Raw genomic sequence first — 72089 nt, forward strand, 5'->3', positions numbered from 1 at the left:
CCAGAAGAACAGGGAATTGGTAAAGAATTAGTTAGATCGGAACCAGCAATATAAGCGAAGTAATAAAACATATAAACACCCCATATCACTGCAGAAATTACTGTTTGACGATTTACAATACTAAAAGAATTATGATGTTTAAGATAAGAATGTACAAAACCCTAACATCTTAAATGTGTCAATGACATTTATTAATTGAACTGGAAATACACAGTACACAATATTATGGAATATAATTAACTGTTTATTACTAATCGACATTTAGTTTCATTGCTTTCTTTTACTAATCGAATACATTAAAGAGACAGTGGCCCAGTATCCAAAACACATTAATACAGCTGCAAATCAAAATTGAATGCTACGCACTTACTACATGGTACTATACCCCCCCCCCCCTCCGAGCCCCCACCCCCACACCTCCCTTCCAGAAAATCAAAGGTAGCAAGTGGTGTCAGGTATTCCACGAAAAATGAAGAACGATGGAAACATACCACCCCTGTTATATTTTAGTGTCGCGAATTTGATTCTGCGATTGTAAGTGAGAAGGCGTGGATTTTCCCGGTTTAAATGAGGTCTACAAGAGGTGTGCATACATACGAATTATTAAAATAAGATAGACCATAATATGTTGGTCTCGAACTGATCTGGTTTGCGTTGATTCGTTGTAAACACCCTCCTCTCTCCTGATATGTTTGGCCTGTATCACTATAGACTGGCACCGAATTTATGGATTATACATTTTCTAGAAACGAAATTAAAACGAAAAGAGGATTATAAGAAGACGTTTATAAGGATTACAGACTGCCCGTTTACTTACATATTTAATAACCGATATAAACTAGACGATCCCTCTTTAAAACTCATGGCCATAAACCAGATAACGTGTACAAAGGGTTAATAAAGGGTTAACGCTATACTAGAAATTAGAGGGTAATAAACACACTTTCATCTTTTTACGTCTCATTAGATTTTATTATAACTTGTGGATTCAACGAATTCACTCCAGATAGCCTTCAATAACAACACCAGACATTCACTGTGGTTTATTGATACGGTCAAATTCTTTTAACACAATTCTTACTCTCTGGTGTATCAAGTTGCTAGGAGAAACTTTCAAGTACGTGTCTATTCAGAGACATTTTGCAATTAAAATGACAAAATATAAAAAAAAAGCTACCCCAGTTTTATGGAAATCAAATGAAACAGGGTTTTATGTCTGTTTTCTATGAACCAACTGGGCCAATGAAGATATGCCATGCAGTGTGCTGTATGAGAGAATGTTTGTTATTTCTATTTTCAGTTTCCATGGAGTATTTTAACGTGCTGTCTATAGTTACGTGGGAGCTGTTTTTCTCCGTCAGAACGACCGACGAATATCTAATAAAGGGTGAGGAATACATAACAGCAAAACAATATGATTATCTATCTGCTAAATCTGATTGCCGGCAAAGACATCTCTATACACTACCAAAAATACATAAAAATCCAGAAACAGAATGGTTTATACCTAATAAATTACCCAAGGGACGCCCAATAATATCAGACTGTGGCAGCGAATCATACAACGTATAGCATGCCAACGCCCATCCTACCTTGAAGACACTAACGATTTCATTCACAAAATCAAACAGTTAAGAGTCCCCGAACACACCATTTTAATATCCATCGACGTACAGAGCATGTACACGAACATTGATAATAACACAGGTATCGAAGCAGTTAGGAGAGCATTTCTTAGGAACCCGAAAGCATCAAGGCCGGACGAAGAAATCCTCAAACTACTCGACATTTGTCTGAGGAGGAATGACTTCGCTTTCAACGACCAAGTATACCTCCAGTCTTCCGGAACTGCGATTGGAAAACGATTTGCCCCAAGTTATGCAAACCTCTTCATGGCGGAGTGGGAAAGGGAAGTTCTGCCACTCTGTCCATTAAAACCAGATTTCTATGGACGCTTTCTAGATGACGTTTTCATAGTCTGGACGTCCACACTAGAGGAATTTTGGACGTTTTTCAACATTTTGAACAATCATCATTCATCTGTCAAATTAACCGCAAATGTAAGTCATAACAGCATAGATTTTCTTGACACCACCGTCTTTAAAAGTAGCAACACCAAAAACACTGGCCAACTAGAAACTAAAGTATTTTTCAATGAAACCGATACACATCAACTATTGTTCAAGAGCTCCTTTCACCCCAAACATACCTTCGCTGGCATCATAAAATCTCAGATTCTCCGTTTTCATAGGATATTTATCAGAAGACCGACTTTGAGTCAGCATGTACGCTGGTATTTAGCAAACTAAGAGAAAGGGGATACTCCAAACGATATCTACGACGTATAAAAAACAACACTCTAGCTGAGCTTGCCGCCAAAGAAACAAATAATATGCAATCAGCAGTTAAAACCAAAATTTGTGCGCATCCAAGATGTCAAACATGCAAAATCTTAAACATATCCGACCATTTCCATAACAAAACATCTGGCACACAATTCCCAATATTAGACCAACTTTCATGCAGTAGTTCAAACATAATTTATCTAATTTCATGCAGACAATGTGACAAGCAATACGTAGGGGAGACTCAAAATGCACTTAGGGAAAGAATTAACGGTCACCGATCAGACATAGTCACCAAAAAAGACAAACCGGTCTCAATTCATTTCAACCAACCAAATCATGACATTTCTGATCTCATTGTCACGCTAATAGAAAAGACCAAGAGCGACTTTAAAACTACAGAAGAAATTAAAACGTTTAGGCTAACAAGAGAAAAATTCTGGATTGACAAATTGAAAACAACAGCCCCCCTAGGTTTGAATATTCATACGGCTAGCGCAATAGCCCCTTTTGTAGTTCCATTTAGCGCAACAGCAGCAAGTGCATCCAAAATCATCAGAAAACACTATACTGATCTCCAAGAAAATCACCCGAAAATATTCACACAGAAACTTATAATTGCATATTCTAAAAATAAAAATCTGAACCAGTCTCCACCCTAACCCAAAACAAACCATATATCAAATCCTATCCCTAACCGTTAGTAAATAAAATCAACTAGATATAAGAATCCCTAGCCCTATCCCGGAGATGTGGAACAAACACGATTTTTTAGAAAATCCAATCCGTAGTAGGAAACACACTTATGTGGCTCTCTCCTGAGAGCCTCAAATTTATTTTATTTTTTCTTCAGAAACAATAATACCAGAATACCAGAAGCACCATCCAACACCAAAAAACAGTGAAATCGCCTTTGTATATAAATCTAATGTATTGTATGTATTTTTAATAAAACTAGGAAATAACACGAACTAATTTTTCATCATCCTAGGTCAGGGCTTATGTGGAGACTTAACCTCTCCCCCAAATTCTTAAACCTAACCCACAATCTCGTCAACAATCACGTGTCCTGACCCTATTTACATCTCCCGACCATGACGAATGGGCAGGTGGCCTTAATATTTAGACCTGACATTCCCATACTTGGCGAACCACCGTTGCTCCCTAGGTTTGTTGTGTAACCTGTAGTTTAGGCCGTTATTGATAAACTAGTATTTATAAACGCGGCTGTTCTGATATGTACGATATACATTTCTGCAATCCACGTTTAAACTATCGTTGATGATTGGTGTACACGGCGGGTATTATTATCGTGTTAACATTGATAACACTTTATCGCTACGGATAGCTTCAAATATATTTGATATTTGGGGAAAACTGGTGTTTCCTACTGTTGGAGTCCAGTTGAGTAGCTTTTTATATTGTTTTCAACACAAATGAAAATGTGCTTATCAATGCAAAATAATTTCCGAAATTTTCTTCGGAAAAATAAAATAACGATGAAAAGGAAGCATCAGATAGCCTCTGTGGTACTGAATATTCTGCATTCATTCCCGAAAATGCTGCATTCATTTTATAACGTTTTGGCATTCCGATTATGTTATCATAAATCGCATCATTTATTTTGAAATAAATCATATCTATTGCCTGCTTATTATCTTCTTCCTGTTCTCATTATTCTTGTTTGTAGAATCTGAGGGTACTAACTGGATATGTAAACAAACATTACCCAGTAGGGAGCTCTCGTGTTAATAACATGTCATTACCATTGAGATAGGACTGTGATAGGAATATTCTACCACTAATTTCATGCTTTATAGATTTTAATAAGCTAGATATGGTCAACATGATGGGTGTTTACTGAAATCGGATAAATATCAAAACACGTGGCCTTTGGTACGTTGTTGATTCCAATACTGAACGCACAACCAGAATGTCCTAATGCGAACCCTTACATAGCCCGAGAAAAATCATCCTGATTTTCCAGGCCGATTTGACTAGGTACCTTGGGTGACTTGGTTATAGGTCCATAGTACAGCACCAGTTAGGTTCCCTCTTTCTATATGAACCCCTTTTGCTGCCATGATGTTACCACTTCTTATTTATTATCTTTATGAAACACTCTGATAGAGACGTTTTCAACAACAAGCCTGTTCATTTTTGGTATACATTCTGAAATTGGCGTTTTATTTACTTATTAGTAATAGGCCATGGTACCGAATAGAGCCGCGCCTGGATATAGCGTAATTATATGAGACTGACGATGAAAGTATGTCTAAAACGATTGGTAGTACACTAAAACATTTATTTGCATTTGGATTTTGAATTAGTGGAAGAGAAACGGAACTCCGCTGTCCGAGAAAATTATCTTATTGTTTAGGCAATCATACACATAGAAATGAAAAATAGTTTGACGAGGATTATCCGTGTACAGCCAAACATGAATATGTTGTTGCCCTTGCAGCAAGGGAGTCTATTTGATGGATAATATCAATAATGTGCATGCAATTCTGTACTTATTTGATACTTATTGGATAAATGACCATAAAATATTAAAAGATACTTCCACATGTCATAACTGCAATCGAGAAATGGTTCAAATTATGGAACACGAATATTTATTTAAAAAACACGATTTAAAAAGTTTCAATTTGATATGAAATTTGACGTTTAAATGGTTCAAATTATGGAACACGAATATTTATCTTAAAAAAAAACATGATTTAAAAAGTTTCAATTTCATATGAAGTTTGACCTTCTTTGTTGACAAAACACCATGTACATATCTCGTTAAGGGTTTGCATAATCTCACAGAAGAAAAATCCCCGAAACGCATATAACCTGAACTAATATACCCACAGTCTCCCGTAGTTGTCGTCATATTCCGCACATATCCCGGTACTCTATAACCACCCACCCACCCTGACTCGCCTTCCAAGAAATATTGTCGACTGATACTTTTTGAAAAATAGATATTTATTTAACACCTGACACCACCCGGGTTGTTACTGACTTTTTAACCAAAGGTTCTCAGTCTCTCATTTTTTTTTATTAGCGTCTGATGCCAAACGTATGTTTTTATTCTTCATGAAAGAGATAAAATATCTTAAGATATTAATATAAAAATACCCATTCAATCAAATTATCCACATTGGATCTTTCTTGTGATAAAAAGACTTAAAGCATGTCGTTTTGATCGATATTCACCCCATCTATACTGACAAACTTTAGTGTTGACGGACTTATACTTCATTTGAATGAAAAATATCACTCTATCTTTTATCTAAAGTATTGCTAGAGACTGACTGACAGATAAACTAAATTGAAATCCGACTGATGTTAGAATTCCTTGATTGAATGACATGTACATAATAAGTGATGTCTTTAAGAAGCGTTCTAACATGCTTTCAGGATAAACTAACAATAATTGATGGGTTGGGAATGAAGGATATAAAGACACAATCAAAACGCTTGTATTGTTTGGGATGGAATGAGAGAGTATATCACACTTATATAAACATTTACAGGAAATGAAATAGGGTTTAACGTCCTACTGTTCTGCACCGGCTGGGCTAATGAACACTATACATACGCCATATACTGTGCTATGAGTATGGGGGAAATTTGCCTCGACAGCGGCAATACGGCCTACTCTTATTTTGGATTTTTTTCTGTCAATGGCTATTTTACTTGTACACTTATGTGTTAACGGGGTCGCGTTTTTTTCCTATCTATACGACTAGACACACTTCCTTGCCAGGCCCTCCGTCCTGCATCACTGACAAGGGGAAACCATGCCGGGAAAGGAACATTCTCGGTCAACACTGGGAACGAACCCTAGAGCTTCTGGTTAGCGAGCCAGCGTCTTACACCGGTAGTCACCGCGGCTCCGACTTTAGAAAAAAGCAAAAGGAACAATTGCGAAAGAAATAACTTACCTTGTCATAGCTTAAAGGGCGCCCTGGTATCCTTGCCGACTTGTAATAAAATATGATTATCGATTTGATGTGATTTGACTTGCGGAATGCTCAGATTTGGGGTTGTATTCAATGTTGGAGACAAAACTGTCAGGTCAATACCGAAAATACAGACGTTTTAATTTTCCAAGGATATAATATGATTTTTTAAAATTAATTAATGTTCTCGGTCAAAGTGATACCATTTCCTTACAAAATCGAAGTCATAACATAATTCATAACACAACACAAGGTATATATGGATATAACCACTTCTCTATTATTTAATAACGACGTTTCGTAACACAGGTCACGTTTTTAAATTAACTTTTCATTATTAAATAATCGAGAAGTAGTTATATATCCATATATACCTTGTGTTGTGTTTTGTTATGAATAGTTAACTGTGCTTCTTTAACTAATGTTCGATTATACCCATAAATTGTGATTATAAAAATAGAACATTAATTTTACCGTTAATAGAAAGTACGTCTTCCTTAATCAAGAAACCATATGTGTGAGCTACATTCTAAATATACTTGGCGTATTTTTCCGGTTGTGTTGACATTTTACAAACACGGATTTTGGATATAAATGAGAATCAAAATCCTGTACAATAACCATGGAAACAATTTGTTGGTGATCGCATAAATATTTCGTGTCAATAAAAAGCGCCAGTGGCTGGCATTTTCGTTTTATGACGTATATTACTTCGTGAAGGAGGCACTTCCGCCGACGTGTTTAAATTGTGATAGTGTAATGTCTGTCTGGGACACGGTAAATTGACTGTTATGATATTATTATACTTGTCTACATGGCTAAGTGAAATATAAAGTATAACCCCAGAAAAGGCAGTGGAGCAGGAAGAGGAAGTACGGAACTTTAGCTTACGGATTGACGCCATTGCAGTCCGGTGCATCAGAAAGCACTAGGAGATATCAATGTAATATCTTCTATACACCTTGCAAGACCATCCGTGTCACAGAGATAATGCGAAGGTCTTTTTCTAACTTTGTGTAAGATGACTGACCTTTATAAGTTCACGCGCATTCTGTGACGTTATATCAAGCGGCGTCGACCACTGGCGTCGATAGGCCGTGCATTATTTACCTAGGACGTAGTAAGTAAACTGGTCCGGACAGAATGATGCCTTTAACTCATTCTACGCCTTCGCGTACTATTTTATGTACAGATTTACAAATAGAAAATATTTTTTTTTATCTAGATATACTTCAAGCACCATTATGTGTTTTTTTTCTAATACTTCAAAAAATGTTTTAGAATTCAATTTGCAGATGAAAAAAAGGTAATATTGTAAACTAATTAACTCGCACCGATGGCATCCCTTACAGTGAAGTAGCGGCCTAACAAATGTTCACTGCTGGTCAGTTAGGCCGTATAATAGTCGGAACAGTCTGATCATTACCATAGACTTTCGGAACTATGAAGGTTCACGGTTTTTTTTAACTTTGACATTGGTTATGTCACTAACATCAAGATATTAATATAATACATTATACGACGAGTCAATCGTTTACCTATGACTTATTTATCCGAAACTGTGTACTAAATACTTACGAATCGATAGTACAAAAAGTTTCGCCGACTTTGTTATGGATAGAGCATCAATCATAGAAAGTTCAAAGATTTATCTTTTGATCAAAGTGTTTGAAAGGGGTAATCTGTGAGAAAAAATGTAAGAAAACCCCCTCGTAGAGTTGGAACCGTCATCCTCAAAATAGACATAGAACAGGGAACGTGTCGGGCTGGCCTTATAATAATCCATGATTTAGTTGAGGCATAGATCGGAACCACAATTAACACTATTCATTTGAATAGTGCGTAATATCTTTCTTGAAAATAGAAATAGAAATAAAATTGACAGTAATGTGTTGCAATATATGAGGAAAGGCTGTTTTCGAATCGATGATCGGTATCCTGGCGATGATTGGAGAGCCAAGTACACAATTCGCATACTATTCACGGATCGGTATCATTTATCATCTAAATCTATCGTGTATTTGCCTCTCGTATGTCATGACATTTAGCATTTCTCAAATTATATTAATGGTTTCATCGTTTGAAAAGATAGTGAATTGCGAAATGGTTATTACTTTTAGACAGCTACTCACATAAAATTGTGTCAAGATATAACGGGGGTTGGGGGGGGGGGGCTTTGCCGAATGGTTAGTGCGTGCGCGATGTACCATAAGGTCTGTCATTGAGTCAACTGGCGTGGTTGTGATTCCCCAGTTGTACGTGACAAGGAATAGGGTCGCCTGTCCAACCTCGTGGGTTTTCTCCGGGTCCTCCGGTTTCCTCCCACTGCTAAAGACGCCTAAGCGCAAGCGAATTATTGAAATAAAATTGAACCATATATTAGTCCAGATATAATCTAGTTTGTGTCGAGTGGACGTTAAACTCTCTCTCTCTCTCTCTCTCTCTCTCTCTCTCTCTCTCCCTCTCTTTCTCTCTCTCTCCCAAATATAACGATATTTGACACAATGTAACAACATGACAGAGACAGAACACTGAACAGATACTCGATTATTCATCATCACAGACAGTGTTGATATTTTGGGATGACATTTTCATTTAAACTTCTACACAGATATATGTTATTTGAGATTTAGTGAAAGCTAATTATGATCAATTTGTAACAGGCAAACTCCGAAAAACGGCGTCCGGGCAGAGGGGGCTTGTAGTCCTTCGGTTCCATCAATATAATAGTTTCCAATAAAACTGTTTGATTTTGCATTTAATACGTCCCAAACAACTTAAATATGTTTTCTTACATGCTACCGCACAACCATTTGTTGAAATGGTTAAATGACTATACACTCATTATTAGATCTTTTCAGTGATCCCGACCGCCTCTTTCGTCCAGAGCAACTGCAGTTGAATAACGCCACTCAAACAATTACCTACAAATTTTGGGTTGAATTGAAGCAATGAATGTACAGTTTGTCCCTACAAATAGTTCATACACTACTTTACAGTCACTCTTTGGAATAGACGTAAACGCTCAAAAAGCACATATATGAACGTATATCACCTGATTTACATTCAATTATTTTAATTGTAATTTATAATCATTTATGTTCCAGTGAATGACAGTCGTTAGTCCAGTCTCCATGTTTATCTATTTTATGTTTGTCGTCTGTGGATCAGACATTTTTAATTTGTTTCTTATTGACTTTTATGCTCTTCTTTATTCATTACAAATGGCGCACGAGACCATAGAGAACCCGACGTCTGGAACTGAATTCTAAACGTTCATTCTGTCGTAAATATGTTGGATATCGGGGCCCTATTTTCACGGTAAGATAACATCAATATTGATTTCAATGAATTCCAATTCGTGGTTTTATTTCGGATGTTATGGATAATAATGAGTTAGAGTTATGCATCCTTTAAACGTGACGAATCTTGACAATTCTGGAATAGTACAAAAGCGGATAACCGAAGAACCCGGGGAAAACCAGGGTGATTTTCTGGCAATCCGACTGGTAGACCGAACTGGCCGAATGACATTGCCGAGGCAATAATGGCCAGTCATACAAATAAATGTACATGTATGTTAAAATCGTTATCTTGACCCACCTTAAGTATACTATTACTAAACCAACAATGTGTGCAGATTGCGTGCCTTGAATAATGTAAAGCAGAGCGATTAAAAGGATTAGTTTCATTCGTGTAATATGGTATATACATATTTATAACCCGTTGTCCATAAATACGATCATGTAATATAATATTGTATTTAGCAATGCTTGATTCACCAAAATGTACTGGGGTGTACTAAAAAGACATCTACAAGAGTCAACCCCATTCTGACATATTGCTTGACATCATAACTCTCCAGTATTCTTCCAGATCGCTTTGCTCAGATCATATTGCTTGGTTAGTGATATATGGAGTCTTCAAACCATATATATAAAGCAATCTGATTAAAGATACTTTCCCACGAAAAAAAAAAAAAATGAAATGGAGTTTAACGTTCTACTGTTTCGCTCCTAACCTGGGCTAATGAAGACGGGCATACGCCATACAGTGTGCTATGAGGGAAATTTTGCCCGGACAGCGGCACTACGGCCTACTCTTATATCGAATTCCAACTGCCAAGGGATCTTTTACGTGCACGCCAATGTGTACACGGGACCTCGGTTTTTCGTCCCATCCGAACGACTAGACAGCTTTCCTTGTCAGCCCCTCCGTCCTGCATCACTGACAAGGGAGAACCACGCCGGAAAATCTGGATCGAACACCCGACCTCCAGGCTAGCGAGCTAGCGTCTTACCCACTTAGCCACGTGATCCCCTACTTTCCCACGTACCAACGGTGTGATTTGATGATATATTTGGACTAAAAACATATACGGGCTAATTAATTTATCAAAAATGTGCTTCAAACCAATCTAAAAACTTTGTATCCGCGGGGAGATACCCTAAGCGGTAAATAAACTGTTGTCAGAAGCAATGTTTGTCACCTAACTTCATCGAGGGAGGATCCTTTTTTTTTCAGAATGTATTTTTTATTACTTACTGTCCATTTACCATACATATTGAAACCTAACTAAATTCTTAAGTATTTCCTGTCAACTTCTTTTTCCGCCGTTTAATTGGGGAGCCTTTTTTGTACGTTGAGACTCATCAATGTTGCCCAAACCCACTAACGATTTGATCAAGAAAAAACAACCCCTCCTTCAGTCAAGCTCGTACACAATAAGCTGGCAGTCGAGTTACCAGTTAGTGATACCCTGACATTTTTGCCCAGTGCTTACCCCAGTGTTTTCTGGTAGTCCAGTATTTTTTCTAGTAAGATTGATCGTCTATACTTTCCATATATGCCAAACTTGCCACACTTTTATAGGAAATAACCATCCGATAAATACTTTCGGGACATTATATCTTTGTTTGTTTTTTTATCATTCAAATATTTGCTTTTCAGTTTTTTTTCTAATCTTCTTAAATTATATATTTTGACAGGAATGAGTTCTTATGTACTAAGTTGGAAAAAGGACGAGAAGACATACTATTCCTGATCATTTTGATTGATGCAAACGTATTATACAGCAATTTTAGAGCAATTTTGTTGCAAGGAAACTCGTAATTTGTATTGCAATAATTCGACATTTCATTGTAATTATTACAATTTGCAATTTATAAATGCACACATAATAACATGCCCAAACTACAGGCTACCCCGCATATTTGATTTTAATAACTACAATATCTAAACCCTACAATATTTTAACCCTAATATTTTTGCACTCTTATAGAAACGGTTAAAGCCACGGTGTGGCAGAAAACCGGCAAGCATCTTCCTTGTTTAAATTTAAAAACAATAAGGATCACATAGTGGTTTTAGACAGTACTTTTTACATTTAACGCAGAACGTATGCTAGGTTAGTTACCATCTTGATCTCGATGTTCATGGACAGAAACACATTATCATGCATACACCTATAGACTATAGAAGGCGACGTGAAATCAATAGACAGTAATAATTATTTGGACCTATATGCTTTTTTTAGGGATATGTTTTATTATGATGACCTATTTTATGTTGTAAATTAATAAATTTGTATTTCTCTTTCGAAAAAATGTCATTTAAATCAATTTACTTCACCGTAATTTGTTCTTTTCAGAGAATTCAATTCACGTTATCGATTAAGAGATTTCAACATACATTCATAAACTCAATTTAATTTGTTGGGGAACTTGACAGCAACTTAAAAAAGAAGTCTTGATTCTGAAGACAAGCATAGAGTTACGATCGATGATCTAACTTCATTAGATTTTCCTCAATGTGCGTCTATTTGTCAGAACCTTGGTGACAATATAAACAACATTAGAAAGTTGAAATCAATGAATAAAGAATATAGTGCGATTGTTTATTGGTTCAGATGAACGAATGAAATGGAGGTTAACGTCTTTCTTTTCTGCACCCACCAATGAAAACGGGGATTAAATGGAAATACACTATAGAATAAACGTGAATGGAAATTACAGAAACACCAGGAATCAATATTAGAACTGATGAAGATATTAACTTCTGAAATAACTAATATAAGATTATAAGTGCACTTATTTTCAGATAAACTTATCTACACTGCTGTATCAAGGCATAGTTCTTTACTAGTACGCATTCAACGTTAGCTAATAGCAATTTAACAAAATCCATGTCGTTCAATGGCATTGCATAGAAAAAGAAAGTCAAGGACAGCAATCATAATTAAATTAAGAAACGGTGTGCCCAAAGGACAATAATGATACCAGTCGCATTTTATATCTTGAACTTGTATCTTTAAACAATTGTAGTTATTCAAGTTTCTTATTAGAATATAATATATCTCATAGAGCAATAACCCACCAAGTAGGCTACTAATTCTCATTGCATAACAATCATAACCAAAGTTCTGATTATCATAATATGGCTTAATATTTCTATATAATAAACTTATTGTTATTAAGCAATTATCGCCTTGATGTTAGATTATTGCTGACTATCGAATACCTTTATTTAATAGAGGTAATAGGCAGATTGTAGAACAAAAATATCCCTAAGCAGATCAAAATGATATTCATGTCTAGATTAGGGTAAGACATTTCTCAATGTATTAAAATTTCTTAATAAAAACAATGAATTTATAGAAATCAGACCCAGGAATCCAGTGTGGGTTATATTACTCAAATGTCACCTCAACCAGTTTAAAGGAGCTAAATCGCTCATATTTGGGACCTAGAAATTAACACAAAACGGTCGCAACGCATATAATAATGTAACATGAATGTATATAACATTCAATCGTTTCTTTTTTTACTGTAATTTCTAATCAGTTATATTCGGCGAAATACGCCAGAAATCTCAATCGAATGGCAATCTCTAGCGTCTGGTTACTCCAGTCTACACTGATAGTATTTATTGCGCATGCTCTCCAGATAAGAACATGTGTCACCGTTTGCCATGACTTGCGGAATAATTATGTCTAGCCTCGTTCTTTGAGTCCCTTGTTACAAATATCGCTGAAACGCATTATGGTTCACAATTCCTGTACCAATGGTAAAATGTTTATTTTGTCTTAAATGTTGATTTAAATTGACAAATAATTCGTGTTTTCAATGTCGTAGACTTTTGATGATATTGAGTTAGAGACTTAGCTACTATATATACAGAATGGTTGTCCTTGGGCTGTCCGCAAAATACTGGACCCAACTCAGGTTACAGGAGTTAAGCCGGTATCACGTATTTAAAGATGCATTATGTGAGATTTAAATAAAGAGCTGACCGTTCTTGCTATAATAGGTTTAAAATAGGTAATATAAATGAATATATTGACAATTTCAGTCAAATTATTTTATTCTTGGCGATGTTAGAAATGTTTAAAGTTTGAAGCCAGAAAAAATACCTGCAATAGGCAGATTTAGCTCTTACATTATGCAAGAGCTAAATCTGTCTATTGCAGGTCTTTCTTTAGGCCTGAAATGTTATCTAAATTATCAATTAGACATTAATTAACTTATCCAGACCATAATCAACTCTAGATGGCATCGCTAGCCTGCGATCTTAAGTGGATTGTGAGCCGATTTACTGCATAACTTTCCTTCTCGATTAAACGATTAAATGGATAATCGAGACTATGCTGTTTATCGTACTAACTTTAGTAATGATGACCGAGGCTAAGCAGAAATTTCATTCGCTTAGTTTTCGGTTCATAGTGGATCAATTTGAATGAAGTTTTCAGCAAATTGCCTTTACGTTATCTAGTTTTTAACTATTATAGTGAGAACTGCCAACTCGTTATCGAATCTCCCATAATGTATCTTTAAACAAAAAATATAAATGAATATATTGACAATTTCAGTCAAAGTATTTTATTCTTAGCGAAGTTATGAATGTTTAAAGTTTAAAGCCAGAAAAAAATGCCCCTTAAACTACAATGAAAACTGAAGTGAATAATAATCATGGTAAAGTTAAAGTACATTTTATTTGAATTTTGATAATGATTATATAGCTTTCAGATGAATGAGTTTATAAAATCAATGAATTTTTGCCTTTCATTCCAGACGATTTTCATTTATTTCCACGCGTGTGAATAAGTTTAATATCAAATTTTCGTGCAAAGATCTCATTTGTTATAAGAAAGCCCCAAAAAGCGCGTAAAGATGAAAGGTGTGTGTCTCACTATTTTAACATACAATTGCTCTCTAGGGACATTATATTAGCTGGATTAGAATTAAATGTCAGTGAAACTTGCGCAATTTGTAATCGCGAGGACAAGTCATCGATCTTGCCAGGGCTCAAGGCCATGTTACAAACCTGTGGTTCTTTTTCGCCCACCACAGAAATTGAATAAATTTTTTGTGCAATTTATAATCGCTAAGACATTCTTGAGGACAGAAAGCGATTCTACAGCGCTACATTTATATTGTCAGTTTGTGAATGAAAGACATTTCTTACGATCAATACATCTACAAGAAATACATTTCCCGCAAATTCTGGAAAACGGTTTTGTTTTGGAAGTACTAGACTAGAGAACGTATTGAAACGAGAGAGAGAGAGAGAGAGAGAGAGAGAGAGAGAAGGAAGGCATTTTGGGACTAACATATGATACAATTTTATTTCAATGATTCGCTTAATAACATACGTTACAATACATAATAATGAAATATTGCGCAAAATCAGCATATCCAAAACACGTTTAATTCAGTTCAAGTGTTTGAGAAATTGCTTTGAGATTGCCATATAACGAACCACGGTTTTTCGAAACATTCCTTCGAATTCTTATAGACTTTATTTACATAATTAATTAGCGATGGACAACCCACAAGTGATATTATATAGCATTTTTATTTCTATAAAGCAAGGGAACAATAAGAGATATAGGTATTACACCCACCTGACTAGGTGTGTCTATATTATTCTGGTTTATATAAGTAAACGATCTGAGATATACACATTGTCTATATCTGTTCCTCATTATACACAGCTACATCTTATATCGTTATAGATACTTTCCACATTTGATTGACAAGTTTTCATTATGATGGCTATCAATTTTGACATTATTCTACACCAGAGATAAAAATCATAACCTATTGTTAATATCATACCGGAGTTAGACAATTAACCGTTATAACTATACATGGGGAAGTATACATATGCAATCAATATTCATAGCCCACGAAAAGGGGAGCATTCATAACACAAAATCCCGTTATAACTACTTTATTTGACAAGGTTAAAAAATTAGACCCAGAAGCATATCTGACATTTCGTTCTTGGGTAAATATATATAGAGGTAAATAAATAAATGGTAAAATATCAGCAAAATACTATAACTACACGTATGGATACGTCGTATATTATATATAAAGTAGAGTGAGTTATACAAAATGAAGCTAAATGGGGTTTAACGTCTTACTGTAATACATCCAACCGGGATGAGGAGGTATACACATTGACCATACCTACAATATACCGACAGGGCATTAATAATAACAAAACTATAATATAGAAACCTTGCTAATATAACCTATACAATAATTGATTATATACATTTTAAAATTAGTCTCAAAATATTGATCAGAAAATGCTATTTCTCATTCTAACCATTATTACAATATGGCAAACTTGGATGGAACTATTTTACGGCAATGTAACTATAAATATTAGGCGTTATACAGCAATCACGCTTTAGGCAGCGGTCGTCCACCTTGAAAGAGAAGGTTGCATCATAGATCATCCCTTGTTTTATGGTACCTCAAAGTCAGTGGTTATTTTTATCACGTCATATAATAACGTCAACATACGTCTGTCAGGCAAAGAGGCGGGGTTGACGTCTTATAAGTTTATATGAAAACGATCATATGGAATTATTTTATGGTAATGATGTGAAAAGCAATAAGCTATGTATTTTAGCCCACGTTTCTTTGTAAAGGTTAAAAAGATTTGTTGAAACAAGCCTGCCAAACATTGACTCGATCATCACATTGGAGGTGTATTTATTTAAAATAGACGATGACTTGATTACAGAGGCTATCTGGTTCTCTTACGTCCAGTGTTTTATAAACATATCTAATAATAAAATGTTGAATAATAAACGAGAAGGACAGACTAGGTATTAGATAGGTAGTGTTGATACCTACTTAACGAGTAACCAGAAGGGCAAATCATCCAACAATAATATTTTTCAAGTAGAAACGGCAATATACAGATAATCTCCAGCTATTTTATCTTGGGAAGTCATCAGGTTTAAGAAACGTATGTAACATCTTGTTCTATCACGATCTAAGAGCAGACAAATTGCGTGTGTACACTTCTGAAAGACAAAACTGCTAACCTGTATACATTCGGCTTATTGGTGTACCTAACTGATTAGGGAACTGAATCCCCCAGGGTATTTGATATAGCAAAAATCAACCAATTATATTGTCTAAAAGAAGGCAAACCTCTTTGAATTTGGTAATATATTAAATTAAGTGAATATAATGTGTTATTTCGATTATTGATGAAGTCAGTTCTATAATATTGCTTAAATTTTCAGTTTCAGTTTCAGCTTAATGTATCGAATTTGGAATGCAGCATTAGTTATCTTAACATTGAATTTAACTATAGACAGATTATCATCGCACAACTAAAATCAACATATAAAATCAAATGAAATTGACAAGTTTTGTTTTGCTCGAAATCAAAGAGATCTAGCCATTTTGAAATATATTGATCGTTGTATTTTGACTATTGAATTGGTTTGAGAACTATACAAATATTCAAATGTTTTTCCGAGACGAATATGAACACTACCAACGATAAATTCATTCGTTTACTATTTAAAGCCTTAATCTTTTCGAATTTCTCAGGTCTCGCTTATATATCATTTTAAACAGAAGCAAATCAAACATTGGGGTTGGTGAAGTTCAACTAGTATATTATTGTCGTGTCTAATAAACATGAAAGTACTACATAAAACCGCCAGACAATATCTGTAATGCCCTATAGAGACCTTATCGGCATACATAACACGACCATCATCTATCATTATGATCAGACATAACCATTTCCATATTGACCACGGCACTACTGGCTAGTTTTCTTAAATTACCTGCCCTTGATGTTACCCTAATCACAGCGAGGGTTTAACGTCCAATTCGGGACTAACATACCGTTAAATTTTATTTCAATAATTTATTTGCGAGTAGGGGGTATTGGATAGTTAGATAATTGTTTCGGGGAAACCACCAGTCATTGAGTGCAACTGTGGTTCTTTGTAATACGTTTTCGAGAATATAAGTAAAAACATATTATATTCTCATGTATACAATTTTATTACACCTCCACGCCATCACCATACATCAGGCATGGAACGTGCTAATCGGGACGCGCCGGCAATCTACACGTCAGACAAAGAAAAAAAATAAAGCATGTGCCTTTAAACTTTGTTAGTGATGCCAATCCAAACATCTTTCTGTCATAAGAATAGATCTGACATTTAACTGTTGTATTTTACCAGAAATCTCACAGTCCCTTAAAGCCGTAGCTCAACTAGAGGTCGCCACAGGATATGTGGGCAACTTTTTCTGCCAGTCTCTTGCGATTTGATTGCATTCTAACCACGTCTATGATCGGTTTTGATGTAATGGATATTGTTTATTAGATGCAAAAAGAAATTCGCAACAACTTGGAATTTTTCATATTTTCTTTCTTCATTAAAGGGAATAAAAAGTTTGAACTTATGACTTCTTCTTTACCCAAAATAACAGTAAAACGAGACAAGAAAGTGTCAGTTGTGATTAATTTAGAAGTTTTGGTCTGAAAGTGGAACAATGCGGTAGATTATATGACGTTCACTTTTCATGCTAACAAGAACGGCTTACATTCCAAGGTAAATAAGGCCACCTCTGAAGCGAATCAAAGGGGGAATACCGTAAGGAAAATGTGGATTTATGGCATCTTCCCTATTGAAACACACCTAAAAAAATAATTCACATTTTCCTATACAACACGCGTTCTATCTTGTTATTTATTTATTAAATTACATGATTCCTTAAGTGTCAGAGTTTTAGTAACAGAAGATGCAAATATCCAGAACTTTCCATCAAGTTTATCAAAAGGTTCGCCCCCCACCCCCTTTCAGTGGTGCACGGTAGGGGGCCCATGAAAAGGACAGTGTCTAGTCGTTCGGATAGACCGTAAAACCGACGTCTTATTAACCGTAAAAGAACCATTAAATCGTGTCAATGGCATGTTCAGTAGGACGTGATACCCAATTTTATTTCATTCCATTTGAAAAAAAAAGGTTATATCATTATACGTTAAAGATAAAATAGCAATATTTTACTCACGCCAGCAAAATAATTTTTATATAATTTGAATTGTATCATATTCAAAATAATGTAAAATAAAAGCACTGGCTACCTTAGACAATGTTCTTTTTCACTGGCGTTCTTTATAATCACTTTACAAACCACTAAAATATTCATACGACTCTAAAATTGAAGATAAAATATGTATACCACAATGATATCTGTCAGATTATTGTCGAATTTTGCATAATATCTCATTTGAACATTCCCGGTGTAATTGTTGAGATAAATTAACTTTCTTTTAGGGGAGATCAATTTCATGGCCATCAATTATGTGCTTTGCTTTGCTTAGATTTGAAGAATGTGGCTGGGTTTGAACACAATGGTATTTATAATACGTCATGATGAATACCAGATATTGGCTATCAAAACAGCAACCTATGGTTGTATCCAATATGGCGTGAGGCCCCGGTTCTGTTACCAACCAATTAGTTTAACTGATATAACGGTATAAGTTCGTCACTAAAAGGATATTTGGTTGAGAATCTACAGCCTGTATTAAGATACAATTGCATAAATCATCTCTTTACGTAGACCCTTTGAAGCAAAGGATACATGAAGGGGACCACAGAAGGTTCGATTCGCGCAGAGTCTACGATGGCATTAAATAAACTGGCTTAAAAAAACAGATATTTTAAGAATATTTATCCGCAACAATCTTTATATTTGATTCTTTAAACGGAATATCTCTTTAAAATACAACCATAAAGGAATGACAGAACGGGTAATGAGAAACTAGTAGAGCATCTGGCAGGGTCAGGTGTTTATCACCAATACCTTTCTTTAACGACCAGAACCTAACTCAAACAAACAAATAAACAAACACCACCAATTACTTGGAACAACTAAATCATACCTAATTGTATATTTCGTACGTCTTTAACGGTGAATGTAAAAATAAACTATTTTAATACAACATTAAGGTTACGAATTTAATTGTACAATACCATTTTACTTATATATCCAAACAAAGTGATTAATGTACATCTAGCAATGTAGTAGTAGTAGTAGTCAAAGGTATTAAAACTTTCTATGGGGAAAGCTCAAACAAATATAATCTCGAGCCATTCATTACCAATTTAAATTTACCCGTGTTTTGTAGTTTTGTATGTCCAATGATTACGCCATTCATTACCAATTTAAATTTATCCGTGTTTTGTAGTTTTGTATTTCCAATGATTACGCATGATTACAGTGTCAAGATAACCAGCTCAACTCATCCAAACCATTCAGACAAATTTTGGTATCAAATTCAATGAAGTTGCACTAAATGGAACCCAAACTTCCAAAATGGTCCCAGAAGAAAGCCCGGAAGCCTTTTCGGCCATTCAAATTCGTGCCCACACCTTTTCCAGGACTAGGCTATATCCACTGAACATTAGTGGTTAACAAAAAGCGTATTTACAGTTAGTAACTCTTCAGTGAATAACACGCGATCGTCGTCGTATTTGTTATTATTGGAAAAATGTCATCAGCACAAGTTCGATAACCAGCAATTGGTTGTAACACGATTGATAGACTAGTTGTGATAGCTAATCAGCGATTACGAAATAGCTAAGACTTGATTACGACATAGCTACGTTCTAATTACGAAATGGTGGCGTCGAGATAACGGTAAACACGATATTACTCAACATTAGGATAAGGCCCGCGGTATATAATAAAATCGAAATAAGCGTCCTAAAAATGCACAAGAGAGCGTACAAACAATGGGGTAAAACACGCAGATTTGATTAATACCAAAAACCAACACGAAGAATCAATTTTATCTCTATAGAACAGCTGACTCTAGTGTCTAGAGAAGAGGCATAGAAGCCCTTAGTCACCCTTAAGAAAACATTTAGAGAGAATAATTTGGAAATCTTGTACCATCGTTCCAATTTGCGAACAGATTGCCAGCTAATATCCACTGACCAGCTGTCAATAACGTCTGACGTTAGTAGATGAGAAAATCCAATATGGCGACCGGATATCGTTTGCTTGCATTGTCTTATCTTTCAAAATTGTTCGTGAACTTCAAGGCGCCGACAAATCACATCCCACTCCTTGGTATGTGTTATTTGTATTAACTGCAACTCTTTGAATACAATATGTGCAGTTTTTCTACTTGCATTCTATTGTTAAATAAATAAATAACAGCAAGTGGTTGGCATTTTAAAGATATTTATTGCACATGTGTTTAGCACAGACCGAACATTTCTACACAAATGATAACAATAATAGGCAAATAATAAGAGTAGAAGATCAATATGCAAGTTTATTTTTGTTTCTCTGCTGTATATTTTGGATAAAACAATGTTGATTGGCGTTTTCAGCCAAAAAGTAAAAATTCATTTGAATTCACACAGAAATGGCAAAGGTTTACCGCCATTAAGATGTAATAGATAAGATAAAACAAAAATATTTAATGTCATCCCTTCCATATTATAACATCCTATAACATCACTGCCTGAGCCTGAATGATTCCTGATATGTATTCAATTTGTTCATATTACACAATAACGTACAGCGATGATAAAATTTAAAGGCATATTCCGCGGAGGTGGAGGATCTAGATTGAGGTATACATGGCCCCCTCTCCGACTATTTTTAACAAAAACAAATTATATCCTTCAGCTGTCTAGGTTATTTAAGACATACAAAGTCATTATCAAGAAAGCCTTTGGTTAAATAGGAGATACACTGCAGTCCCCCCCCCCCCCCCAGCCAGGATGACAAAATGACACGGGGGGGGGGGGGAGCTGTCCCGTGCTTCAGGTGCCCTTGTTCATAACATAGATTTTGAACATGGGGCTTTAGAGTTTATTTTACCCAAAACTCGGTATACTAGCATGTATTCATAGCCGCCAATAATAGCTGAACAATTAAATTCTATTGCCTCCATTTATCTGAAATATATAGAGAATGGCGATGTACATACATGTCTAGGTGATGATAATTGGTTGCAGATAGCTGGTGTCAAAAATATCTGTTTGTTCGATAAGCACCTGTCGTAAACACCTGGTGTAATTAATTGATCATAATGTAGAATACATTAAATTCGTCAATCTAGACACAGTTGTTTAACATAAAAACATTCATAAACTTTCATCAAGTGCACGTTAATCATAAACTTTCAACAAACCATTTGACATCCTTCTGGAACTTCGCCATTTTAAAATATTATGCAAAACAAATGTCATTTAATACATATAGTAAATCGGTAACACAGTACAGGATATATTTTCTCAAAACAAAAATTTAAGTCCTATTGTATAACAATTTGCTTTCATCTGAGACTAATAAAATGTATAATAAACAAAAAGGGGAAGTAAGTGCGAGTTCATCTTTGAAAAGGAAGTCGTTAAGTGTATTTTGGATTTTTTTTTCATATTTTGGACATGTAAGCTTGCATGTTCCATAATATACTCACACAGGTTTCATTTAGTCACGCTAGACGAGCGGTAAGGCATTGACTTCATCGCTGTGGAACATCATAAATTTTAATGTTCAGTTGACCGTAAACCGTATTCCATTTCATTCAGAAGTTCCGTTGGATGACAATTTGCCAGAGCAGCGATTTAACCACCCACTATCCTCTAACTAAAGTAACACGAACAAAATCCTATCCAAACGTCAGCATGAACTAAAAAGGAGTGTGTATAAAATCAAGACCCGCATTCTTATTATTCAAGCGCTGATCCAGGATATTTTCTAGGGGCCGCGTTGAGGGGAACTTACACGGGCGACTAGGACCAAAAAGGAGCCATATGTCAGTGTTTCAACCGTTAAAGAATAAAATATGAAAAGTTCACATTCAGATATATAAGAACCCACGTTATCTAGTTCCTACATAGATAAAGATATAAGACGTTTCGCAAGTTTGCATGTTATTATTTTATAAATATGTTATGTATATATGTACACGTTATATTATCCTGCATGTAAACTGATAAATAAGCATTACAGCGTAGATCTTAAAAATATGGAGGTCTGGTATTTGTACACATAAGCAAGAAAAATGTGTCTCTCAAAACGTTTTCGCCTTGACTTTTGATGCTATACATCACTGTCAGTTCGGTCTATTGGAAAATATAGTAGGTCATTTGGAGTGGCAAATCTGAGGAAAGGTCCAGGGTTAAGAGGACAAAGGCTCGAGCTTCAACCAGTTTTGTTTTTTTTTAAAAAAAAAACAAAAAAAAACAGACTGCCGGAAATGCAGTCTGGGAATATTTCAGGTACCGATCATGGAGATAAATAGATCGGTCCAGATACCGCCTGTCGCCTGACCACTAATTGATCCGACCAGAGTGAAAAGTGTCAAACGAACAAGGGAATGAATATTTTCGCAACGATATTTTGAGCCTGGCTGTATTTCAGACACTGGTCGTTGAAATAAATAGATCTGACCAGATACTGTTGCCAAATCACTAGGGAGGTGCCAAACGTACGGAGTGAGTTCGGTAAGAAATCACTCGGACTCTACAACATGCAAGTCTATGACTGAGTAGGAATGTGGGATTTAATCACCGTGTAGAAGGTATTGATTACCAAAAGATATCACAAATGTCATTCCGAAGGGCACAAAGCTTAATTCAGAAAGACCCGGGAACTACATCCTTAAAAGAAAAGAAAACAATAGGCCCTACCAACGCAAAGTCATTTGGCTGGTTGGGGTACTTCAATCTAGACTGCATATTTAGTGTATAGAAACTACTGAAGATTTTCCAACAACTCTGACATGTTTTTGATAGAGATATAAATACGAAGTATCAACATGTTGATGTTATAATATAGTGTTTATCTAGTTTCTATTAAAAAACAAAACACATATGCCCATGTACTATATACACTACCAAGAACTAAGAATATCACAAAACTTACTTATCTTCTGATATATTGGGGGGTTTTTTCTTCGCGCAAAAAATAACTTTTAATATTTTAAAGAAAAAAATGTCAGTGTTCATGTTTCTATTGTTGGTGTATGATCAGTTTGAAATAAAAGTCAAAAGTTAAGTTTCTACAGATTAGTGGTGTGTCTGGTGTGTGCAATTCTTTATACACAAATTAAAAACGTAATGTTTTAAATTTGAACCATCAGAATGTTAATGGTCAATATTACAGACCAAATGAGCCAACATGTATACATTTGCTGGTAAAAGGTAAGGAACTGAACATTGATACCTTTGTTTATTTTTGTGTGATGTTTATAGTCAACGACGCAACTGTTTTTAACATGAAGTCATGTTAGAACATTATCCAATGATGGCATGGAAAATGACACTAAGTTTATTTTCTTTACAACGAAACAGGCGCCTTTATAGTTTATTTCTGAATGTTTTAGCAAATACTTCTGGAGTAGGGGATTATATTGATACTACCTCCCCGGGGATTTCACAGAACACTATTTACGTCACAGAATTGACGTGAACCCTTTAACACGTGGTGCCAAGAGAGGTAACAACTAAACACGACCCACTGTGCTCACCTATTGGGTGTCTTAAAGAAGAAATCTTGGCTATTAATTCTTACTTACTGCCATCCACTCACCTAAAGGTCAAGTGTATATATACGTACCCATGGCACAGAAATGATTTGGTTATATATGTATACGTACCAACTGTCGACAAGCTGTACTATATATGTCTAAAACAGTCACACTCATCATACTCGGCATATCAAAGTCATAACTTCATACACCTACGTTTTATGCCAGATTCTAGAACATATAACCCTCGATGTTGCTCAAATATTTCTGAGATTTTCATGTTGTGTCAGATCCTTGTCTAATAGAAATGGCTTTGATTTTGGCCCATCTGGAATTACCACACTTGAGATATGAGGGCAAGTGTTTCTAATTGAGAACGCAAGTGTGTTAGAAGGCATGAGTTTGGAGCACCACAGGGCCTTGGAGAGATCACACCTACGTGCGTACATTTATGGCAAATTTGGCGCCTTAATAATACAGCAAAGAATTCCCCAAAAATCAGCCAATGGCCCAATTCCAAAACCGGGATGTAGGTTTCATTTACTTTCGTAAGAGAGAGAAAAATGTAGTTTAACGTCTGCTTAACACAAACTAGATTATTAGCATACAGTAGGCTACAATTTTATTTCAGTAATTCGCTTGTGTCTTTAGCAGTAGGAGGGAACCGAGGTTAGGTAAACGATCCTAATTCATGGGATCGATTTCACGCTATTTGACTCAATGACAGACCTTATGTTCTTTAGCGCATGCGTTAGACCGTGCGGCCATCCAACCTCTCGATTTATTTTCACTTGTCCCTCTACCATTAGGCCCTAGCTCTACTTATAAGTAACACTGTCTAGACATAAGAGGACTGGACTGAAATGTTTCTTTGGATAGTAATTTATACTATTAAACGTAGGTTAGATGTTGGCCCCCATGTTCATGGAAAGAAATGGGCTATCGTTATACGGCTGCATGTAAAAAAAACGAAATGTAACATAAACTTCAGATAACCATAAATTAGGTCACGTTAGGTCGAATTTTAATTTTTTTTGTACTTATATGCTTTTTGGGGAACTCCCATAATAGTTTTAATTGTAGGCCTACATGAACTGAAAGTCTGTATTTTTGTGGTTAATCGGGGACAATAGTATATCCTAAAAATAATACCGTGCCTTACATCTTTCCCCAACCTAGAATCCATTTAAAGATAGTGATAAATTACAGATTTGTGTATATCCAACCCATATGCTTGGCCTTTATTTGATGCTAAACGTAATATTAACTGAGTGACACCTATCATTACGTGTATCTGGAAATAGTTTTCATATTCCAGGCATATAAATATATAGATATATAGACAGTTCTATAATTACATTATGCTGTGAAGATGGCGTGTTTCCTCTATAAATAATACAATTCATCCCGTGAACACATCAGGTACGTCTTTGACGAACACTCGATTACGACCATTCCGAGTGTAATTAGATTAAATTCTGGTAATTAAACAGCGGGAAAGGAACAAAATAATACTTTAATAAAATGTTGTTACTGAGAGAATTAACCATTTTACGATACTAAAAACCGTTATAACCTAAAATGTAATATCAAGCTATCATCAATCTCGGTATTAACTACAAGGACGTCATGAAATCAGATAAACAAACGACAACCTACTTTTTACATTGTACTTCAACATGCACCGCACATTCCTCGAGGTTAAGGCCCAGCCCCACTGCACTTACGGATGCAAAGAGGATGTAAAACGGGGAAAAACGTGCCCTCCGTTTGAAAACGCCATGCATCCGTTGTGTACTCATTGCATACATGTTTCATACGCTCTATCCATCGAGCATCCGTTCACTTTGATTTCATCCGCGCAAAACGTTTTGAGCTGCACAAAACTTTTATAACTGATGAACTTTCTGCCGTGTACGATGTAAATGCGCGACATATACGAGCACCAAACGTTCCATGTCCGTTATCATCCGTTAAACGTCCCCTGTATCCTCTGGCCATCCTCGCAACTCACATCCGCTCCAGCTGAAAACGGAAAGAGGGGGGAAAGATAAGGTACATGGAACATCTATACATCGTTAGTAGCACGGAAATAGAAAGGATGTAAGCGTATGCATCTCGTATATAAAGTTTTCAAAATGGACAAAGCGTTTGTATCTGGGATGTACCTGTTTTCCTTTCTGTTTTCGCAAATTTTCGTCAATTTTGTCCATTTCTGGAGCGGATGAAAACGGATGGAGCCACCCCCCGAAAGTTTGCTCGTCCGCTGTGTCCTTTTTGCATACGTTTTGTGCCCATCGGCCACTGGGACCGGGCATTTAGAAAAACGCGGCCATAGTCCTGTTCACATGTTAGTACACACTACAAGATCTCTATGCAGTTGAAATTCGGTTGATGTCCTCGAAAATTAGTATAGTATATGCAGTGGTGGAGTATATGCAGTGGTGGGGTTGTAATGCAAGACCTAAGTGTTCCATCTCCCAAGGAAGAAGCCCACAGCTATGTCTAGAGAAAAAAAAAAGATATCCATCAAATCCTTTATGCATTTTAGAAATTTGATCTCTATCGTTTTCTCAAACTTTTCTAGGCACGCAATAATTTCTGGAACAGGAAGTCCTAGAATGTTGAAAATCACCATAGTTCATCCTCTGTCGATCCCAATGCTTCACAATAAATTTGAAAATCAATAGGGTTCATCATCCGACTGAAAACAACAGTCCTAATTCTCCTAGGTTTATGGAAAAGGTGGCACATTCTGCATATAAACACACCACGGGTTTTTGTATACATGTTTGTACTTTTCACACTAGGTTTTATCAGGAACTAGGTTTTTATCAAGTAACTGCACTATGGCACATTAATTTGTTTGGCTTATCGATCATTTAAACAATAAGGACAGAACATAAACAAACTTGAACAATAACAATATATTTAATCATTATAATTATAAATAACACCAGAAAATTAAAACTGATTGTTTGCATTTGGTTAAAGAAGACAAAATATAGAGCATAAAAAAATAGAAATACTAGCTGTAGTATATCCGATCTGACTAAAACACATATCTTATTTCGTTTCGTTTTTTATTGTTGAAAATTTCGTTTTATATAAATCTGTATTTTAAGTTGATTTTATAAAATCATAATTTTGAAGACACATTTTCTGGGGGCTCATCCTCATTTGCATTACCAGTCAATATTTAATTTTTTTCATGACTTAAAGATACATTATGTAAGATTTAGATTACCTGATGGACATTTTTGCTGTAATAGTTCAAAAATAGATAATGCAAAATAAATGTAGTGAAAATTGCATTCAAATTATTTTATTTGGAGCGAATATTTTAGCACTGCACCTATTGTAATGACAGTACTGGTTGTTCGAAACTACTTAAAATCAAACCTATCCGATGTCATCGAGTCTCGAGGCTTGATTATGGTCTTGTCATGTTAAAAAATGTCTAATTAATAGTTTATATAATATTTAAGGCCTAAAGAAAGACCTGCAACAGGCAGATTTAGCTCTCGCATAGTGCATGTTTAATCCACACCAAAATGTACTCCCGATTCCACTAGATTATAAAAAAAAGTCCCATCAAAAAGATTTCAGTGAAAATTATAGATGGTGTTGGCTGCTTTTGACCATATCCTGTTTCAATCGTCTCCAGTGAATGCCCAATTATGACCAATTTTTAATTGATCATATCTTTGTAAATACTTAAAAATACATTATGCAAGAGCTAAATCTGCCTATTGCAGTTCTTTCTCTAGGCTTGAAATGTTATATAAACTATTAATTAGACATTTGAATCTGATCTGCTGCTCAATGCTCATTGATGATTAAATCCAAAAATGGATAATCGAGACGTTTTTTATCCTAACGACTTTAGTAATGATGACCGAGGCTAGGCCTAAAATTCAATTGCTAATATCTTGGTTTAGATTTTTAACATATTGCCTTTACATTATCTAGTTTTTAACTATTATAGTGAGAACCGCTAGCTATTTATCTAATCGTCCACAATGCCCCTTTCACAGAATTTTTGGAATGATATTTGTTTTTCATTTGAACGATTTACCTTCATAATATTGTAGATGGCTTGCTATAATTGTTTAAAAATAGATTATACAAAATCAATATATTGACAATTTTATTCAAATTACTATTCTAAACGAAGTTATGAATGTTTGAAGTTTTGACAAGATTTAGAACAAATATTCTTGATTTGCAAGTACCACTGCTGGTATAATATAAAATCTGGATTATCTATGTTAAAGTTAAAGATACATTATGGGAGATAAGATAAAGAGATGGCAGTTCTCGCTATAATAGTTAAAAACTAGATAGTGTAAAGGTAATTTGCTAAAAATTTCAGTCAAATTGATCCACTATGAGCCGAGAAAGAAGCGGGTGAAATTTTTGCATAGTCTCGGTCATCATTACTAAAATCATTAATATAAACAGCATAGTCTCCGATTATCCACATTTCTTGATTTAATTATCAATAGCCGTTAGCGGCATATAGGAATCTAATCCAGCCAACATCGAAGGCTAGCCTTGACATCAAGAGTTTATTATGGTCTGGATAAGTTAATTAATGTCTAATTGATAATTTAGATAACATTTCAGGCCTAAAGAAAGACTTGTAATAACCAGATTTTGCTCTTGCATAATGCATGTTTAAATTATTAAATGGTGCTGATGTTCTAATCCATTTATTATCTAAGACATCTGAAGGCTTAGAGTTGACTATGGGCTTTTCATGTAAATAATAATCTAAATAATAATTTATATTTGAAGACAGAAAAAAGATCTGCAATAGGCAGATTTATCTCTTGAATAATGCATCTTTAATATTTTACTTATTCAAACAATCAGTTTTAATTCTTAATATTATTTTTATAACAGCTGTTTTACCTTTGTACCAATTTTATTACATGTATGTATTAAATGAATCAAATGATATCCATTATGTAACTTTCACTTTAAAATCCAATAACAAATGTCTTTTTTTTCTTCCTTGCCGAAGGTTTATCTTTTATAACTGGTTTGTGAGTTAACTGAGTTGATGTCATACTTGGGGAAAAGGTTAAATTATCATCAATTAAATTTGACACACTGTCACTCAAATATCGAGATGGTTCTAAAGTCTCATTCCATTCAAAGGGTGAGACATTTCTATTTTTATCAATTTTAGAAAAAGAAGCCTTATCACTTTTTGATGGTGGGTTATTTTTAATTTCATCACTTTCAGAGGGTGAGATATTTTTATTTTTATTAGAAACAGAAGCCTTATCACTTTTAGTTCTACTCTGTTTTGAAGGTAAAATTACGGTCCTTGTCGCCTTTTTAGAATGTGAAAGACTTACATCACTTTTAGATAGAGAAATACTTGTATCACTTTTAGATAGAGAACGACTTTTATCCCTTTTAGACGGAGATACATTTCTATAGCTTTTAGATGGAGAAACACTTCCCTCCCTATTAGATGGCGAAACTCTTCTATAGCTTTCAGATGGAGAAATACTTTTCTCCCTTTTAGATGGAGAAATACTTTTCTCCCTTTTAGATGGAGAATCATTTCTATTACTTTCAGGTGAAGAAACACTTCTACGATTTTTAGATGAAGAAACGTTTCTATCTCTGTTAGATGGAGATCCATTTTTATCAAGTTTGTGTGGAGATGATTTTATGTTACTTCTGGATGGAGAAACACTTCTGTCAACTATTGAAGTTTGAGATATATTATCTGCTGGGGTAGATCTAGTAACATTAATATGCTTATAAGCATCATCAACAGCTGAAGTAGAAAATTGTCCAGACGATCTTTCATCTTGGGATTTAACTGTGCTCATAGTCTGATTGTCTTTCTTAATATCTAATGTATCCTCTAACTCTACTTTCACTGTATCTCCGTGAAGTAGAGTCTCAGAAAATGACTCGGTTTCTGAATGAATCAACTCTAGGCCGGCATAGGCAGTTGGATGAACATCTGTATCATTGACATCATCTGTGGTACTTTTGTCTTTCAATGTTTGATCGAAATCTAAATATCGGCTGGCTGACTGAGAATCACCCTTCTTTCTTTTATCTGAGATAGGATTGTATATTGGACTTGCTGCAAAGGACTGACTGTGTTTACTGATATCAGGAATAGACATGACATCTATTTTATCTTCGGAATCAACAACACTATAAGGACTAGGTGGTATACTGTCATGGAAGGGTAGTTCTTCCATTTCTGTCTTAATGTCTATGTTCAGCTTTGGTTTAAAACCATCTCTTGAGTTTGTACTGCCATGGTCAGAATCAGTCTCCAGTTTTAACGTCAAATTATCCTCTACTTCAGAACTAATAACTGTTGAAGAAGATGGAATTTCACTTGGTGCTGTCTCCTGTACAGCTTTATCATGTTCTTCAACAGTATGAGCTACATCATTTTTATCATCAATTACAAAATCTCTATTGTTTTGGGCATTTGTCTCATTTTCTTTTGAACAGTAACTGATAGGGTTCTGATTCTCAAAAGTATCAATTGCACCTAAAATGTTATTCATAACGACTTCATCAACCATATTATATGTAGAATCCTCCAAGTTATCCTTACTATTTTTCTGCTTTTTCTTGTGTTTACGTTTTTGGGGTATCAAGTGTTCAGACAGATCACTTTCACCTGAATATAAGCTAAAAACACTGCCATCATCTTCAGATGAGAACAGTTCTGTATCTGTTTCCTTTTCATTGGGCTTCTTATGTTTATATTTCTTTTTTTGTTTCCGAACTGCTCTATCGTTTGCAGTAAAAACATTAGAGACCATACTTTGATTGCTTGTGTTACTACTAACTGATATATCACTATCACCAGAACTTTCAGGATCCTTATGTTTCTTTTTCTTCTTCTTTTTGGTTTTAATGCCTGATTCTTCCACCTGTCTTTGGTCATCATCTACTGTTTCTAATGGTTTTGAGTTTTCTATTTCATTGGTTTCAGTGTCCTCAAGTATTTCCAGAGATACAGTACAGTGCTTAAAATTATCAACACTATTATCATTCAGATGGGATTTTTTGGGAATGTTGGATACTTGATTATCTGTTGTCACACTTTCACTTAATTGTTCCATAATTCTAAAATTGTCATCTTGAGTATTCTGCTCAACCACGGTACTCGAAGATGAATTATCTGTGTTATGTCTCCTTCTTTTAGGAGCTGGGGTGGATGGTATCTTAAATCCTTCTATGGACTTTTGGCTTGGTGATACCAAAGTCTTATGAAGTGACTTTCTTTTTGAAGAACTTGTGGGTGTATTTCGGCTCTCTGAACCCGAGGCTTCACTGTCACTCCCTTGCATTTGTTGTAGTCTATTGGATAATATCCGTTTTTTACTTTTTTTAGCAGCTGGAGAAAAATCAAGAGATCTCACCGACATAACATCTGTATGGGATGAAGAACCAGTAGAAGGGTTCATCTGCTGTAACAGAGACAAGTTCTGGGACTCTCTTGCGAGTAGTGTCAGATTTGCACGATTCTTTGAACCCGGTGAGCCGGAAGTTGACATAGTTGTAGTTGACATGCTGACTACACTCTCAGAACCATCAATTTGATTTGGGTCTTCTCCTGTGTACAGAGCAGCCAGTTCTTTTAGAAAATGATCGAGAGCTGATGGGTTTCTGTTGTTTTTAAAATATATTTCATTCAAGTCATGTCCATTACGACGCAGCGTTTTGAAGTGTTCTTTTCTCTTTTTAGCTTTCTTTGCTAATTTTGTTAATTTTTTCTGGTGAGCCAGCTTATACTTCACAGCATTTTTATCCTGAAAAAATAAATATCAAACCATATTGTTTAGAATAGTTATGTCTTTGTTATTTCCTGGTATCGGAAAGTAGGATTAAATATGCAAATTAAACGCCAAAATAAAAAGAAATAGCTTGCCTGATATTTGGACATGATTAGTATTTTTATGGTTAATTATGTTATTTCTTTAAGTAATTTTGATGTGTGAGTGACTTGATAATCGTGATGATCATGTACATACAACTACAACGTCAGCAACTAAACAGACATGGCTATCTAGGCACTCATATAAAAACTGAAACTTTTTATCTCTTTGAAATCATATCACAGAGCTTTAAATAGTTGCTCAGGACTGGGATGTAGGTTTCCAATTGTCTTTCACTCAGAATTAAGCAGTTTTATTTACTAATATATACACGTTTCATTTACGAATTTTTGTGTGATATGTACCGTAAAACACGACATCAATGCATCATGAAATCAATTCAAGCCAAAGGGATGGGGGGGAAACTGTAATTGTGTATTATGGGTGGGTTATTATGAGTCTTATCAATCAATCAATTACTGTTTTGATGAGTGTTATGTTTAACAGCATTGCTGATTTATACAATAACCATTCAAAACTTTATTTTGTTATACATTTTCTTTATCACATTATTTTCTTATTTTACAGCTATTATAAAAAATCTCCTGTTATGAATTCTGTTATTTCATGCTAAATAATTTTTATATGTTGATAACTTACTGCTTCGATTACAAGGTTGGAAATATTTGGTTTATCTTTCCACAAGTTAATTAAAATACTACTATGAGCACTAGTATGTGGTAACTTAGTATATGGTGGAATCTGAGAATCAAACATTTCAAAACCATTACAGGTAATATCTGCTATAGTACCCTGAAAATAAAAACATGTGTAGGGGATATAGGAAAGTATTTCAGATAATGAAAACAAAACTTTAAAGGCTTAGCCCACAGAGCCATTGTCATGGGTAATATTTTCTGAAAAACACAATGATGGTTTACTTATTTGTTCAAAGATTTTAAACGGATCATGTGCTAAGATTTTTAGACATCTTCTTTTAAAATGTTTATGTAATTCTGTTTTAGATACCTCCTTCTCCGATTCATATACAGTCCTAGCAGATGTTAATGGTAAAGAGCATGATGGGCAGGTTTCTTCTGTTTCCTCATCAGAATCATCATCATCACTATCATATGTTTTAGGTAAACATTGTGGACAGAGAACATGACCTGGTTGGGTTTGTTTCAGATCTATAAAACAAATTCATATTTTCTCTCATATGTTTCCCAATATAGTATGAACGTTGTTCCCTTGGTAAAGTTTTCTAGACTGTAAAGCCATCATTTGAATTCAACTTGATGTCTTCAGTCTCATCATAAATAATCATATAATTCTGATTTACTCTTTGAAGTATGGAGCTGTGGTGGCCCAGTGAGTAAGAAGTTCAGATGGAGTCTAACAGTAGGATGTTAAACCCATTTCATTTCATTTCTCTTTCAACTATTGATGTAGATAATATTAACAGTATATTCACTTACCATGATACTTATCCGAGTTATCATAAATAGTCATTTTAAGGATATCTCTTTTATCACAGAACTGTGAAACATGTGATTCTAATGATGACATCCATGTTTTAGCCTTCAGTTTAGCATCATTGGAGAAATTACCGTCAGAATAACCTGGTCCAGCCGAACATGTTAAATCATCTTTACTATAGTTTGAAGAATAAACTTGATAAAATAACTCTCCATGACAGTCCAGCTGAAATATTCATAATATGTTACGACAAAAATGTGGTTTGTAAACTGCCCTTGTTAATTTGCTCAAACCTGTCTCAACATCACTTCCATTTAGTTCTGGTTTGTTTTTTTGTTTTTTTTAAAACACACCCAGTTAATTTGACAAATTTAATCCTTGTATCAAAAACTTACACTTTATTGGGTCTATTTTAATACATATAGTGTTATTATTGTGCAACATTTACTGTGATTGTTGTATTATGGGCTTACATTCGCTGTAAAATAAGTGTTAAAACAATACCATTGGCTTTGGATGAGAGAGAGAAATGGGGTTTAACGTCCACTTGACACAAACTAGGTAATTTCGGGACTAACATGGTTTAATTTTATTTCAATAATGCGCTTGCACGTAGTTGTCTTTAGCAGTGGGAGGAAACCGGAGGACCTGGAGAAAACCCACGAGGTGGCTTTGGAAGATGTTTGATAATTTTTTTCAGATCTTTTTTGAGGGTACTTTACAATTTTGAGGGTACTTTACAATTTACTGAACACTGGGAAAAGTGTAAACAACATACAGTCTAATACAAAAATTACTATTAAAGTGATTTTCTTCAGATCTCGAACTAACAGCATAATAATTGAAAATGTAAAGTTAGGATTTCCTTTAAATTCCAACACAGCAAAACAAACTGACAATACATATTCAAAATACACATGTAGTAAGCAGTAATTTACATGTGATAGCGCTAAACTGATAAAATAAGTTGCCAAATACAATTATATTTGGTAATGTCTGTAACTACCACTACTCTGTCATTCATTTACATTTTTTTTTTGTACTTTGGGGGTCACAGTGGCTAAGTGGGTAGGACACTGGCTTGCTAGCCTGGAGGTCGGGTGTTCGATCCCTGCATTGGCCGAGGAAATTCATCCAGATTTTCTGGCGTGGTTCCCCCTTGTCAGTGATGCAGGACGGAGGGCCTGGCAAGGACAGCAGTCTAGTCGTTCAGATGGGATGAAAAACTGAGGTCCTGTGTACACATTAGCGTGCTTGTAAAAGATCCCTTGACAGTTGGAATTCGATATAAGAGTAAGCCATAGTGCCGCTGTCCGGGCAAAATTTCCCTCATAGCACACTGTATGGCGTATGCATGTTTTCATTAGCCCAGTTCGGAACAGAACAGTAAGGCATTAAACCCCATTTCATTTCATTTCATTACTTTTGTACTTTATATTTTTAAGATCAATATTAACATCAAAGAAGAGAGATGACCTTTGTTTTAATGCAATGATTCTGGGCAGTAAATGACAGTGTGGTAAATAATTTTATCATAATTTCTATCATAATTATATTACTAATATTTTTGGAATAAGATCATCCCATTGTTAATCAATTCAATGACCAATCAGAACATAGCAATTATCCCAAAATAACTTGGTTAATATCTAGTGTTCCAATATGCTGTGCAGACATTTTCTACTTTTAGAAATGTTATTATTATGTCATTACACACTGTATATATTCCACTTAACAAATCATTCTTCATTTCTCTCAAATCAATTAAAGTCTTGTAAGCAGAATCTAATTCTTGTCCTCGAAACAGAAAGCAATTATATAAAAGTTTATGAGAAGAGATGTATATATGAAAGTGTAATTATAGTAGTTATATCTCACCTGTAATGTAAGTAAAGATTGTTTATCTGGTCCTGGTAAAACTGCTATACCACATATAGAGGTATCCAATCTCTTCTCAGATAATAGAGAATAGGTATTTAACATGGGACTATCAAACTGGCATATATCACTGGAAGAAATAGTGTGAACTCTAATATAGATTAATGATGTTTTATGGCATGTCAGTACAAGCAGTTTATATTGCCACAACTATTATATATGATAAAGCATAACAAATTATTACACTGTACTAAAACTTCATTTTTTTTTCTTGCAAATTTTTTTTTTTAAATTGAAAATGTTATAAATAAAATGGTATTTTATAATGTATTTCTCAAGGCTAATTAATATACACACAAATATCTGTACATTTAAATTCATTTTCAAGGCTATTCGAAGTTATGAAGTCTCAAAGTACATTGATTTAAAAAACATGAATTTGTAGAAATCCAAAAATTCACAATAAATTGCATTGAATATTCGAATAGTGAAATAATGTTCAGTGTGGTTACTATTCAATGGCAGGAAATGTTTTAAAATGTTTGTACATTCAGTCATAAAATACATTATAATTGACTAAAATTTTGATCAACCCTAAAATAAAATGGAAATTGATAAGACACCTTATTTTTGAGAGCCTCCATGGTGTTTGTGTAGCGTAGACTGGATCATTCGATGTTTGTTGAAACTGATAACAACACGTTTCAGCAGGATATTGTGAAGCTAATAATATTAATGAACTATTATAATTTTCTTGTTGATAGACAGACATTAAGGCAGGAGTTTTCAATAATACATGATTCCAATACATAACCTAAAATTACAAATAAACTATACTGTATACAACATAAAGCTTATTAAATTGAATATCAATAGATAAATGAAAGAGTTTTAAGTGCAATATCTATAGAGAAATGGAAATAATTAGAGAATCATTATCCATGCATTGTCCCCAATCCATTTATTGTTTATAAGAACACATAACCACAGTTTATCACTCAGCCAAACAAAAAGATATGATAAATCTTCATCAAATCATCAGATCTAAAGTCTGCTTCTCTTAAAAGTCTATAAATCGTCATCAATTTATAATAAAGTACTTATAAAATAGGTATGGACTGCGCCATAGAGACTAATAACTCATACGAGATGTAAATATTCCAACTTACACTATGTCCAGGAAATCTTTGATCTACTAGAAGTAGAGAATAGTCTGTAGCTATTATATGATAATATGGATTTGTGGGATGTCCTTGCATAGCTGATATTCTCTCAGAGTTCACTAAAATCTTATTAGGTAAAGCAAACAGGTCTATACTTGATTCACATCTGGTCTGAAAAACAAATTAACATCTACTAAACCAATTCAAATTAATGTCTCTGATCTTCATTTGAAGAACTTTTTATCCCTTACAAACTACAATATTGTTGAACCTCTAAAAGGAATATCAGTTCAAAAATGGTTCAATTTCACTCAATATTTACTCGTACAGAGATATGATAAATTAAAATTCAGCATCCTCTGCTGGCGATATGGTCAATGCAAACCAACGCCACCTATAATCTTCTCTAACATACAATATTGTTGAACCTCTAAAAGGAATATCAGTTCAAAAATGGTTCAATTTCACTCAATATTTACTCGTACAGAGATATGATAAATTAAAATTCAGCATCCTCTGCTGGCGATATGGTCATTGCAAACCAACGCCACCTATAATCTTCTCTAACATAATTTCATAGACGTCTTTTGCATCAAAGTGACTAATATTTTCATTTGTTCTCTTTTTTAAATGCTAAATAATCAAATTGAGTAAATTTTAGAGTGGATTAAGCCATGAAAAAATAGTTTTGTATGAAAAATGCAGAACATGATCAGTGGCATTAAACAATGACATTTCAGCACTATTATTGGGCGAAACACTGTGTGTAATAGATGGGACTGCTAAAAGCTGACTTAAAGATGTATCCTTAGTTTGGTAATTCCAATTAAACTGCCATTAATACACAAGTTTAAAATATGTGATGTCATCATATCTAACACTAAGAAATGTTTGTATCCAGCCAGAGCTGTTTCTATTGGAATTTTTCGTCAATAAACCAGATCTGATGATCAAAGCATATAGGTTCTCAGTGACTGACAAGCATATTTCTCTGCCTAACACTGACTAGCAAAAATTGCCATAATTAATCATAGTTTGCAATAAGAATATGGTGATACTTTACCCGTCTATCAAACATCTCTACTACAGTTCTATCTGCAACAACTAATTCTTGTGGACATGCTCCATAATGTACTTGTCTCCATTTATCATTAGAGTGAAATCTGCTAGCTTTGTTTAATATCACAGCATTTAAACTAAAAAATTTGAAATATAAAATTGATCAAAATATTAAATCTAATGATACACAGGATAATGTGTACCTTGTATAATGAGATTAATATGTCATACAAAGTGGGTTTATTCTGTTATTTTGAACACCAGATACCACTTGTTGTAAAGGGTATTTTCTCTAATCTAAGTATACTCTTAATAACTACCTCTTGTGTCCTTAAGGGAAATTGTTCATCTATTTCTAAGTATTTGCTTATGCTTAACCTGCTTAACCCTTAAAACTACCTCTGATGTACTTAAAGGATATGGTTCATCTATTTCTACATTCTAACTATTGGAATACTTAATTCAATAGACAGCTCTGTTAACAGGTTACACTAAACTAAAGATTACAGTCAAGACGTCATTGGCTGAACCAGAGTAAGCCATTGTCAATTGGAGAGAAAAAAACATAACTAACTGTTAATTTTAACATACAAATTAAAATAAATTTCACTATAAGTTAGTAAAAAAATGGCACTGTTTTTAAGCTTGGGGATACCATATTGGAAGATCAAAGAGTACAGTTATTGATGAAGTCAGTAACACACTCCTTCATTACACAGTGAAACATGATTTTACAAAACTTGTACTGCTGAATTTGTTGACAATTATTTTAGAGCAAGGATGAACATCTTTTCTGCTGGTAGATGTATTAGGGCATCTGACAAGCCCCTGTCTATGGCCTTTTTTACCAGATATACAATCAAAAAACTCTGAATATTGATAGGGTTACTCCTTAGTCTTAAATATATATTTAAAAAAAATTCATTCTACTCCAATGAGCGAAAGTTTAAAATATTCTATCAAGAACTTGGACCTATATTGCAATCAAAACACTGTGGTAACAATATGCATCCACATCAACTATAGGTGTATAAAAATGAATTGAAAAACATCTGGTTTTAATCAGATTGGGAAACAATCAGTATCATAATTTTGTTTTGTTAATACAGTTGAATAAAACAGTAAACTCAACTTACCCTTTGCCAACTCTCCATATATGTACAGTACCAGAATCTGTTGCTATCAGACTTTCACCTGCTATATATGGGCTATATTGAAACAGACAAGGATGAGTTCACATTATAAGTACAAATACATTCCTTACGTTTCAAATTCTAATGTTTCACCTAACAATTTTCATAGCCAATTTTTAAACAGGCTCCAGTCACAGAACACTTGATTAAGATACATTATAATGATATTAATGTAGTACAGTTATTATTATTTTAGTATCGGTGAGTGTTTATTTGGAGTTAAAGGATAAATCCCAGTTATATTTCAGTAAATAAAACTGGTTAATTCTGTGTTGAAGGCTCTTAGAACACTTTATTTTAGTCCAAAGGAATTATCAGAAGCAACGTTTTTGAAGATATTCTGGTACCGACATACAATTATCAGATAGAGTTGGAAACAAGGCTCTTGAATAGCAATCATTTTGTGTCTGACTTTAATTCAGACGTGTGCAATGAAAACTTCCCACTTCATTTTTGTATTTTCTTGATTTTCAGCCAGTAATAGAAATGTGCAGGATATTGCTCCATTCTAATTACCTCATGTGAACATTACAAATGGTACTGAATAGTCACATTGATCAGGCCACACAATAAAAGATAGGTTGCCAGGCAACGAAACATACGCCCACAACAGCTAAATCGTCCGGGCAGTCAACAAGAGTTGTTGCATATTTTTACTTTTTTCGGTAATGAAACATTTATAATACACTAAAATCTGATTAAGAGCAAGAACTCATGAAGTAATTATTAGAATTTGTTTGTTTGTATAAAGTTCTGCCCCATGCTAACGTTTTGTATACAAAACTTTTAATATCATGGATTTAGCTGTTCAAGACATAAAAATCCGTTGAAAATCAATATACTTGTTCGTCGCAAGATCTTAAACTCTGTGTATCAATCTGAAATCAATCGGATGATAAATTTAGCCTTTAGAGTGTCACAAAGTGATCAAGGGCCATAACTTTGGCAGTAATTATCGGAAATCATTCAAAATCAATAGGATTCTTTGTCTCATGACCCTAAACACTGTGTATAAATGTAAAGTCAATCGGATATTAACTTTGGCCTTTAGAGCGTCCACAAGATTTTTTTAAGTGATCAAGGGCCATAACTCTGGCAGTAATAATCGGAAATCATTGAAAATCAATAGGATTCTTTGTCTCATGACCTTACACACTGTGTATAAATTTAAAGTCAACCGGATATTAACTTCGGCCTATAGAGCGTCCACAAGATTTTTTAAAGTGATCAAGGGCCATAACTCTGGCAATAATTATCGGAAATCGCTGAAAATCAATAGGCTTCTTCGTCTCAAGACCTTAAACACTGTGTATAAATTTAAAGTCAATCAGATATTACCTTTGGCCTCTAGAGCGTCCACAAGCAATTGTGGACGCCGGACCGCCAACAATATACGACCACATTTCAATGTGGGTGTATATAAATTGGAGGAAAGTGCTCTAAAGAGCTACTTTTTTTGTGATCATTTTGATACAGTTTAACATTATGAGTAGAAATTTTTAACATTTTCTTATATGATTTACTTAAACGATCTTTATTTCTGAACCTGAAAGTATTGACTACTTATAAAAAAGTGTTATATTTGTACCAGTATTTCACTTAAAAGACTGAAACTACTGATTACTAAAAACTGTCCAAGTCATATTGATAGCTACCAGATGTGGGAACTCGACTCGGAGTCAGCAGGAATCGTGACCACTCGCGACTTAGCTAAGGACTCAAGTCATGATGAGGGAATCAACATAACTGTAACTTGTCTTTTTCGCCATGAATTGCTGACTCATTTGATGAACTGTAGACTTGAATGGAACTTGGGCTTTGTGAAGACTTGGGATTCGCATGGACACTCAAGTTAGCAACTTTGGACTTGACAGACTCACTATGACGGAAGTTGCGACTTGTTCGCAACTCTTGCTGTAACAGCTATTCATATGACTTGAGCAGTTTGAAATGCACTAGTTTCGGGCATACTTAACTAAAAAACATTATTTACCTTAAACATATAGATGTTGGTTTTTCACCAACAGTTTCAATAGTATTCAAAGTGTTACTAAAATCTGCATGATGAAATGTTAACAGATGACATTTATTTTCATCACAGCGTAAAGCACAATAACCTAGAATAGATAGATATAAAACTAGAGTCTTGTATTTCAATAAACTTTTGATATTGTTTATAAAATATTATTACAATAATTCAAACTTCAAACGAGGGTATGCTTAGTAAAATATGCTGATTTAAAAAGTTTAGGTAAACAGCAAAAATCTATAAATAATATTTTAAACAATGAACATGTATCAGTACATAAGTTCATAACACAAACAATAGCATGTTTATGACATAGACAACTAAATACACTATAAAGTTATATTTAATGTTTTATATTACCTGTATCTCTGATGACAGTAGAACCAACTTCATATATACTACTACCTATGTCAATCTCTATTTCTTCGTCATAATGATAAAATGAGCTATCAGTTTCATCAGGAGTTATATGTCTAATACCTAATATTGGTTAAGGATAATATCCATGTCTGATAACCGTTTGTTAAACTTCACAAATTGTTTATGTGACAAATGATTAAAAAGTGAAATCATTTCTTTCTAATTTAAAAAGGCATTATGTAAGATTTAGAAAAAGAGCTGACAGTTCTCGCTATAATTGTTTAAAAACAGATAATGAAAAGGGAATATGTTGAAAGTTTCAGTCAAATTACTTCATTCTGAGCCGAGTTATTATCATTAGAAGAACAGTGTTGTCTCGATCATCCATTTTTAAATTAAATCATTAACTCTCAATCATATTTAAATCTGTTGAAAATCTTGAGGATCTGATGGCATCGAGAGTTGATTATGGTCTTGGCAAGTTAATAAATGTCTAATTAATAATCTATTTAAGATTTAAGGCCTAAAGAAAGGCCTGCATATTTAGCTCTTGAAAAATGCCTCTTAAAGTACTGGATAAAACCTAGTCTAATACTGTGATGGGGGTGTAAGACTACTATTTCTCTTCCCATTTTAAAACCATGATTGTCTTGGCCTATACATGTAACATTTTTTTAACATTCCAATGTACAAAGAGCCCAACATGTCACAATCATCTGATAAAAATACTGAACAGGATTGATTACTTCATTCGTTTTCTATATGCTGTGACGTCATTTCAGTACGTGGTTTCCCTAATTCATGTCTGATTTTTCTGCCTCAGTCAAAATAGATCAAATATTCAACAAGACTTGCTAAGCAAACGTGGGGAAAAGGGCAAAAAGAGAAAATTGCTATAGACAGATTAACTATAAATATATTTGTATATCACAAAAACAAGCAAAACAATTACTAATTTTGAACACATAAAAAGAATTTACTATAATGTTTTTCACATATTATTCAAATGGCCGAATGGTTAGCACGTGCACGCTGTATCATAAGGTCTGTCATTGAGTCAACTGGCGGGGTTTCAATTCCCCAGGTGTACGTGACAAGGCGTAGGGTGGCCTGTCCAATCTCATGGGTTTTCTCCGGGTCCTCCGGTTTCCTCCCACTGCTCAAGACCCCTACACATAAGCGAATTATTGAAATAAAATTGAACCATGTGTTAGTCTCGAAATGACCTAGTTTGTGTCAGTGAGGTTAAACCCCCCATCTCTCTCTCTCTCATTCAATAATCATCTGCCAAAGCAAAATGATGTGTCAAGGGGGATAACTCCTATGCAAGAGTAAAAATTAATTGTGTAAATTTTTAATGCTTGAAGGATACTAAGTTTACTGAAAATCTTTCCCGAAGGAAAACATACAGCATTTTTGCCATATTCTGTTTTGAAAGATGTTAAACAGCCACCCACATAATCACTGTTATAAGTCTACAATCAACATAGATATAAGTAAAATAGACACAAGCATTTTGAATATTCCAATGGTGGGTAACAATAGATTTGATTTGTTGTTATTTGATGTATTTACATTGGAAAGTGTTCAATTTAGATTATAGGCAAAATCTGAGGCAAATTTATCAATCACTATGTTTTAAGTTTCAATTAAATAGTCATATATTTAAGTAATTTGGATAGAGTCAATGAACACTTGTGTAAAACACTATACTCTGAGTAAGATGGTGTGGTGTTTGGATTTTTTACAGTTTAATGAATCTAAGTCTAAGTTGATTAAAAATACTGTTTAAAAGTACTGTTTAAAATTATTTTCTTGATGAGACAGAATTCCTCTTTAAATGACAAAATAAATGATAAATTTCTACAATCAATAATGGCCAGTTTATCAGTTAATTAATGTGTTTATATTACCTCTATGTTTGCTGTAAGTAAATGCTGAAAATCATATATATACTTTCTAAGACTTGGTGTAGCCATTTTGTGTAATGTTGCACGTATATTACAATCTCCATTCTTTAAATCTTCAATAACTCTTTTTAATGGTTTTAAATGATTATATGGTATCTGTAAATTAACAATAATATTTAATTCATCACATACATGAATTTGATTATCAATATAATAAATGTATATAATTTGACTCTTTCTTCTTTAAAGCTGGTATAACTTAATCTGTTTTTCTATCAAGGCACTTGCACACAAACATGGAGGTTTCAGTTTCAATTTCGGTGTTGGCCAAGAACGTTCCATGGGATTTTCCAGCCTGGTTCCGCCATGTCAGTCTCAGAAACAAAAGGCCAGAGAAAGGATCAGTGTCTGGGTCTCATGTACACGTTGGTATGCTCATATAAGAAAACTTGGGGAAGCTCCTTTGGATTTTCTAGCCTGGTTTCCCCTTGTTATTGGTGCAGGAAAGAAGGTCGGACAAGGAACAGTTTCTAGTCGTTTGGATGGGATGAAAATCTGAGGTCTCGTGTATACGCTGGCGTTCTAGTAATAAAAACCTTTGACAGTTGTAATGAATTAGACAAAATATAGGCAGAAACACAGCTGTCCGGCAAATATTCACACATAACACATTGTATGGTGTATGCCTGTCTTCATTAGCCTTGTTGATGCATTTTATTTCAGCTTTTTCTATCATATAAAGAAAAGTTGTGTAATTGAAGTGCTTATCTTGTTATTAGTAAAAATAATTTGAAATAATTTTTCAACTGCTCCTGTCTCTTATGCCTACAGATTTATTTCACATGGGGATATATGAACAATTTTTAATTTGTTTAAATTAATTAATAGCTCTACATTTGTTATTTGAGAGGTTAGATTGTAACAAAGTGTGATTTTATGGCCTGCTATTCCATTAATCTAAATGTACATGTATATGCATGTGATCTGCATTGAGTGAACCCTATCCAAACTCTCTACATGTATCTGCATGTGATCTGTCACTCTATGCGATGTAACTGCTGTTTAATATATCTATTTGCATGTGATCCGTGTGACGTATACCCTATCCAGACTCTCTATTTTGCATGAGATCCAGATAGGAATGTGTCAGATAGGAATGAATAAATTGCAAGGTTTGTGCTGTTGAAAGTAACTGGCTTACCTTTGATAACCAGGCACCACGTATTTTGTTCACATAATAACAAAAGCTTCTGGCTTTTTTTATGTCTGATAGATTATCACCCATTACTTTATCAACAAATGGATAATCAACTGAAACATACACATGATATATAATAAACAAATATTGCACAAATATATCAATCCTTTATTAATTTGAAAATATTTAAATTGATATTTGTACATGTAAATACACAAACTGAAGTATAAATTATTTTATCTTTAATTAAAAAATTAACACATCATATCATTCAGATGTAAATAAATGATTCTAGATAAAAAAAAAATCTGAACTGACCAATCACGGACTAATAACAGACATTACATAAACTTTCCTTTAAGTTCACATGTAATAATGAATAATGATTTTAAAAAAAATCAAATAAATTAATGTAATATCTTTCAATAATATTTTATAAGACTAAAAATATGCATCATACCTTTGAGAGCAGTGTCAGCCATCGGAAGAGTAGGATTCTTGGCATACAGATCATTTTGTTGAAAATATTGTTTTTGGCTTAGAGGTGCTCTTCCAGAAGTGCTGTATAAATATACATTTGATGGGTTACCATAATCAATGAACAATTCTCTTTTAATCGAATTGGGTTTAGCCAAGGGTTTAGGAAAATACACATCCTGAGATTCAAATGATGCAGACTGATCGTCTCGATTCCAATAATTTTCATCTGTCATCTTCTCTATCAATCACAATAACTGCAAGAGTATAACACAGCTTTGTGAAAAGAAAAATTAAGCAAAGACTGATTATATGCTCTAGTACAATAAATTTACAGAAAAAAAATTTATCTGACTGATTTACTGCCATGTAAATCATGGCATCATATTTTTCAATATATGTTATTAAAAACATGTTTGGTCACCAATGTTCCACTAAGTGAACACTCTACTGTGTGTTAAGATATGACAACATATATACATGTAAGTCAATGCTCTTTAACGATACATTGTTCAAGAGCTACATGTAAATTCGCTTATCGCAAGTCTTTCTTTAGGCCTTAAAATGTTATACATATTATCAATCAGACATTTACTATAATAACATGACAAGACCATAATCAACTCTCAATGCCATCGGATACTTGAGATTTGAACGGTTCGGCCATTGAATGATTTAATTTAAAAATGGAGAAGTGAGGCTAAGACTGGAATATACCAGTACCGTGGTTACGATAATAAACATCTTGTCAAAACTACAAACAGTAATAACTTTGCTCAGAATAAAGTACATGAAATTTGAATGGAATTTTCAAGCTATTCATTTTGCATTATCTATTTTTGAACTGTTTATAGCAAGAATGGCCAGCTCTTTATCTAAATCTTACATAATGTATCTTTCACATGTGGTCTAGTAATATAGCCTACATGTAGTAGCCTAAATGAAAGTGAACGACATCACACAAATCAATCAAATAGAAATAGTCTAGAAATGATAAAAAGTGTTTGAATTTTGAATATTAATCACTCCACAGAATATTCCAAAAAAAGGTATGGACCCAGATATGGCATAAACTTAACATTGACAGTTGGAATTTGACAAAGACTACTCAGTCTAGGTGGCATATGCCAATCATCGAGTTCAAATGATATCACATGATAAAGAGTGTAGGCCCAACGCTTATTCTATTCATGTTCTTTTCTTCCAACAAAAGAATGATGATATAAGTATAAGCAAAATCAGATATATAGGCCTGCGTGTATTGTAAATTGTAAGCAAATTGAAGCTGTCGCCGGGATGCCCTGATCAATTGCTTTTCTCAGGGCTCTACATGTATGTACAGGCCTACTGTCAGCAGGTTATTGAAATGATTTATTGAACCAAGTGAGCACCTAGTGACTGATTACATGGGTCCCTAGTTGGCCTGTGCCTTAATCCGGCCCTGGCCATGGGCAATGTCCTACCGTTGGGGACCTGTAGTAAATATTAGGTTATCTCCCTTTGGCCTTGTCAACTCACTCGACCATTCAATCAATTTTTAAGACAATTATAGATAAATTCAAAGGATAACAATCCATCTAACTTTTCAGAACTGATAACATATATCGTTATTTGATAACAATAACCGTACTTGTTTACATTAGATACACTTAATAAACTTGAAAGTAAATCATTCTCTGGTTTCCCAGACTTTACATTTTCATGGGCGCCGCCATTTTTGTGGATATATTATTATTTTAACAGAAGTCTGTTATATTTGGAATATTTGTGCGCACTAATTATGTCATTATAACTACAGGAATATTGGCACTAGAAGAGAAAATACAGTTTAGGATGTATTGTAGTTGTTCAGAGTAACTTATTGGAGATATGAAGAATCAAAATCACCCATAATAACAGATGCTCCCTCTCTTTCTGGTGGAGTCGGGTGCAGAGATACTGTGTTGCCACACTAAAACGTTCTTTTGAATATAATAAACATGTACTTTACGTAAGGTCGGTAGGCCACTGTGACTACTCATTTAGAATTACTAAATATATTTACTGCACCAACAGAAGAATGAAAGTTAAAATAAAGAGTATGTCAAATTCATTCAAGAATATGCCTCATTATGTAATGAATGATTACTTTTACAGAAATACTTTTAGACTAGAGTCTAGATCTAGTAAGATCTATTTATCATTTGCCGGAAAAGTGATCATTGAGCCTCAAAACGATAATTATATTTCAAATAAGTAAATCTATATCGAGGATCAGTTGTAAAATCAAAGGTTCAATTTCATTCCCATAGGTTGGACCTTAGTTTTTACAACCCGTCTCTTAATTATCCCGGTTGGTGCAGAAAAGTAGGACGTTAAACCCCATTATTTATTCAGTCCTTTCTTTACAAATCCCTCAGACCCTCACTTGGTTCCAAGACTAACTAGAAGAGCTTTTTGGGGAGAGTGATTTTTGACTTGTGTAATTCGAGGATAGCTCTTTTTCAGCTCACCAGCCAAATATAGAAAAGAATGACTGTAATTTCAGTATGAAAAATGATTTAATTCTACATAGTTTGTATGTGCCCCAGCATCTATTAGTTTCGTTCTAAAGACTTGTCTATCATCAGTAATATGGATGGCATTGTAGAAAAGCCTTCAGTTCAAAACTATATACCGGTATTGTATTGCTTTAATACGATACTTGTAATATTTCAGTAATGTATAGTGTTGTTCATCAAGACACTTTCTGTTTCGATACATGTGAATGTATGTTAAGTGTCTTGTTAATGCAAGGGGATCATGATGGCTACATGTTAGTGGGTAAGACACTGGCTCGCTAGTCTGGAGGTCGTGTGTTCCATCCCTGCATTGGCTGAGAAAGTTCATCCAGATTTTCTGGTGTGGTTTCCCTTGTCAGTAATGCAGGATGGAGGACCTGACAAGAACAGCTGTCTAGTCCTTCGGATGGGACAAAAAACCCTGAGGTCCCGTGTACACATTGGAGTGCACGTAAAAAATCCCTTGACAGTTGGAATTTGATATAAGAGAAGGCCATAGTGCCGCTGTCTGGGCAAAATTCCCTCATAGCACACTGTATGGTGTATGCCCATCTTCATTAGCCCAGTTCGGGGGAGAACAGTAGGACGTTAAACCCCATTTCATTTCATTTCATTTGTTAATGCAAAGCCATTATCAATTTTGCTTAAATATTTTTCACACCTGCAAGTAAGGTTCTTCCCTTCACATAAACCCTGACTGTCAGTATGTTTTATTTATCATTTCATGTTACTGGACCAATTCAACTTTCATAATATTTCAGGGTAAGTACATGCATTCAACTTTCTTTATTAATCATTCCACTCAAAAATTTTAGTTAGTAAGTTTTAAAAGGCTTCCTAATATGTTGATCAGATGCAAAGTCCTGAATTTATCCATTTTAAACTACTGTCCCAAGCTTGAAAAGTCAAGTTGTTATCACCATTATCGGAAATAAATTTCATGTTCTTTCTCATGCCCCACTGGACAGTCTCACTAAGTGTTAATCAATTTTTTCTAGAGCTTTGTCCTGTTATCAAGATTAAACAAATTTGAACAATCTCACCAAGTTATAAGAAATTCCATTGAGAACTTTTCACTGTTTTGATTTCACAAATTTCCAAAGTCAACATATGACTGGAAATACAAATTAACAAAACAATTGAAAGTGTTTGATCCAACCGAAAATTGTCAACCGACCGATGGAAAAAATGCAGCGACATGAAATGTGGGCATATAAAAATCACTTATTGAATGAATTAAAACTGTTTCAGTTGGACTGCTGTTGCTAGTTGGAGATGGATTGCTAATGATGAGAATTGTGGTATATGTCGAATGCCGTTTGATGGATGTTGTCCCGACTGTAAATTACCAGGAGATGATTGCCCATTAGGTAAATAAATACCAAAGTATCTGGCTCATTAAAATTGTTTGTACCGGATAAGTACGCAGAATATTGATTTCCTACTCATTATATACATGTACTTCCAAACCCCTAGGCATTGTCACTGTTACACCTAATAGTCACAGCCACAGATTTTCATTTTGTCTTAATATTGGACATCAGAAGCCAAACTTTTCACGGTAAGATAACAACATCAATGTTGATTTAAATTGACCAATAAGTCGTGTTTGCAATGTTGAAGACTGTGAATGATATAAAAATACTTGGCTCCTTTAATAAATATACAATTAAGCATACCCTGTCCAATATGCAACATCTTACAAGGTTTAAAAATGCTTATCAATTACGGGTGATAGTTATTCCAAGTAAAATGTAGATAGGATTTGTTGCTTAAGATTGAACTGGCCTAATTCAATTTTTTTTTTCTTTCAGTTTGGGGCCAGTGTTCTCATTGTTTCCATATCCATTGTATTGTAAAATGGCTGAATTCACAGCAAGTTCATCAATTGTGTCCTATGTGTCGCCAGGAATGGAAATTTAAAGAATGATTAGTACAGAGGGAAAAATAAAATGGAGATTTAATGCATCCCCACAAAATACCATCTTCACATTCCAAAGACATAATATATAGAGTTTGTGAGTGTTTGAAATGATGCATAAACTACCATAGACACTTCAGTTATTGAGGTGTTAGACATGGTTTAACATTAAAGACATTCTAATTAGGTAAAAATGTTGAAAGGGAATTTGTTCAGGTTTGTGCTTACTGGTATGAACATATTATCATGTTTGTGCTTACTGGTATGAACATATTATCAAGTTTGTGCTTACTGGTGTGAACATATTATCGTGTTTGTGCTTACTGGTATGAAAATAGTATCATCATTTATACATACACGTGTAGATAATCAAACAAAATTACATCTTTTTAAATAAAGTTATTTATTCCACATATATCTTTCAAAAATTATTTTACAATATTTACATATATGTCGACCTATATGTTTATAGTGAAGCCCTTCAGTAATATACTGAGACACACATTGTGTGCTGTATATTTACGGATACAAGAAAACCCATTAGGCCATAAAATCATTACAGTGAAACACAAGGGGTCAAATCAAAAGTCAGTAACCTCTAGCAATCCCGCAGGCTATGCAACAGCGCCACATAGAGGAGATATGCCTCTGAATGGCTGCTTGTGAGATTCTTCTTCACTCTTGTCGCAAAGCTGTGGCTCTGGTACTGATGTGTTCTTGAATGAACTCGACGGTGCATTCTCTGTGTTAATGTGTCAACCTTGGTATATTGTCACCTATTTATTAAAGTTGTGCTTTTTCATTGCATCTTAGCTCAGTACATGTATATGTATTGGGGACTCACTATAACGCATTATAATGAGTGAAAGGAAACAACAATGTTACACTGAAGTGTCCGTTGCACATGTAACAAGACAATACAATCCTGATTCGTTTACATGTGAACACAAAGTATTTATTAGAGAATTGTCTGGAAGGTCAACAAATAAACTAAAATTGTCTTTCATTCCAAGGAGTGGAATCTGGATTACATAAATCATTTACTCTGTCCCATGCAGTAATGTTTTTAACTTATTGTCTTCATTATATATAGTTTCTCTGTAATTTTGTGTCATGAAATCAGCTGTCATAACGTAAGTGTAGCCTCTTGGAGTTTCTGTGCAGCTTCTTGACTCATTTTTTTGCAACTTTTCAGCAAATCTGAAAATATAAATTGTGGATTATTTTTTATGGCGTCTGCAATTTTGCTTGAATTAGAGGGTGGGTGAAAGGGAGATCATGGTTTTATAAGAATTTTGCATAAACTATTTGGCGGAGGGGTACACACCAAAGTCAAATATGTATATTCCCTCAAAAGTAAAATAACTATGAATATACTTGTGGTGGTACTGGTAATGATTCTAATAGTAATTCAAGATCAACCCTGAGAGCAGTGCTATGTCCAACTCTTATTTTGATTTCTAACTGTCAGGGGGCTTTGCCAATGATACATGTATATGCAGGACTTTTTTTTCCTTTCTGGGCCCTCAGTCATGCACCACTGCTTTCAGATCAAACAAATGATGCTTAAAGATACATTATGGGAGATTCGATAACAAGTTCTCACTATAATAATTAAAAACTAGATAACGTAAAAGCAATTTGCTGAAAATTTCATTCAAATTGATCCACTATGAACCGAGAACTAGGCGAATGAAATTTCTACCTAGCCTCGGTCATCATTACTATAAACATTATAATCTCGATTATCTGTTTAATCGAGAAAGAAAGTTATGCAGTAAATCAGCTCACAATCCACTTAAGATCGCAGGCTTGCGATGCCATCTAGAGTTGATTATGGTCTGGATAAGTTAATTAATGTCTAATTAATAATTTAGATAACATTTCAGGCCTAAAGAAAGACCTGCAAATAGACAGATTTATCTCTTGCATAATGTATTTTTAAAGGACAATATTGGTGTCAGTCATTATTTCATATGTGACAGAACAGGTTAAACACATTCCAAATATAATTTTAATACAGAGATCATTGCTACAGTAGACTTGTAACAGACACGTGAAAAAAATGGGAAGTGACAACAAAAATGACAAACACGAGTTATCCTAACGAGCGATAACAGACACACGGTTGAATTTCATTTCACTGATAATTCCATTGAAGATTAAAAACTGTTATATGAGACAGTGAGAGGATGTCTGACAATTCAAAAATAGAATTGGCTGTCACTAGATAAGAGAAAACGAGAAAAATAGAAATATCCCATGCTTTCCCTTGTTTTTATTCACGTTTTCTAATTTGTTCATTTTCTTTTATCTGTTGACAGCCAATTTTTGTTTGAACTTCCAGCTATCCTCTCACCGTCTCACATAACAATGATCTCTGCATTAAAATCATATTTGAAATGTGTTTAACCAGTCAGGTCACATATTTGATAATAGTTAACACCAACATTCTCCTTTAATTCACTAATATATAGCTGAGCTTCAAATCATGATATATATATGTACCTTCAAGTTGTTGCTCTGCATCATGTAAATTTGAATTATCAAATGCTGATGTGTCAAGCTTCCAGTAATTGTCTGGTACCCAATTCTCTGGCATTGTACTTCTAGTGACTAAACTATTATTAGATGAGCTACATGCTGAAATAAGAGATATTAGATTTACTTATATGTAGATATCACTCCATTGACACAAACTAGGTCATTTTGGGACTAATATGATTCAATTTCATTTCAATAGTTCGCTTACGCGTAGCCGCCTTAAGCAGTGGAAGGAAACCGGAGGACCCGGAGAAAACCCACAAGGTTGGACAGGCGACCCTATTCCTTGTCACGGACAACCAGGGAATTGAAATCACGTCAGTTGACTCAATGATAGACCTTGTAATACAGCGCGCACGCGCTAACCATTCGGCCATCTACACCCCTTCATCAAATTGACAGTTTACATATACATGTATGTAACAATCTTACTTTTTAAATGTGATCCAGAGACGCCAGTGTAGTACCAAAAGGTCTACTCATCAAATCTTCAGTCAATTAATTTTAGGTTTCCTTCAAGGTACATATAGTGGGATGTCTCTGATTGGTCATCATTTAAATATGTAATGTTTTGAAATAAAGACTAGAGAAGCCTTATTGAAATGTAGCGTAGTAATATACAGTAATTGTATTCCATAGAATTGTGTGATGTGTATTTCTTATTCAATTACTAAATAAATGCCATTGAAAACAATTTATCACTGGTAGTGTTATAACTTTCATAAAAAAAGTTAAGAAAGACATGTTTGTAATTAATGTACATGTACATTTAAGAACAATAACTTATATTTACCTACTAAAGCTTGATCTATTTGTTGACAAATAAAATACAATTCACTACCTTTACCAGATACTCTTTCACCTTAAAATAAAACACGTTTGTTGAGTTAAAGGAAAACTAAGAATGATTATTTTAGTAAATAAATTTAAAGGAGTTACACCTCAGATTGTTGTTTATTAACTTAATCCATTCACTTGATTTGATAATTGTTGTTTATTTCTTTCAATGTCTATGAAGTATGTCTTGTTTGCACAGTTTTTCTTGTTGGGTTTTTATTTTTGTGTAGTGCTTACAGACCTTCTACACTTACTATTAGGTCAAAATAAAGTATTGAATTGGGGTGATCTGATGTGATGGGACGAGCTCTATCCAATTTAATATTTCTTTCTAAAGATTAAGCAGTTTTAATATTTTAGTTTTAATATCTGAACACAAGCTTTATGTAAATCTATCATTGAAGAAAGATTTTCATCCAACATATCAATATATAAAATAGACAGATTGTCCCAAATCCAAGAGATTACGTTACGTGAAATAAAAAAAATATTTAAAAGAAAGACAGTTTGTCATCCTACAAAGCAAATCAACATATAAAATCTAATGAAATTGGTAATTCTTTTTGTCCCAAATCAAAGAGGAAGTTTCATTGAATATTTTTAAAACATACATGTAGCTTTATTGTGGATTTTCAGTTGAAATAATGCATTTTGGAACTTGAATGAAAAAACCCCAAACAAACCGAAGTACAACAAAACATTGAAATACATCATTACTGTTTTCTCTTCAGATATGTATTGCCCCCGAAATACGTTTTGTATCAATTTAATTGTTGAAATCTGATTTACCATCTAGAGTTATTAATGATGGAAAGAGATCTACAACTTCTTTGATATAAGTATTATTTCCACATAGTGGATTACTTAATCCATTATCTGTATCCTGTAATCTTAAATCTGTCAATTTACTTAAACCAGTCAAACATCTTAATTCTCCAACTCTGAAAATATAAAAGATGAGTATCAGTTATTTGAAAAAATACATTATAAAACACTAAACAGAACGCACCTGTATGTCCAAAGTTCAATATAATAAAGCTGACCAACCAAGAATCAAATTGAGGCTTTTTTGTAACAGCTATACATTAAAAGAAGTCTAACCCTTGTTAACTGTACATACAATGTTTTGTGGTTGACAAATTCTGGTATCTAGCCGAGTCTTTCTTTTCTACATATATAAAATTACAATTCCTTAACTAAGATAGACTCATAATTGATCGTAAAGTGTAGTTATCTGTGAGTTTTAGAGCATACTGTTAGAAGGTATTAGGAGAAAATTGTCATAAATAATATTTACCTTCCGATCAGATTTCCTGCTAGGTTTAACTTGGTAAGATTTTCTAAAGCTTGTAACCCTTCTGAAACATAACATTTTACATACGGTTCATGTATATGTATGGGTCATTCCATGTCAAGTGGACCAGTGCTTGTTGGGTGACCCCCTCAGAATAATATGGAAAAAATATATGTTATAGTTCTACATACAAATTTAATGAAAATAAAAAATGAAGGAGTTAAATATCAAAGATGGGCCTTTCATCATTGATAGACATGTGTACACTACAAGCAAGAACTAAATTTGCCTATTGCAGGTCTTTCTTTAGGCCTGTAAACTATTAATTAGACATTTATTAACAAAACAAGACTGTAATCAACTAGATTTTAACTAGATTAGAACGGTTCATCATTTAAAAGTTTAATTTAAAAATGGGAAAGTGAGGCTAAGTCTCGAATATACCAGTACCCTGGTTACCATGAATAAATCTTGTCAAAACTACAAACAGTGATAACTTGGCTCAGACTGAACTAATTTGAATGAAATTTTCAATATTTTCATTTTACATTATCAATTTTTGAGTTATTATAGCAAGAATGGTCAGCTCTTTATCTGCATCTTACATAATGTTATCTTTAATCTATATAACATTCTATTACAAACCCCAAGATTTCAAGAAAATTGTCTAACTAGAAGATATAAAATCAGTTCACCAAAATTGAGTAATAGAATAGTAGTTTCAAAACTTGCAAAAGGGTACCCCGATTAAAAAAGGTCATATCTCAGTCAATATTAATGCTAGAGTCATATAACTTTGCAGTTTTACATAAGTTTGACTACAGTATAAGTATAACATATATATTTTTTATATAATTTTCTGAGGGGTCATCCAACTTAACTTTTTGAATTTGGTCCACTTGACATGGAAGACACGTAAAGCGGTGAACACCATAGCCGAATGATTCGGCCAAATCGTTCGGCCGAATCAATCGGCGTCGAAATTCGCCTAGTGTGTCCACTATCATTCGGCCGAATGATTCGCCCGAATCAAACAGGTTTGATATATTCGGCCGAATTATATTCGCCTGGTGTGTCCGCTTCGCCGAAGCATTCAGCCGAATATAGAATTCATTAGCCAATCACCACTCATATCGAGAGGTCACGTGATAGATTGAAGACATAGACGCCACCATGTTTAATCATGTGACGTGAAAGGTGATGCAATCGACAGGTTGAATCGGGCGAAGCATTCGGCTAGTGTGTCCACCCATTCGGTCGAATAAAATTCAGCGCCGATTGATTCGGACGAATCATTCGGCTAGTGTGTCCACCGCTTAAGGGCTTGTAAGATTCTTAAATGTTTATCATATATTTTAAGCACTTCTGTTGTTACAAATTACATGATCTGAGATAACATGAGAAACATTGTTACTGGCTCAGGTATGAATTCTTCTGACAAACAATAAAGCTTTAAAAAAAACATTGATTTGAAAATTATATACCACATAAATATTTATTTACAGATTCTACATACCTAAGGACACAATTCTATTGCCTGATAAGTTTAACACTGCCAAATTATTCAATCCAGCCAATTTGTGAAGTTTAGAAATATCATTTTTGGACAGATCCAATTTCTCCAAGCTTGAACACTCACTAATACAACCAAGATCCAATATACCTTAATAATAAGAATAAGTTTCATTGAGGATGATTCTCTTATTGAAAAAATAACTAAGAAAAACAAAATAAATTTGATATAAAGGTCTTTAACTAGTTACCAGATCTTTTATTTGTATAGAACTAGCTTGTCTAGTTGGGCAAGTGTTATTAAAATCTTAAGTTTCCCAAGATTTGAAAGCTCTCCTTCACTGTACTACTTTATCAAATTAATGCAACTCACTGACAATACTTAAACATGCATTATGTGAGAGCTAAATCTGCCTATTGCTGGTTTTTCTTTAGGCCTTAATCCCTTGCAAACTACAATATTATAAAAGCTGAATCTCTACAAGGCTTACCAGTCCAAGAATGGTTCAACTCTATTTAGTATTTACAAGGATATGAAATGAATATTTTGTCAACATTCAACATCCTGTACAGACGATACAAGCATGATACGTTCAAAACAAGCCAGTGCCATGTACCCTAAAATCTTTTGATGCATCTCTTTTTATTCCGTTTGAATCCATACCTAGAGATAATCTACTGTTGATATATTTATTTATTAAATGTTTTAAAAATAATCAATTTTGAGTGGATTAAGCGGTGAAAAATGATACTGTCCAAATAATGCAAAATGATGATCAGCAGCTTTAATAAATATATATCATAATAATAATAATAATGTATATTTATAAAGCGCATATATCCATCCATAAATGCATGCTCAAAGCGCTAACATATGTACACTGTCAATAATTCACTATTCAACTGTCTTGGTCATTAATGGTCATATTTACGTTGAAATAAATACGTTTTTAATCTAATTTTAAACGATTCCATTGAAGGAGCAGATTTAACATTATGTAATATTATATGATTTGTAATGATTAATTATCTAGCTTGAAATTGAAGTTGGAATTTGAGCGTTTGAAAATCAAACGAAAAACTTGGCCGGGCATCTAGGCTTTGGACATTCTGTCAAAATGCCAAAGACAAGATTTTCTGAGATACTGCATCCCATACTAACCTGCACCTCTAAGACAAATCGAATGAATACTTTCTACGTCAAATTCTCCACTTCTTGTTTTCAGTAACTGCTTTGTTATTTGTCCTTCTGAAAAAAAAAATGAATAAATAGACCTACAACTTGAATTGTCGTAAAAATGATGCCAATCGTTTTGGTAGATGTACCATCTTTGTATGAAATGATCTACGGTACCCTATTCAGTGGTGTAGGCTGAATTTTTGTACATTCTATTTCCTTGATGTCAGTTGAGGGTCCAAATTTTTTTTATTGCGTTGGAATAGTTTAAGGTTTTTAATTTATTTGAATCAAGGTGATTTCAAACAGTAGGCCTACCGGCGTTTGTTCATACAGGACAAAAGTTCTGTATGTTTTAATTTTAGTATGGCTCAGATTAGCTACGAAAATGTAGCTAAAAACATTGAGATATACTGATGTTAGGTAGGAAAATGTAGCTAAAAATCTTGAGATGTACTGATGTGCTTGTTTTTAGCTATGACTGGTTTCCTTTAGTTTCACCTAGCAAATTTAATTTCATTGAAAATAAGTTAATTTTATACTATTAGGACTTATTAAATTAAACATACACAGCCCACTTTAGTGAAACAACTTTGGTTTCTCCGCAAATATTGTCAATAAATTAAATCAAGTCTTGTTTTTATCAAAATTGATACGGGCATTCATACTACGGTGTATTATTCCTGCGCAACTCATATCAGGTTGGTACTTTGATTGGCTGTTGTACATGATGCCCAGCCTTCATAACGTCAAAAATGTCAAATTTAAAATGTCGGAGAGCCAGGCTATTATCGCTTCGATTTAAAAAGAATAGTTTGTACCTGTGTCAGGTAAGATTCTATGCTTAATTGTAGTTGAATGTGGCAGAAATTTTTGGATTTGCCAGATGGAACTATATTGCACCATCTTTTATCTCGAAACAGAGGGGGGCGAGATGTATCAATCATGTACGGTTCCTTTATCTATACTGTGTGTACGAGGATTAATTCTTATCTAGGCTCAGATATTTGAGGATAAATATAAATATTATTTTCTAATGATAGCCCCATTTACAGTTTTAAAATTAATTAGTAAATAGTTTAGATAGAAACACACGACATGAAGATACGTTACAAAATTGCGGGTTTTTTTTTTTAGCCCAATTTGGAAATATATAGTTCAATTTCAAATGAAAAAAATAAAATTGCAATGTATTCGAGACAGTTTGGCAGTAGAAACCTAAATCAACCAAATATTTTCAATACCAGTTGTTTCCGACATACTGTTCTTCTTATCAGTTTACAAGGTTATTCAGTATTCTTTCATTAGATCTATACTAAATTCGCTTTTCCAATGATATTTCGACTCGAAAACATTTTTTGTTGTAGCAACGAGAGTAACGTCCCTTTCTTTAATAATCAATTACAACGACTTGGACTCAACCATGTTTCAAAAACAAAACCATTTATTTGCAATTAATATGATGAGTATCTGATATAGTTCTGAAAATTATCTCCATTGTGTGAATTTCAAAGGTTCAGACGACCTTATATTATTGATTTCGATTGATTTCTGTAAAACTAGTATTAATTATTTGGTACTGAGAGTTACCTACCCTGAATGTTAGTCTAGATCATAGAACAACTCTGTTTGTGAGATTGCTAAATACTGTATTTAGTTCTATGTCTGGATAGACTGGATTGGTGATACTGTTACCATTATCTAATCTTGGATTTCGTTATCTTTAGCTTTTAAAACGGGGACACTCCGACTAGATGTTAGGTATTGTAAGGACAATCATTCACGCCCCATATTCATTTGTTATTGTACGTGCCATGTCTGACATCTCTTCACTGAGGCATCCGTATCATGAGAAGGAAGGCCATTTTGACGTGAATAATTTGCATTCAAGAAATCCTTTCAAACAATTTGAAAAATGGTTTCAAGAAGCAAGAGATGTTGAACAAATTTTAGAGCCAAATGCAATGTCTGTAGCAACTGCATCGAAATCAGGCGTGCCTTCTGTTCGCATAGTGCTCATGAAAGCTTTCAGTGAAGAACGGGGAATCACATTTTATACTAATTATGGGAGCAGAAAGGCCAAAGAACTGGATGAAAACCCAAATTGTAGCTTGATGTTTTATTGGGAACCACTCAGAAGATCAGTCAGGATAGAAGGCAGGGTGGTCAAGGCATCAAAATCAGACAGCGAGGAATATTTCCATTCAAGACCCAGAGATAGCCAAATCAGTGCATGTGTCAGCAATCAAAGTCAAGTGATTCCTAACAGAGCATATTTGGATGATAAACATGTCAAAATTCAAAAGAAAGTTGGAGATGATAAGCCTATTCAGATGCCTGATTACTGGGGTGGATATGATATAAAGGCAAGTATTTTTGAGTTCTGGCAGGGGCAAACAAACAGACTACATGATCGAATTGTATTTCGGAGACCTCTTGCGGAGGAGAAAATAAATGCTGACACTACTGCTGTTGGAGAAAATGGATGGGTCATTGAAAGATTGTCATCTTAAAAAATTATAAACAATGCTACTTGCTCTGCTAGCTGGTTTACAGATCAGTGTTTCAGGTCCTCAAAAAGTTTTCACCATTAAATTCTTAAAAAATTTCAATAATATATTCATAATAACCTTATAGACTGGACAACCGATAGTTATCAAAAATCCTAGTACAGACATATACACGATGTTTGATCAAATTTTTCTCATATTTTGCAACCGATCAAATCTAAACATGCCCAATATGTAATCAGTAGTCAAATCTAAAAAACAAAAGAATTTTGTACCAATCAGCCTTTTCACTTTGACCTACAAATAAGGCAGTCTATAAGATTGTGTTAAAAGCTTTTAATTTCATGAACATTTTTGGAAATTATTATTTGTAAACAAGCTGTTGAATATTGTATGAACAATAATTTATGGCCTTTTTTTCCCCCTAGATGTGCTCAAAGGAATAAAGGATGTTTTAATTGTTCAAAATCAATGTGTAAATTTGTGATTATGAATCTATGAAGTTGTTTTGACTTCTCTATTAGAAGCCTGGATTTTAAATATTTTTAAAACTACAAGTTATTTTTTAATACAATACTTTTAGATACCAAAATGTACATTATATAACTTTATATTTTGCAATCATGTTGAACGTCTCGATGCGTTATTTTAGCGATATAGGAATCAATTGCAGATTACACTATAGTATTTTGAAAGATGCAACTCCAAGATCAATATCTGTCCAATAATAGTGCAATTCCATTCATTCAGTATTTACAGAGGTATGTGGAATTCAAATTTCATCGACCTATACTGTTCGCTACTGTATGTAATAAGCCTGCCACATTTATAATTGTTGTCAGTGAAAATGCAAATGACACCTCCTTACTTTAATCCAGCCAGAACAGATATAATCTAATAATATCTTTTATATAAATTTGCTTAGATCCAAAGCAGTGGTAGTGCCTGGAAAATCTAGCATGTCAGGATATTCTACCAGGTGGGGGTGGGGCTCTTACAGGAAATTTTCACAGATTCCTGGAGAAATATGTGATTTAAAGTATTACATGGATGGAGAAAACAATAAACATAAATGATTCCATCTTGGCATCGATCAAAAAGGGGGACAATTGGTTTATGGTGCTTGGATGTGTCTAGGAGAGTACAACCATTGTATAGGCTTTCATTTTGACTTTGTCTTTTGTATTATAATCACACAAACATTTAATTCTCAATCTTTATTTTTATACTTAAAATGATTTTTCTAGTCTCAGGAATAAGTGAATAAGGGTTTATAGTCATTTTTTTATTTATCTTTTCATCATCTGATTGTTTTGAAATATGTAGAAGCGTATTTAATTTCAATAAATTGTTAATTTCTTCTGGGGTTATGGCCCTTGTTTTACTTTGTTGCACCTTGTGAATGCTCTAAAGACAAAAGTTATTATCAGATTTGTATGAAATTTATATGCATCATTTACATTCGTGAAATGAAGAAGCCTATTGGATTTCAGCAATTGCTGTTAATTACATCTAGACTTATGGCCTTTGTTGAACCTTGTGAATGCTCGAAAGACAAAGGTTATCATCCGATCTATATGAAATTTATATGTATCATTTAAATAAGTGAAACAAAGAAATCCATTCATTTTCATTTAATTACTTCTAGAGTTATGTCCCTTGTTTCACTTTGTTGAACCTTGTGAATGCTCCAATGAGAAAAGTTATCATCCGATATGTATGAAATTTATATGCATCATTTAAAATAATGAAACCACAAAGCCTATTGAATTTCAGGAATTTACAATAATTACAAAAGATTACATATGCAACAATCCTTGTTGACCGCCCAGACGATTAAGCTGCTATAGGTGTATGCTTCGTTGCGTCTTGTGGACGCTCTAGAGGCGAAAGTTAATATCCGATTGACTTTAATTTTATACACAGTGTTTTAAGGTCATGAGACAAAGAAGTCTATTCATTTTCAGCAATTTTAGATAATTACTGCCAGAGTTATGGTTCTTGATCACTTCAAAAAATCTTGTAAATGCTCTAGAGGCTAAAGTTAATACATGTATACACATTGTTTGAGGTCATGAGAGTTATGGCCCTTGTTCACTTTTATCATCCGATTGACTTCAGATTGATACACAGAGTTTAAAAGGTCTTGAGACGAACAAGTATATTGATTTTCAATGAATTTTTATGAATTGAACAGCTAAATCCATGATGTTAAAAGTTTTAATGGGGCAGAACTTTATGAAAACCAAACAAATTCTAATGGTTTTCTGATAATTACTAAATGAGTTGTTACTCTTAATTAGATTTTAATGTTTTATAAATGTTTCATTACCGAAAAAAGTAAAAATATGCGACAACTCTTGTTGAATGCCCGGAAGATTTAGCTGCTGTGGGCGTATGTTTCGTTGCCTGGCAACCTATCTTTGGGATTGCCCAACCCCCAAGGGCAGATCGAGTCACACCCATTTTTTTTCTTTGTGTCTCTGTGTTTTGCCTACAGGGATATATATTCCTTATAGCCCAAGGACGACAACTGCATGTCTCGACCTCCAGGGGCAGAGTCACGCCCTATTTTTGTGTTTATCGTATACAGGCCCAATTCTGAGAAGATCCGGGCCCGGTTCCTAGAAAATTCTTAAAGTAAGCACAAAGTCATGCTTCAGTTTTTCTTACATAGAAACTTGTAAAATCCTGTCTCTAGAAATTTCTCAAGACCATTCTTACTTATGCACATGTCAAGAAGAGTCTTAGACTGGATAACCTGCTCTAATACGTCAGACTTGCTCCTACGTCACTCCTTTTCTGACTTGCATAGAGACATGCAAAGCCGTGTAAAGATAAAGTTGCGACCATAGATATCCTATAATAGGATATCTATGGTTGTGACAACTGTGAAGCCAGGAATTTCATATGACGTCATGCAAATATGACGTCAAGTGTACAAAGACGCCATCTTGGGTCCCAAGTAACTCTAAAAACTCATTAACTATTTATATGCCCTATTATATTGTTGGATGTCCCGACAAACAGGGATGTGGATAGATATGTCATAGATTTCAGCGAATAAGTGTCTATAGGAGATAAAACATACATTTTTTAAACGAGAAGTATAGCTGAACATACTATTAGCGCACATTATTGTTATATAGCCTTATTCTATAAGAAAAATCAAAATAAAAGCGCTATAAAACATATTTAAAGTAGCTAAGTCTCTAACTCAATATCATCCAATATCTTCAACATTGAAAACACAAATTATTTGTCAATTTAAATCAACATTGATGCTGTGATCTTACCGGAAAAAGATGGGCTTCTGATATCCAATATTTAAGACAAAATAAACATTTTACCATTGGTACACGAATCGTGTACCATAATGCGTTTCAGCCCCAGTTCTAGCAAGAGACTCGAGCGAGGAACGAGGCTAGACATATTGCACCAAACCAAACAGCGTATGTAGACTGGAATAACCAGGCGCTAGAAATTTGCATTCGATTGAGACTGCTGGCTTATTTCGCGGAACATAACTGATTTGACATTAGAGTAAAAACGGAACCATTGAATGTATATCAGTTTATATACATTCATATTACGGTATTATATGAGTTCCGACCCACTTGTGTCAATTTCTAGGTCCCAAATATTAGCGATTTAGCTCCTTTAACTTGCATTCGCTTTTAAAGGAGCTAAATCGCTAATATTTGGGACCTAGAAATTGTCACAAATGGATCGCACTAACAGCGACATTTGTTTTGGTCATACTTGTTTCATCAGTGACACGTCTGGTGTCATGTGAATGCAACGACAACAGCCTGATTGATTGATTTGTTGATTGGAGTTCAGATGTCTTCATTAAAATGGACCACTTTCAGGTTGCCGTATTCACGGCCTGGCAAGACAACGCGTTTTCCGGCTTGAAATTTCTAGAAATTTTCTGGGGGAGACAGGCCCCAACAAATCCCCCGATGGTGCGTTTCACGACTTCGGCACTCGACGGTGACCTTTAAGAGACGTCGAAAACAATTTAAAAGACATAGTAAAAGTCATATCTTACGAGATTATTGCTGGTCTTGTCGGAAAATGCCATTTTAAATTTGACAGTCATTTTATAAGAAATGCCCGGCGCCAAATTCGGTTTTCGGCACATTTCGCCTCTATGACCAGTTTGTGTTTAAAAAGAAATTATTTATTCCCCCACCCCGGTTGTACGTGACAAGGAGTAGGGTCGCCTGTCCAACCTCGTGGGTTTTCTACGGGTCCTCCGGTTTCCTCCCACTGCTAAAGACCTCTACGCGCAAGCGAATTATTGAAATAAAAATTTAAAAAAAACATATGTTAGTCCCGAAATGACCTAGTTTGTGTCGAGTGGACGTTAAACCCCATTTCTCTCTCTCTCTTTTATTCCCCCACCACTAAAACACACTGATTACGAAATATCGCTCTCAGAAACTTCCAGGTTTCTTTTGCAATTTGTTTGGGGTAAGAAATTAACACTCCCTGCCTATGTATAAACAATATCAATCTGTCTACCACACAAATTTAACAGATACAAATTCATGTTATTCCACAGGTAGACCACCTTCAACAGATTGGACACTACTGCTCACGTGTCAATGGATAACATAGCGATACGTTCGGGAATTGTGAAGTAAACAAGCAACGGCCAGATGTTGTGAAACTCGCAGTCGTTGCTTCAGGAACATGCAGGTAGACAGACAGGGCTCCCTTTGAAGGGACTCAGTGAAGGGAACGCAGTTGGTTTAGAGTTTGTCTAACCCCTTTAAATATTTGCGTCTCATCTCCAATGAAAACAATCGTGTTGCTCTCATGCTGTTCTCAACCAGAATCAAACATATGTCGTACCTGAGATTTGTTAGCATGTTCCACACAACTCAACATTTATCGGCACCGGGATTAAGGATATATATCTTTGTTTCTAACGCTTATTGGGACTACGTAACGGAACTACAATAAAACTTGTTTACAAAAACATTCTAAAGAGTGAAAACTGACATATTTCAAGCTTTACTGTATTTAAAGAAATAATTTAAATCAGCCGGCTGAAAGTGAAACCCTGTCTCCGCTATTTGTTCATTCTTTAGGTATAGTGCCAGTTTCCACCGAAAATGATATAGAAAAAAAGCGTTCAATCTATAAAAGCACACATTCCTACAAAATGTTTTTTGAGTCAAGTGAAACAAGAAAATTCATAACTATGCGAGGGTGGGGTGAGTAAATTCGTGGTATCAAGTCTGAACAGGCTAATCTGACAATAGAGCAAGTTCACCTTGATGTTGACAAATACGTAAAACGATATGAACATCAACTAAAAACATATATAATGTGATTCGGCTGTAATCTGATATATATGCGTATATGCAGCATAGATAATTAAAATCTGTATTCAAGTTAAACCAACTGTAGGCCTATCTATTTATATTTAAGTCTTACGACGAGCTGAATACATTTTATGATTTATATTGTCATTAAAACATCTATTGCTGGTTAACAGTGTGTAACTAAAAACTAAAATTGGATCTTATTATTGCCAATGGTAATTTTTTTATCACGAAGTCTATCGCATCCAGATATTTAAAGCGCGTTTACAATATATTCAGTTTTTGTTATTTCAGGATGGATATATCGTAAAATTCATCTTCATTTGTCGAACTACACCCAAACTACAGTGTAAACACGGTTTGTATATCTGAACTACAGTGTACATCATGGTTTAGAGACCACTATCTAATGTCCAACAGGAAAAATGACGATTAATTTAATATCCGCCAATTTGTGTTGCTGATATTTTGTATTTTCAAAATTTATCTTCAAATTGAGTGACATTGAAAACCATATAAAAGACATAGCAAAAGTCATATCTTACATATCTTAAGAGATGCCCTTTTATTATACCAAATTTATGGGGGGTTTTGTTAAATGGCCTTCTACCAAATTCGACAGCCATTTGAAAAATACATTTCTTTAATTGAGGTTTGTCAAATTCGATTTTCCGCACATTTCGCGTACATAACAACGATATAATGGCCGAACATTACGTACATCAGATAAACTACTTTAAAAGCCCAAAACTGTTCGGGTGTTGGATGGCCGAATGGTTAGCACGTGCCATCCTCGGTTACCCAGTGGTTTCATTCCGTTCTACTCCACTATACCCTGGGTTAATCTATGGGGGAGACACGTTTTCAAGTTATCAGCCCTTGGTCATTGTGCTATTTTAATCGAACCAATCCCATAAATTGTTATTTGAAAAGGAAGTTGGCAAAGGTAAGTAAATCTCATCGGACAGTGTTAGGAGTTGGCCTATTCTAAATGCGTAATTATTAAAAACCAATTATATATTATCTTAAAGAAGACCAGACGTTCTTATATATTAATGTAGGGTCATTAGTGTTATTTAGAATCGTTCGTTCGTTCCCGGAATTCTATGTCCACGTGATATCGTAAACAAGTTATTGTGAATCAAATTGCCAAGTATAAGTTCAATAATAACAAACATAACAGAATGACATAATTTCAGACAAAGAACGAATAGTAATAATAATAACAAAAGTCAAACATATAGATGTTATATATATTTGAAATCAACAACACACACTACGGATTTTGATAATACAATTAAATATAAATAAATTATAAATATATACATTATTTACATAAATCATTCAGTAAATGGACATGAATATGGTTATCTACCCTTATAAAAACGAAGGCGAAACGATTGGTTTGTAAACTGTTTTCTGATTGGTTCGTAGACTGTAGCTACATTCTAGTCCAGGGCAGATAATTTGAAATCGTGGAAACCCTATGGATTAACACAGGGTATAGTGGAGTAGAACGGAATGAGTACACTGGGTAACCGAGGATGAGCACGTGCGTGCTTTATCATAAGACCTGTCATTGAGTCAACTGGCGTGGCTTCGAATCCCCGAAACGGCAAATCGCTCATATTTCATTTGTTAATGTTTTATTGCCGTATTTCTCAAATTCCAAAATATTAATTATTGTTCCGTTAAATTCCATTATTGAGAAAATAATTGCATAGTTTCGGCTCTAATCCACAAGCTAAACATAAACTACCACAGCATTTAATTGGTGATGACATCTTTATTGCATACTTCAGCGTCCGATCATGTTTTTGTTTACATTGGTAATACTAGATAGCTGCCCGCTACCACACTGATCCGCCGTGAATAATAATAATAATAATAATAATAATAATAATTTAATTCTTTATTTTCAAAAGGGTGAAAAATTAGGCTTTGCAGCCTGTTTACAATTCTGCCCTTAAATGACAATAGACAAAACAAACATACACATATATTATACATACAAGGAAACTGAATAATGAAAATGTATTCTTTACATTCCAAATAACATCAAATGCAGAAAACGATAATGGTTTGAATTTAAATATACCGAATAGTTATATAACATTTTGGATATGATTATGCAGTGATTTTTTAAAAGTTGAGAGAACATGTTATGAGTTTAAATTATTTGGAAGTGAATTCCATAAAACTGGTCCATTATAACTAAGACTATGTTTAAATTTAGTACAATTTGGATGTGGAATTTGTAATTTAAGATTTATAGATTTGTAAGGAGTATTTTTAAATTGAAATAAGGAACACAAGACTATGTTTAAATTTAGTACAATTTGGATGTGGAATTTGTAATTTAAGATTTATAGATTTGTATTTTTAAATTGAAATAAGGAACACAAGTAATTTGGACTTTTATAGTTTAATATTTTGAACAGAAATATATATTTATTCATTAAATGACGTTGTTGAATGGTAGGCAGTTTTAAAGATTTTGAAAGAATGGAATATGAAGAATCAGAAGAATTATTTTTAATAATAGGTTTGTTGAATATAATTTTAAATGATAATTTTTGGATAATTTTAAGTTTATGAAGAGAAGAAATTTGACAAATGGTAGAGCAGTAGTCAAGATGAGATTGAAAGTCGGCGTTATAAAATAATTTTAATACATCAGATGGAAGTAATGATTTAATTATCTTCAAATTGAGTGACATTGAAAACCATATAAAAGACATAGCAAAAGTCATATCTTACATATCTTAAGAGATGCCCTTTTATTATACCAAATTTATGGGGGGTTTTGTTAAATGACCTTCTACCAAATTCGACAGCCATTTGAAAAATACATTTCTTTAATTGAGGTTTGTCAAATTCGATTTTCCGCACATTTCGCGTACATAACAACGATATAATGGCCGAACATTACGTACATCAGATAAACTACTTTAAAAGCCCAAAACTGTTCGGGGTGTTGGATGGCCGAATGGTTAGCACGTGCCATCCTCGGTTACCCAGTGGTTTCATTCCGTTCTACTCCACTATACCCTGGGTTAATCTATGGGGGAGACACGTTTTCAAGTTATCAGCCCTTGGTCATTGTGCTATTTTAATCGACCAATCCCATAAATTGTTATTTGAAAAGGAAGTTGGCAAAGGTAAGTAAATCTCATCGGACAGTGTTAGGAGTTGGCCTATTCTAAATGCGTAATTATTAAAAACCAATTATATATTATCTTAAAGAAGACCAGACGTTCTTATATATTAATGTAGGGTCATTAGTGTTATTTAGAATCGTTCGTTCGTTCCCGGAATTCTATGTCCACGTGATATCGTAACCAAGTTATTGTGGAATCAAATTGCCAAGTATAAGTTCAATAATAATAAACATAACAGAATGACATAATTTCAGACAAAGAACGAATAGTAATAATAATAACAAAAGTCAAACATATAGATGTTATATATATTTGAAATCAACAACACACACTACGGATTTTGATAATACAATTAAATATAAATAAATTATAAATATATACATTATTTACATAAATCATTCAGTAAATGGACATGAATATGGTTATCTACCCTTATAAAAACGAAGGCGAAACGATTGGTTTGTAAACTGTTTTCTGATTGGTTCGTAGACTGTAGCTACATTCTAGTCCAGGGCAGATAATTTGAAATCGTGGAAACCCTATGGATTAACACAGGGTATAGTGGAGTAGAACGGAATGAGTACACTGGGTAACCGAGGATGAGCACGTGCGTGCTTTATCATAAGACCTGTCATTGAGTCAACTGGCGTGGCTTCGAATCCCCGAAACCGCAAATCGCCCATATTTCATTTGTTAATGTTTTATTGCCGTATTTCTCAAATTCCAAAATATTAATTATTGTTCCGTTAAATTCCATTATTGAGAAAATAATTGCATAGTTTCGGCTCTAATCCACAAGCTAAACATAAACTACCACAGCATTTAATTGGTGATGACATCTTTATTGCATACTTCAGCGTCCGATCATGTTTTTGTTTACATTGGTAATACTAGATAGCTGCCCGCTACCACACTGATCCGCCGTGAATAATAATAATAATAATAATAATAATAATTTAATTCTTTATTTTCAAAAGGGTGAAAAATTAGGCTTTGCAGCCTGTTTACAATTCTGCCCTTAAATGACAATAGACAAAACAAACATACACATATATTATACATACAAGGAAACTGAATAATGAAAATGTATTCTTTACATTCCAAATAACATCAAATGCAGAAAACGATAATGGTTTGAATTTAAATATACAGAATAGTTATATAACATTTTGGATATGATTATGCAGTGATTTTTTAAAAGTTGAGAGAACATGTAATGAGTTTAAATTATTTGGAAGTGAATTCCATAAAACTGGTCCATTATAACTAAGACTATGTTTAAATTTAGTACAATTTGGATGTGGAATTTGTAATTTAAGATTTATAGATTTGTAAGGAGTATTTTTAAATTGAAATAAGGAACACAAGACTATGTTTAAATTTAGTACAATTTGGATGTGGAATTTGTAATTTAAGATTTATAGATTTGTATTTTTAAATTGAAATAAGGAACACAAGTAATTTGGACTTTTATAGTTTAATATTTTGAACAGAAATATATATTTATTCATTAAATGACGTTGTTGAATGGTAGGCAGTTTTAAAGATTTTGAAAGAATGGAATATGAAGAATCAGAAGAATTATTTTTAATAATAGGTTTGTTGAATATAATTTTAAATGATAATTTTTGGATAATTTTAAGTTTATGAAGAGAAGAAATTTGACAAATGGTAGAGCAGTAGTCAAGATGAGATTGAAAGTCGGCGTTATAAAATAATTTTAATACATCAGATGGAAGTAATGATTTAATTTTCCTAAGTTGAAAGTTTTTCTGTTTTAAAATAGTACATAAATGGTTTACATTAGTGTCCTAAGAAAGATTAGAGTCAAAATATACTCCTAAGAGTTTAAAGTCGGAAACATGTTCAATGAAGGTAGAATTAATAGAAATGGACAAATGTGTAGATAAGGAATTTATTTTAGGTTTTGAAGCAATAATCATACATTTAGTTTTAGATTCATTGATTATGATGTCATTGGAGTTGCACCATTGTATAATTTTATCAGTTTCTGACTGAAGTGTAGAGTTAAGAGAATCAAATTTGGTAGAAGAAGAATATATACTGTGGTATCATCAGCAAAAAGATCACATTGAGCTGTCAAATTTAGAGGAAGGTCATTAATAAACAGGTTAAATATACTGAGCGCCATAGAAAACGCATCACTTTTTTTCCCAAATATTTTATTACTAGGTGGTTTTGTATGGATAATATTATGCAATACTATGAACTATTGTTTCACACAATGCTCCCAAACACAAAAAATATCGGTCCGTGTGCAAAAAAAAAAAAAACAAATAAAAATAAAAATTGCACGAGATGCACATGAAAAACCCAATATTAACGTTCAGCATTGTGTGTGAGCCCTTTAAAAACATGTTTTCAACTTAATGTGCAGTACATGAACTGTGAAACGTCAATCTGTCTAATTTGTTGTTGGACGTGTGAAGGAATCGAGCTAGAGATGCCGAGACTTACTGAAAATCAACGGAATGAAGCCATGGGAATGTCCAGGGCTGGCATGTCTACACGTGCTATTGCCAGACATCAGTCCACTATTGTAAGGTTGGTGAAACGTGTCCGAGTTACTGGATCAACTATTGACCGTCAGCGTCCTGGTCCACAACGCGTTACAACCCAGGCTCAAGACCGCTACATCCGGGTCACTCATCTGCGTGACAGATTCCGCCCAGCGACTCGAACAGGTGCAGCAGTCGTCGGAAGACAAGGACCAGTAAGTGCCAACACCGTAAGACGTCGTCTAAGAGAAGTATGTTGGAGCTATCCTCAGGGATCATCACCGTCAGCGGCGTTTGATATGGGCTCAAGGACACCAGACACGGGGAAGAGTAGACTGGCAAAGTGTGCTCTTCAGTGATGAGAGTCGCTTTCATCTTTATCACGCTGATGGCCGTCAACGTGTGTGGAGACGGCTTGGGGAACGTCTTGCAGACTGCTGCGTCTTCGTAACGGATCGATGGGATTGGGAACGTGTAATGGTGTGGGGAGGCTTCACATTTCATCACCGGACCGCCCTACACATTTGCAGGGGTTGCGTTAATGCTGTAGCCTACCGTGATGATGGCCCGTTGAGGACACACGCGCTACTGACATCTGTGTCGTACTTTTGGTTTTGACCCCTCTGACTTTGTACCGTTGATTACAGATTAAACATCCATAAGTGTACAAATGTGTTGTTATTAAGAAGCAAAATAAATAAGATATGTTTACAGAATCATTTTGTTATACGAAAAACTAAGTGATGCGTTTTCAATGGCGCTCAGTATAGTAGTGGTCCAAGAATGGAGCCTCGAGGAACACCATGAGTTATGAGATCAAAAGAGGACTTGGTTTCACCAATTTGAGTGCATTGATAACGCTCAGATAAGTACGATTCTAATTTGGTATAATTTTAGTTTCTCAAGTAACAGGGAGTGATTGACCATATCAAAGGCTTTACGGAAATCAAAGAAAACTAAACCAGTGTATTGACCTTTTTTAATGGCAGAATAAACATTTTCTGCAATATTTGTAAGGGCAGTTCAGTATGAGAAGAAAATTTTGACCTAAAACCAGACTGATGAGAATAAAGTAAATCGTGATCCAGGAGAAAGTTATTAATGTGTTTACAAATATGCTTTTCCAAGGGTTTAGAAATAGTTTGAAGTATAGATATGGGGCGATAATTATTGGGCTGGGATTTTGAACCTGATTTATATAATGGAAGAACTTTTGCCTGTTTATGGGTGGACGGAAAAATGTTCTTATCTATACAAAGGTTATAAATAAATGTCAATGAATCACAAAGAATTGGAGCACCAAGTTTAAGAAAAAGATGACCAACTTGATCTAATCCTATTGATTTGGAAGTATCAAGAGAATGAAGATATTGGAATACATCAAATTTTGATATGTAGGGAAGATGACACAAGGTATTGTTTTCAAGATGATTAGATACAAATGTAGATATCACATTAGAACGATCTAAATGATTTGATGGACTAGGTATAATGGAATTTGTAACATTAACAAAATGAGCATTAAAAATATCAGGGGCAACAGGAATGGAAGAACAATCATGAGATTTACCCTCAGAATAAGCAGTATTGATGGCTTTCCAAATTTGTTTACTGTTTTTGTGATCAGTGACTAATAATTCAAAACATTTCCTTTTATTACTACGAATAAGAGATTTAACTTTATTACGAAAATGTTTAAATTGCAGAGTATTGCCCTTTTTCTTGTGAAAATCACGTTCATTAATATAGTGAAACACTTCAGGGGTTATCCAATCAGGTGTATGAACGTTTTTGACTTGTTTGGTTTTTAATGGGGCATGTTTATTAATAATGGGCAGTGTAATATCACACCAGATGTCTAGTGCAGTATTAGGATCACAGTGATCATATACAGAATTATATGGAGCCCATTGTAAATCATAGAGGAATAAATCATTATTAAAATGTTTAAATGAGCGATAGGTAATATTAGTATGTGA

General features: G+C 34.1%; 3 protein-coding genes across 3 annotated transcripts; 1 reads left to right on the forward strand and 2 right to left on the reverse strand.

The window, feature by feature from the left end:
* Positions 1-27049: 27049 nt before the first annotated feature.
* On the reverse strand, positions 27050-46458 carry LOC126817932 (uncharacterized). Its single transcript, XM_056100457.1, has 16 exons — positions 46387-46458; positions 44740-45013; positions 44283-44392; positions 43085-43237; positions 42544-42646; positions 41172-41291; positions 40776-40899; positions 38726-38797; positions 37594-37726; positions 36537-36701; positions 35991-36181; positions 35368-35497; positions 33489-33714; positions 33040-33200; positions 32671-32823; positions 27050-31944 (listed from the first exon to the last, which is right to left on the reverse strand). The coding sequence occupies exons 2-16, from the start codon at positions 44990-44992 to the stop codon at positions 29119-29121; spliced, it is 4920 nt and encodes a 1639-aa protein (XP_055956432.1). The 5' UTR covers positions 44993-45013; positions 46387-46458; the 3' UTR covers positions 27050-29118.
* Positions 46459-49617: 3159 nt separating this feature from the next.
* LOC126818361 (leucine-rich repeat-containing protein 61) lies at positions 49618-58100 on the reverse strand. Its single transcript, XM_050545753.2, has 8 exons — positions 57826-58100; positions 56567-56653; positions 55409-55555; positions 53896-53956; positions 53388-53539; positions 52555-52623; positions 51726-51860; positions 49618-50417 (listed from the first exon to the last, which is right to left on the reverse strand). Exons 1-8 carry the CDS (start codon positions 57839-57841, stop codon positions 50344-50346), a joined length of 741 nt encoding a protein of 246 aa, XP_050401710.1. The 5' UTR covers positions 57842-58100; the 3' UTR covers positions 49618-50343.
* Positions 58101-58204: 104 nt separating this feature from the next.
* On the forward strand, positions 58205-60461 carry LOC126818360 (pyridoxine-5'-phosphate oxidase). Its single transcript, XM_050545752.2, has one exon. It carries the CDS (start codon positions 58336-58338, stop codon positions 59092-59094), a length of 759 nt encoding a protein of 252 aa, XP_050401709.1. The 5' UTR covers positions 58205-58335; the 3' UTR covers positions 59095-60461.
* Positions 60462-72089: the final 11628 nt, after the last annotated feature.

This window comes from Patella vulgata, chromosome 4 (genome assembly GCF_932274485.2).
Source record: "Patella vulgata chromosome 4, xgPatVulg1.2, whole genome shotgun sequence".
Lineage (NCBI taxonomy): Eukaryota > Metazoa > Mollusca > Gastropoda > Patellidae > Patella > Patella vulgata.

What these genes read in the sequence shown, in the direction of transcription:
- LOC126817932 (XM_056100457.1), bottom strand. Translation starts at nt 44,992, where the DNA reads ATGACAGATGAAAATTATTGGAATCGAGACGATCAGTCTGCATCATTT. An exon ending in AAAGATTTCCTGGACATAGT is followed by an intron (nt 36,182 to 36,536) that starts GTAAGTTGGAAT and finishes TTGTAATTTTAG; the next exon opens with GTTATGTATTGGAATCATGT. An exon ending in TGGAGGCTCTCAAAAATAAG is followed by an intron (nt 35,498 to 35,990) that starts GTGTCTTATCAA and finishes TATTTCTTCCAG; the next exon opens with TGATATATGCCAGTTTGATA.
- LOC126818361 (XM_050545753.2), bottom strand. An exon ending in AATAGATCAAGCTTTAGTAG is followed by an intron (nt 51,861 to 52,554) that starts GTAAATATAAGT and finishes CTCTTATTTCAG; the next exon opens with CATGTAGCTCATCTAATAAT. An exon ending in TGCAGAGCAACAACTTGAAG is followed by an intron (nt 50,418 to 51,725) that starts GTACATATATAT and finishes TTATATTTTCAG; the next exon opens with ATTTGCTGAAAAGTTGCAAA.
- LOC126818360 (XM_050545752.2), top strand. Translation starts at nt 58,336, where the DNA reads ATGTTAGGTATTGTAAGGACAATCATTCACGCCCCATATTCATTTGTT.